The sequence below is a fragment of the Rousettus aegyptiacus genome, unplaced genomic scaffold, assembly GCF_014176215.1.
Source record: "Rousettus aegyptiacus isolate mRouAeg1 unplaced genomic scaffold, mRouAeg1.p scaffold_m13_p_7, whole genome shotgun sequence".
NCBI classification, from domain to species: domain Eukaryota; kingdom Metazoa; phylum Chordata; class Mammalia; order Chiroptera; family Pteropodidae; genus Rousettus; species Rousettus aegyptiacus.
In genome coordinates, this window is record NW_023416310.1 from 1,617,220 (window position 1) to 1,687,818 (window position 70,599).

The window sequence follows — 70,599 nt, forward strand, 5'->3', positions numbered from 1 at the left end:
CTTGGTCTAACATCAGTGGAATACATAGGTAGGCTCAAGTTCTTGACTCCCTTTTGGTTGATAGATATGTCTCTCCTTAACACATCGTGTTGACTAGCGATGCTATCTAGTAAATCTTAATATCAGGTAGTGCACATCCTCCAACTTTGTTCTTCATGTTAAGATTGTTTGGGCTCTCAAAAAAGTACTATGCATTTACATATAAATTGAACTGCCTTGTCAATTTCTACAAAAACAACTTACTGAGATTTTGACTGGGAATGCGTTGAGTACATAGATCAAATTTGGGGAAAATGTTGCCACTGTAACGACCTTGAATTTTCCGACCCATGAACATGGAATAGCTCCCTCTTAATGTAGCTCACTTCAAAATATCTCTCAGCAATGTTTTATAGTTTTCAGTACAGGGTTGTTGCATGTCTTCGATTTATTACTATGAATTTTATGTTTCTCAATGGCATTATAAATAGACTATTTCAAACTTTTCCAATGCTTTTGCTTTTGGTAAATAACAATACAAGTCAGTAAAGGAGTAGAGCTTTTGCATGCAATTGAAGTTAAGTTGTTCTCAATTTTAAATAGAATGCTAAAACTAAGATGTTTTATGCAATTTCAATGGTAAATATTGAAAGAAAATATTACAGAATATACAGAAAAGGAAATGAGAGGGGAAGCAAAACACATTACTATAAAAATGCAATAAAACACAAAGAAAACCAGGAAGAGAGGAAAGAAAGAACAAAGAAGCTGCAAGACATACAAATTGGCAAGAGCAGGTTCTTCCCTGTCGGTGATTACTTTCCATGTAAATGGATTAAACTTTTTAATCAAAAGAAATACATGGGCTGGACAATTAAAAAAAAAGCACAATCAAATTATTTGCTGTCTACAAGAGACTCACTTTAGATCTAAGGGTATATGTAGGCCGAAGGATGAAAAAAGTAGGCTCTGCAAATGGTAACCAAAAAAGAGCCGAGTGGCTATACTGATATTAGACAAATCAAATACCATTAAAGAGACAAAGAAGGATATTATACAATGATAAAAAAGATCAATTCGCCATGAAGATATAACATTTATAAGTGTTTATGCAACAAATCTCAGAGCTCATAAATATGCAAAGCAAACTTTGACAGAATTAAAGGAAGAAATAGACAGCAACATTACACTAGCTGGAGACTTCAATACTTACTTTCAATAATGGATAGAACAACCAGACAGATCAATAAGAAATAGAGAATGTAAACTTGACCAACACTATAGACCAAATGGATCTGACAGACATATATGGAACACTCCACCTAACAACAGCAGAATAAAAATGTTCAAGTGCACGTGGAACATTCTCCATGATAGACTGTATGTTAGGCCAGAAAAAGAAGTCACGACAATCGCAGAAAGACTGATGTCATGCCAAGGCTCCATTCCATTCCCAACGAGATGAAACTAGAAATCACTAGCACAAGGAAAAAGGGGAAATCCACAACGTGTAGAAATAAACGAAATAATGAGATAAAACAGAAAGAACGGTTGTTTAACACAAGCAAACGCAAACGACAAATGCGTCAAACAAAAAGTCCTACGGGAAACTAGAAAATGACTTAAGACAAACGAAAAGGGAAACACGATGTGCTAAAAGTGCTAAATCACGAGGTGCGAATTGAGCAGCGGAGCCAGGAGGGAGGTTGGGAGCTGTCAGGCGCTCAGCGAAAGAAAGCGCAAATTAACAGCCCGCTTCGCACTTCAAAAATCTAGAAAAAATAACAGATTAAACCCCAAATTAGCAGGAAAAAAAGGAATTACTAGAAATTAGAACAGAGATCAACAAAATAGATAATAGAAAGGCAATTTTAAAAATCGACAAAATTAAGAGTTGGTTTTTTTGAAAGATCAATAAAATTGACAAACCCTTGGCTAGGTTAACCATAAAATGAGGGAAAACTCAAATAACCAAACTCTGAAATGAAAAAGGAAATACTACGAGTGCTGCAAGAGAAATGGAGAGGAGCGTAAGAGAATGTTCTGGGCGTTTTGGGCAACTTGGAAGAAATGGATACATTCGTCAAAACAAGAATTCCAAGACAGAATCACGAAGAAATAGTAAATCTGAACAAACCGATAACAAGTTCTTAGATTTTTTGGTAAGGTTTTTATCACTGATTCTCTATATGTTTGACATAATGTTCCGGTAAAGGTATACGAGTCTGGAATATTCTCTACAAGGTTTTTAATGACAGATTCAGCTTCTTCCATGTGTATAATTCACCTCGATTGTTCATGGCTTTGTGTGTCAGTTTTAGCGCCTGCCGAGGAGTTTGTCCGCGCCACACTCGCCGGCACTCAGCTGTCCGTCACGCGACACTTTCATCTGTGTGGGATCAGCAGTGCCGCACGCCTCGGCCCTGACACTGTTGCTGCATTTTCTCTTTTCCTCTTGACCGGCTTCTCTAGCGTACATTTGATTTATTAATCTTGCAAAAAGTCAACTTTTAGCTTTAAGAATTTTCTATATAGTTTGCTTAGTAGTTTGTTGATGTCTACTTCTCCTGTATTGTTTTTTCCCTACTTATTTTAGGTTTGATTTATACTTCATTTTTTAGCTTCTCCTTGCACGATATTAGACCTTTGATTTTACGCTTTCTTCATTTCAACATAAACGTTAAGAGGACACATGCACTCTAAACTCTGCCTACACTTTATACGTTTTGTTTTTATTTTCAGTTATTGTAATATTTTTTACTTTTCTTTCTTTGTGATTTTTTTCTTCGACCCAGGGGTCGTTTTGAACTGTGGTGTTTATTTTCTATTTGTGGGTTTATTTTAATATATATCAAATTATTGTCGATTTCTAATTTAAATGTTGTGATAAGAGAACATAATTTGTAAAATTTCAAACTCCCCAAATTTATCGAGGCTTACGTTGTGTCCCAGCACATGGTCTCTCTTGGTGAATAATCAATGAGCACTTGAGCGGAATGTATCTGACATTGTTAGGTGTAGCGTTCCGTAATGTTAATCAGATTGATTTAGCTAATGGTGTCACTCAAATCTCCTCTATCTTTATTCATGGTTGACCTAATGTGTAAAATACTGAGGAAAATACTGTAAAACCTCTCTCTGTGAGTGTGCGTTTGCATATTTATCTCTTGACTTTTTCAGTGTTTTCCCCTCATCTATTCTAAAGCTCTCGATATATGCATTTAGGATCATCATTTTTCCTGAGAACTGATGCTTTCATTCACGTGAACGATGATCGATAGTTGAGAGTGTGCGATACGCAGAGCAGCTAAACCATGTCACTAGAGACCCCCGATCCTTACTGTTTATTATGAATAACAACGTATTCATATCTTTTAAGTAATCCCAGCAGAACTGAGGCAGCTTCAGTCCTCGGAGCTCGAACGTGCTGGCTTCAGTTGGGGTTATAACGAGATCGCTGGGCACGGCACCCGTCCCTCGGCTTAACTTGCCTTCGCCACAGCCGGCGGTGGGTCCCCGATGGGTCGCCGAGGAGGCCGTGAAAGGGAAGAGGCAGTGACATCGGTGAGTGTGGAAACGTCTTGCAAGAGATCCAGGGGGGAGAAGGCGTGAGAGGCCAGCGCCGGCGGCACCGGCTCCGTCGCCGACGAGTCCCTTCTCCCGGGCTTCGGCTTCTGCCTCACAAGCTTGGGTGGTCGCAGTGACCGCCGGCAGGACGGAAGCCGCCCACGCTCGGTCCCGCCGTGCTTCCGTCACGCGTCCGCGGTCACGCCACGAACACAGGTGCGGAGGCCGATGCTTAGCTTGGCTCGTTTCCCAGCTTCTCCCATCCAAACCCTATTCAGACAACTCGAGCTAGTCTATGTTTTTAAGCAACAAGTCCGTGTATAATGTTATAGTTGTGATTACGTTACACACGTAACTTCATATCATGCTTTCGTCATTCAACATTTCATCAGAAAGTACCAATAAATTCTTTACAATCCTCACCTTAGTGGCTGGATACTGTTCTGCCATGTGATTGACCATAATTCATTTAAACTTTTTATTACTGTTGGACATGGGGACTGTTTCCATCTTTCCCCATAATAAATAGCACCAAAAAGAAGTCTTTATCACAAAGCTTAGTGAGCCTTCCAGCTCCCAGGGGCCACCTCCTCCAGGGGGAATGCCCAGAAACCCCGGCCGGAAGCGCCACCCCTAGCTGGACAGCTCACGGCGGTCTGCAGCCAACCTCCTCTCTCTCAGGGTGGTGGACAGGGGTCCCCAACCACGTCGGCCCCTGTCCCTGGGCAGCCAGGAGTCCTGCCATGCCGGCCGCCCCTCCTGCTCAGATTCGTGGCGAGGTCTTGTCCTGGAAGAGGCCGCTCCCGCCGCGTCCACAATGCTGAGACATGGCAGGGCGGCTCGTGAGGGCGCTGGTCCACTCCGCGGGGCCCTGTGCGTGTGAGCATGGGGCGGGGGGGGGGGGCGATCTCGATCCCCAGGGCTCTGCGACACCACTCAGCTCTCAGGCCTAATGCAGTCGCGCAGGCATGGCAGCCCTGTTATCAACGAGGGGGATAGATATCGGCGCCAGATGCTGGAGATGGGAGGGGGGAGGGCGGGCGCGGCCAGCCTGCCGGGCTCGGCTCATTCTCGCCACGCGATCCTCTCTCAGCAGCTTCCCAACCCCTCCTGCCACGGAGCCTGGAACCGGCCGGGTCACGGCCGGTTACCCTGTCCCCTTCCCACAGCTGTCTCTCCTGAGACCTGTCCATCAGCCAGGACGGGTTAGGCACGCGCCCGCCACACAAGCAGAGTGCCATGTGCCTACCTGTAGTCCTGCACCGAGCACTAGGATGTACCCGCAAGTCCCCCCGTCCAGCAATGCAATGTCATCGCGGGCAGAGACCGCGTGCCCCTCAGGGCCGTGTCCCCTACGTCCAGCCCCTCCCCGTGAGCCTGGTGCTTGCTCAGTAGCGATTTTAATTGAATAAGTGAGGAAGTGAATTTCTTCCCTATAAATCATAATTACGGGGCCCCCAGACACTATAAACGAGGGCGAAAATGCCTGGGATCCTGCCACAAGCCGGCCAGAGGCTGAATCGTGAGCCGGGGGCAATCAATCCGGGCTCATCCACCAGGCAGAGCCACACGGACCCAGCGCCCCGGCCGGCAGGCCGAAGGCCGCATGAAAGGCCGTGCCCCGCAAGCGTCGGCGCTCAGCCGCAGTGATGCACCGAGCTCACCGGAGGCTCCTGTAGCTACCGCCACCGGCCAGCGCCGTGGTTCTGCTCAGCTACAAAGGCGCGGGCAAGATTTTGTGACGACGACACCGGTGTTTTGGGATGAAGACCAGGGTTTTTTGTTTGGCTCACAAGGAGTATCAGAGAAAAAAACATTTTGGTCCTGGAAGATGCTACCTGCATGATAAAGACGGTGTGCGAGGCCACACCCAGGGACAGGGACGCTGGGGCACCAGCCTTGCTGCTGCTTTCTGGGCACGGCACGCCTTTCCTCGCCCAGGCCTGAAGGACACTCGGAAGCCTCCCGCCGCATGACGGGAATTGCTCTGTAAAGGAAAGAGTCGTTAGGTTTTTGTTGAAGAAATCACTTCTTGCTAAACATCCCCGATGGATACGCTCAGATTTCAAAAGGCAGATGAGCAGCCACAGCAGTCACGGCAAGGCAGCTTCCCAGGAGTTTCAAATCGTCACTTTGTGCGAAGCTGGAGGGACAGGGTGGAGCCCCGGGGAAGGCGCTGGGCACAGAGGGCCCCGCGTGCTCTGGGCGGGCCGTTCCCACGGTTCCCACGGCTCCCACGGCTCCCGCACCCACGGGCCGTCTCCGCCCGGCGGAGGGGGCGGCCTCTCCGTGGCCGGAGCTGGGCATGGCCCAGAATCGTTTCTCACCCCCCGCGGTCGCCGCCACCTGTCTCAGTGGCCCTCTCCCAGAGCCGAAATTCCAGAGTGACGCATTCTTTCAGATCATGACCTCGAAGGCTACGGTTGTAAACTAATTTGCGTCCACAAACATTTGCTCAGCCGCTGCTCTGCTCTGGCCGGATCTGAACCGGAGTCGCCCTCAGCGTAGCTGCCGCACGGTGGGGATGAAGTGAGGGGCATCGGGTGGGCATGACGCGGTGCCCCACGCGCCGAGGGACAAGCACAGAGAGAGAGAGAGAAACGGGGTCTGAGAGGAAGCGCACGGTTCTCACCGATCCTTGCATGCTGCGCACTGCGCCGAAACGCCCCAGGAATCGTGCACTTGTTCTCCTCACTCTGCACCGCAAACACACCTGTGAGGCAGAGCCAGACGAGGGACCCCGTTCGAGGACCCTGCGGGGCCTGCGTGACCCGTCGGTCCCACGGGAAGCGTGGGGGCAGGGCCTTCCGAGTGCCCCCCGCGGGCAGAGGAGCCCTGGCTGGCGCTGGAGTTTTAGCGAATTCAGAGAGGGTTGAATTTTTCAAAGGTTCAGTGACGTACGCCTCTCAGGAGGAGCGGGCCGGACACGCGAAGGCACCGCCGTTATGGGGGGACATCGGGGGGCAGCTCCCTGGCCGCCGGGCCCGCGGAGACACGAAGGCCCGCGGAGGCTGGGGCTGTGCTGTCGGAGGCGCCTCGCGGTCAGCCCGGCGGGAGAGGCGCGTCCCGGTGCTGCAGGTTGCGGTTCCGCGTGGAAAACAAAGTTTCGCTGCTAAGAAGTATCACAAACGTTAGTTTAAGGGCGATTAACAAGCTTTCGACAAGCTGTGATTTCGCGATTTTAGGCGCTTTTCGACCTATCAGCTACGGCTTCTTCATATGGAAATTAGACGTTAAGGATGAAATGGGAGCAGAGGTCACTTCGGGGGGTTGGGACGCTGAGGACCACGATCGCGTGTCACTGTCACATACAGGTTTGGCCACAGACGGCAGATTCCGATCACTGCGAGCAGCGTCGTAAGTTTTACGCACCGAAGCTGACCAGGCCGGAGAGCACTCGGGGCAGAGGCCCGCGAGGAGGACGGCTTCGGGGGCGAGTCCGAGCGGAGGGGCGCGGCGAGGGGCGTGGCTAAGAGCCGGGGTGCGGGGTGGGGCGCCCGGGGAAGCGGGTGGCGGTGTCCGAGCAGACCCGGCCCGGAGGCCGGAGATGTGAACCAGCCGCGCACTCGTGGTCAGCAGCGGGGCGCAGCGCCGGGGGCCCCAGCAACAGGAAGGGCCGTCACGGCCGCCAGCTGGGGCGCGCGAGGACAACGCCTGGATGTTCGGAGCTCAGGACGCGGGCTTCGCCGTAACCTGTGGCCTAACGGGGCTTCGTCTCAGAGCGGCCGGGGCCCTGCCCCTACCCTCTGGAGACGCGTCCGAAGTGGCCTGAGGGGGGCTCCGTGGGCACAGCGACCTCGTCCCCGCACGGGCATTCACACTCGTGGGTGTGGATCTGAGCCCAGCCGGCTCCTCGCTAACATTGTCTCCATGGCCACAAGAGGCCTAGCTTCTCTCTCTCTTTTTAAAATCAATTTTCTCGTATAAAATGGGGACACTGGATAATAACACAGCAATTATGACTTATTATTATTTTTTTCCTGTGGAAAAGCTCAACGTTTGAGAGATTTTTTTCTTTCCGTCTTGCTCTGGAGAAACCAAAAACGTGTCACATTCAAAAAGAGGTTTTGCTTTGGGGGCTGTTTCAGGCGGCCGAAACCAAGAAGTTAGCTGAAAATTTTACATGAAACAATTCTGTGTGCTTTCAAACCCAAACGTTTCTGTTTTCACTTTAACCGATGACTTTAAAATGAATGACACAAGCGTAGGGACCGTTACAGATGAACCACAGAAGGCGGGGGAAGAACGAGCCCGACCCTCTCTCGCTGCTGGAATTCATTTAAGCGCATGGCGGGGTGGATACATGGCAACCGCCCCCTGAAACAAAGCCTCTCCTGAGTATCGAAGGACAACTAAAAGCAAAAGCAAGCCCCTAACAAACGCGAAAGCGAAAAAAAAAAAAAAAAAAAAACAACACTTTGGCTAAGATAGGGATTGCAAGCGCCTGTTCGATTAGGAACAAAATCATTAAATACATTATCAAGAAATCCCTTCTCCAGGCTCGCGGAAGGGGCCCCCGCGTCTCCGGGCACGGTCCCACTGCGTCCCACGCAGGGCGCCGCGAGACGCACATCGGCAGAGGGAGAACACACTCCCTCCCCGGCCAACGCCGCTTCCCCGTCGGCCTGGCTCCGAGCTCCCGCTCAGACTTTCAGCTGCAGTTAAATGAACAGATGCCGGACAGATACGGACGGCGCCCCCGCGGAGGGGCGAGGCGTGACTCTCTCCCTCACCTGCATTACAGGTGAGGCGACGTTCTTCCCCACTTCCGCATGATGGGCTCCCGCTTTAAAACCCTGAGATCCAATCACTCCTACGCATTTTCTTGGTCATAGTGTTTTTCCTACCGTTAGAAGAGAAATAGAACCTTTCTGCTCAAGACACGGCTCCGAGTTTCCCGAATCTTATTTGGTTGCGCACCAAGACGCCCCGGGACTCAGGATGATGACGAGGGACCCGTCACCACTCGGGACGCCTCCTTGGATGTCCCGCACACGTGCAGTCGGAGCAACTGGGCCCCTCTGGGATTTACATTTGTCTCCTCGTCGGGGGAACCAGCAAGCTCAACTTCCACTCACGCTCGGCCGCGGTCAGGCCGCGCCAGCAACGGCGAGCTGATGCCGTCACACACACGCGCGCACACGCACATGCACACGCCTGCACCCCACGTTAAACACCGTGTTCAGCGTGGCATCTTAGTCTGTCTGGGCTGCCGTGACAAGCACGCCACGTGCCACGTGGCGCAAACATCTACTTCTCACGGCTCTGGAAGCTTCCGTCCAGGATCGAGGCTGGCGTTTCCGACAGTGGCGAGGGCCCACTTCCTGCTTGCCGGGGCGTCTCCTCACTGTGTCCCCCGCTGCAGAGGAAGGACGAGGCATCTCTTTTATAATAGGGGACTCGTCCCACCCCGGGGACTCGCCTCACGGCCTTGTCACCTTCCAAAAGCCGTACTTCCTAACATCATCGCACTGGGGTCTGAATTTCGAGCGGACACAAGCATTCAGGTCATAACACATGCTCTGAAGAAATTACACCGCCTTCGCTCTAAAAATCTGAGGGAACATCAGAAAATGTAAGTTCACTAATACAGATACTTGCCAAAACCAAGCAGATAATGGAAAACACTCGGCGGAAATGTTTTTTCTGCTAAGATTACTCCTATTGCCCAAGAGAAGCATTTGTCACAAAATAATGGCCAGGATACCCTCTTAACCATCTCAGTCCCAGACCATCACGCTTGGGGATTTTAGTCCCTCCACTCAGGAAAGAAAATTTCGCTCAGAGATGGAAAAGACTCTAGGAATATAGAAGCCACAGAGTGCATTTTAGTCCATGAGGGAATGGACTTGGCTCACGGTCACGAGCAATTGCTTTCTCCCTGTTCACATGGCACGTGAACATTCCTCGGCCCACGGGTCATCACGTCAACGCGTCACAGACCTCTCCTGTGAAGGTCGAGTTTATCTGGTCCAGAAGAAGGGCTCTCGAGTCCTCGAAAGTCAGAGCACTCTTTGCAGGACATCGCGGGGTGTTCGCTCGTACTTAACGCTGCCGTACGAAGGCGAAGAACGTCAGCACAGGAAGGACTGCCGTCTCATGATGTGCGGGCAGCATGTCGCTCGTGAGAACATGCATCCAACAGCCCAGGTAAACCGGGGGTCGAGTGATCCAATCAACGTTGTCGGCGCCTCACGATTTTGTTTTATGTTGGTCTTATTAGCAATGAAGCCTTCAAAAAACGCTTGGAATAAACCTTACAATGGAGAAAAAGCTTTTCACCAAATGAAACGTGTGTGTGTGCGTGTGTGTGCACGTGTGCACGCGTGCGTGTGTGCATGCATGTGCGTGTGTGTGCATGTGTGTGTGTGTGCGTGTGCGTGCGCGCGTGCGTGCATGTGTTGTGAGAGAAAGTGAGAAAGAGGAGTGGGGACATGTAACCTCCAAATGCAGCTGGTCGCATCGGAATGCTCCGCAAATCCCTGCTTAAAAGGAAACAGCTTCAGTGATTATAGTTTATAAAATTATACATGATAGGATAATACCTTAGCATGGGAACAAGGTGCGCCTTTGAACGAACATTCCGTTCTAGCGACTCTCGGGAAACACGGGGCTCTTCCGCGCGGTGCTGACGCCCACTCGACTCCGGGTTGCACGTGGGCTCGGGGGGAGCTGTGGTTCCCCAGGGGGGACCAGACGCTTACAGGAGGGCGGGAGCTCACGATGCCCAGCCTCACGGGCAATGCAGGCTTGAGAGGGACGAATGAAGATGAACTGTTTTGGCGTTTCCGAGGCGGGGATCGGGGAAACGGTCGTCGTAGCGCGCTCCGGAGATGTTCCACGCCACCGAACTCGCGCGAGGAAGCCGTGGGCCTCAAAGGCTGGCCGTGTAGGGCGAAGGGACGGCCCGGGAAGGTGGGGCAACAGCAGCGAGCGAAGGCTGAAACCAGAGCTGGACGTCGTCTGTTGGCCGCTGGTCCAGAGAGCGGCCCTCTGAGCAAGGGCGGTGGCCAGAGCTGCTCCGTGCGGCCGCCTGCCGGGGACTCGCACGGGCGCTCGCGGTGGCGGTGTTAATTCCGCCGCGCGGGACGCGGCGCTGACCGCGCTCACGCGTTAACGCCTGACCCAAACCCGTCATCGCCTGCCGGTGTGTGTGTCGATGAGGGGGAGTTCTGGCCGCGACGGACAAGCCAGGGCCCCGGCTGGGGGCGCGTGTGATCCGGGGACTGGGCGTCCGCGCCGGGCCCGGTCTGTCTCTGTCCCTGCCGCCCTCCGAGCCGCCTGCGCTCTCGGCTCCTGTGCCGACGCGAGGTGGCCGCTGCCCCGGGGTTCGGGCGGGAGCGAAGCGGAACGCCACTCCCTGGCAGCTCCGCCGCGGGTCCCGGGAGTCGCCGGGTTTGGGTCCCTCTGGACCACACGCTCGTTCGTGAATGATCGTTGCTGCCCGCGAGGGAAGCTCCACAGTGCTCGGGCAGGTCTGGGACACCCTCGGGGGACGGCCCTGGGCCCCTGCCTGGGAAGGAGCGAGTGGGGGACCCCAGCGGAAGCCAGCGCTCGGTGGGCGGCAGGAGGGCAGGCCCCTCCTCGCCCCGTCCGGGCCCCGCGTCCTCCAGTGATTCCCGGGGACGCCACCCCCGCCCCTACCGCCATTTGGTAGCTTGGCTGCTCAGGACCCTCCGCCTGGCCCCGGCCTGGCCCGCCTGGCCCGGCTCTTCAGCAAAGAGGCGTCAGCCCCGCCGTCCTCCCCATCGTGGGCGTTTGCTCCTGCAAAATGCGCCTGCTGCAGAAGCCGTGCTCGCCGCAGGGCTCCTGGCCATGTTCCACGGGGCCTGACGGTCACACCGAACGCCCGGCGAGCAGCGGCCCTGCCCCGGAGGTTGGAGGTCGTGCCAGAGCCGGCCCGCAGGGTGGCACGACCTTCTGGGATGGTCGCCCTGGCAGCGGCGAGGACGTGAGCCCGGCGAGGGAGCTGCCTCCGAACAGACGCCAGATGGACCCGAGCACCTTGCCGCGCGGAGGGGGCCGAAAGGGTGTAAACGCCTCAGTTCCTCAGCGTGGACGTGGACGGCGGAGGCGTTCCGGGGGAAAAGCAGCAGGAAGAGGAACGCCGGAGGAGAAGCCGTTTGGGAAGAAGTGACTGAAATCCGTTTCGCCGTGCCGAGTTCACAGCGATGTGGGCCTTCGACCAGGAACGGCCAAGAGATGCAAGGGCGTCTCCAGCTTCCCGAGCAGAGACTCTGCCGAGAACTTTACGAGACTTATTTCTAAGCCTCGTATAATCCTTTAGAGTAGATATTTTTGCTCTTGTTTATATAAAAACGGAGACAGAGGGTCACGTTATCTCGCTCGGCTTGAGAAGGACGCAGCTGGAATTTGAGCAGAAGGTCTGCCTCGCTTCAAAGTCTGGCCCGAACCCAGTCATTAGATTGCTCGGAAGTCACTAAATTGCCCAGATCAAACCAAATAAACTCCAAGCCTAAACCCCTGTCCAGCGTAGCTCCCTGCTCCTGCTGGGTGCACACTCTGGGGACACCGGTCAGCGGGCCACGCTCGCTCCCGAGGTCTGGGCACCAGGACGAGCTGGCCACCCGGGCAGGTTGTTCACCGGGCACCTGCCCCCCAGACGGCCGTGAAAGGCAAGCGCATCGTGAGGGCCCAGGGAGACAAACACTTCCCACCACGCTGAGCCCACAGAGACAGAGGCGGCAGTGGGCGGCGGGGACGGACCCCGGGACACGGAGCGGGGCCCCAGGCCAGGACTCGGGGCTCGGGTGGAGCCATGGGGAGACGCCGCCTGTGCGGGGCGGACGAGAGGGAACACGGAGATGTCAGACCTGGGCCCCGGCCCTCCTGGGACTCCGCGGCTTTGACCCTTTGTGAGGCACTTGGCCATCGGGGAAAATCAGACGACTTGGGTTTGACCTCGGCTGCTGTGCGGTGCCGAGCACGTCACCGGCCTCTGGGTCTGTAAAAGGGGATCACAAGGGCCACCGAGGGGCGTCCCTGGAAGAGTTCTATGGAATGAGAAAGGGAAGCTTGGGTCACAGTCTCCAACCAGAAATGGGTGCCCGGGAAGCGTGATCCCCCATCCTCCGTGTGTCCCCGTCCACCCTGCCCCCGGGAGGACAGCCACTGGGCATCGGGGCATCGCGGAGCAGAGCCGGCAGTGAGCGAGACCGGCCGGGGAGTCGTGAGTTTCACATGGTCAGCTGCCCGCACTGAGACAGAGTAAACAGTGTGACCTGATTTGGATGCTTCACCGGGGGGCTCATTAAACACGGGGGGCAGAGGAGGGAGGAACCCCCGACTGGCCCCACCACGGTTGGAATCTGCGACTATGGAATCTGGCGTGTTTAACTCCTGGTAAGGGGGTGAGTTTCATTTCGGCACTCTGGGCATCGAAACCTCAAAGCAGACTAAATGTTGGGAACAGACAGTTCTTAGAATTGAGAGATTCCTCTGACCTAACCCTTGCGCACAGGATTTAGGTTAGAGGTTCTGCTGGGTAAGATGCAGTTTGCGGAGGGCGAGGTTTAAAGTCTCGGGGTTGAGGCCCGGGTCCTGCCTTTGCCGCCTCCTTACGCACGATTGTGGACAGCGCAGGGCACTTTTCTGATTCTCGGGTCGTGATGTGGCACATGAGAAGGGTCCTACCCCCGTGCCACACAGCTGTGGGGAGACCCGCAGCTGCGGAGGTGCAGAAGAGACTGGGGTGACATTGTCATTAGCGGGGAAAGTGGGAATAAATTCAAAAAACGCATCTTTGGGCAAGTTATCTAATTTATTGTCTGTAAAGTAAACTGCATTGCTTCACCTTTGCAAAAAGTATTAAATATTTTGAACTTTAACGCGATAGGTTTTATTCGGCGCTCACAGATCTGGGTATCGGGCAGCAGGTGTGATGATTTTCCTCCGCAGGCGAGACGCGTCAGGAGCGCGGAGATGGACCGACTTCGCCCACTCGTTTCTCAGCGAATGGTTCTTAAGCATTCAGCTTAGCTCGATCTCAACGTTCCCCAAGCTGACCTCACGACCTTCCGCCTAAACCTGACCTTTGACACAAGGCACCCTTCGTCTCTTGTAAACAACGCTCCTGGGTGCGCAGAGGCCCCGCCTGGAGGGCCACACCGCACATGCGCCCGCGCCCGCTGCCCCCACCGCGTGGCCGTGGCCCCCTCTCTGGACGCACGTCGACCTTGCCCGCTCCCCTCCTCCGCGCCGGGGCCCACCGGGCTGAGTCCCCGTGATTCCGCCAGCTGGACCACGAAAGGCCGTCTGCTCGTCGGCTCCTGTTCCAGGCCGGGCTTCCCGGAAGCAGCGCCCTAAGGCCCGTACTCGGGGGCGGGCGGCTCACGTGGGAGCGGATGCCCGGGGGATGCTCCGAGGGTCAGGAGAGAACGAGCATCGGAGTCGCCCCCCACGGCGGGGGGCTGCAGGCTGCCCTGCTGGCCCCTGGCCCCGGCAGCGGGGGGCCGCCCCTGGACGCGGTAACACCCCAGACCGCCGGCTCCCGGCCTGGACGCCCCCAGGCTCTGTGCTAAGCCCCGAGGCAGCCCCGGAAGAGGCGGGAGGTCAGTCATCTGGTCTCCTGGGCACCTGGCTCGGGTTCTTCCTGCCGCACCATTACGGTTTCTGACGCCATGGCCAGACGCTTCAGGTGGGTACCGGCCACGTCCCAGGACAGAGGACTTCGGAGGTGACCGACACGTGGAGAGAAGCGGGTATATTTTTGCTGATGATGCTTAAGAAAATTGTGTCCTCGCTCGAATTAGCACGGGGGGGACTCGGATAAAACGTTACGAAGCCGGACTCCATCGAAAACCCTTGAACTGCGCCGTGTGCTCCGTGAGGCAACGAGCATCAGCCAACGCGGCTGTGGACGTTGAGAATAATTATAATTAGATGCAGGTGAAATTCAGGTCCTCGTTGACATTCGCCGCTTTTCAAGTGCTCAGTAGCCACGCGCGGCCGGTGCCCCTGGCCCGGATCGGGAAGCCCTGGTCTGCGGGGACCGTCCCCGGCACAGGGTTCTTGCCCCGCGGCCCGGAGACGGCGCCCCTCCTGCCTTTAGGGTCCCAGGCCGGTTCACCGGGTTTGGGAAAACCCAGTGGCCCACACCGACGCGGGTGGGTGACCTTCAGTTCCGCTCGGCAGGTGCTTCCCAGGATTTCCCCGGAGGGTTCCAGCCGAGGTCATGCTGAGCGGTGCCCCCAGGGCTGGCGGGCCGGCCTGGCGTCAGGGGCCCCCTAATGGGACCGGAGGGGAGAGCCCGAGAGACCACGCAGAAGGCGAACCCTCCAACCCCAGCCCTTCCGGCAACGGAGCCTTGCAGTCAGATTTCCACTTCTCCGAAACAGAGCGTTTGTGACATTTTGGCCAACATCATTTTTAAAAACGTAGAAACAGACAAGTGTAGAGAAAATTTAAATTCTGCATCTGTGGTTCTGCCCAAGTACAGCAATAACAAGATAACAATCATGAGCACAGGCGAAATGAAAACCATGCATATGTCAGAAGTCGTCGGCCTCGGCGGCCGCGGGCCAACCTTCGCCCTGGGGCGGCCGCGGGCCGACCTTCGCCCTGGGGCGGCCGCGGGCCCCTCTGGCGGACACTCGGGCGCGTCTCTGGGCTCCGTCGCCCCTCACATCCTGCCGCTGGCACAAGCGAGCACGTTCTAGATCCGCCCTCCCTGCGTTCGCTCGGCTTTGAGAGAAACGTTTCTTTGCAGCCTGTGACCGAAGCTCAGGTGGAGGTCACCTGTCACGAGAAAGCGCTGGCAGGAAGGGAGGTCCCACGGGAGGGAAGCGGAGGCCCCCGGGACAGCCTCGCGGCTTCCCCAGGCTGCCTTGGACTGACTCCAGTCCGGAGCGATCTGGCCAGCATTTGTGGGAAGCGGCATTTGTGGGGAGGTTTTGAAATTCCAGTGATTCTTTTACAGGACTTAAAAGAAGCAGTTGGGATCTTAATTATTTTAATGAAGGGTCACTGACATCGAACTGGGAGGGACCTCAGAACCCTCCCCCGACCCTCGCAGCTCATGGAGGAGAAGCAGCAGCCCTGAGAAGTGGGCCGGGCTGCCCAAGGGCACGGCGAGTTAGCAGGAAAAAAAGTTCATTCGAAGATTTAATTCTCCACTTCCAAGAAGATGGGCCAGAATACACTTTTCACGCGTGTTCTCAGCACAGATCCTAAGAAAACAGACAGGCAACTATAGCGCGCGCGACCAGCTTCACCCGGCCCGAGCGACAGGCATAAGCTTTCGGGTCTGTGACAGCTCCTCGTCTTCCGCGTCCAGCGCTGTCGCCACAGCAACTGGATGCCTTCCGTTCGGGGGCCACGCCGCGGACCACAGCGGCTGCATCCCAGATGCGGAAGGGGGGGAGAGCTCCACGGTCTCCCCCCCGGCGCGAGGAGCGCGTCTCCCTCCAAACCAGAAATAACCGTCCCGCAGGTTCCCGGACAGAGAATGCTAAAGATCGGGGAAAGATCGGGGGGAGGAGGAAGTGGGGTGGGGGCGGGGGGAGCACCAGCGGGCAGAGGGGAGCGAGTCCGGGCGCTCGGGCGAGCCGGGACATTCCCGAATGCGATCGCACGCAGGCCATCACTTCCCACGGGACTGAGCCTTCGTTCCTCAGAGGCGGCGCCCCCCAGAGCGCGCGACACACGCAAACCCAGCGCCGGCCGGTGTGGGGGGCCCGGGGGCCCCTGACCCTGAGGACGAATTATTTCGATTTGGCATTTCCGGGACGAACGCATCAGAGACGCCGTCTCAGGAGAGCGTGGCGCCGGACGGCTTTGCCGCGAGGGAGGCCGTGCCGGGCCGGGCCTTCCCGGAGGCCGGCCGCCCTCCCCGCTCGCGCCCTCTCTGGCCCCGCAGACCCCGCGCCCGGGGGCCGTCGCTCGCTGCTTCCCGGAGCCACGGCCCGTCAGCCTCGGCCGGGGCCGGCAACCTCGGTTCTGGCCCTAACGTGGCGCCTGCCGTGGGTGTCACGCTTGTCTCTCCCCCGACGGCTTGAAAAACCTGTGAAGAAAAAAACGCTCCGTTTGGTGAAGAGTCATTGGCCAATAAAACCTTCCTTCCTTCTGCAGTGTGGGGGGGACAGGCTGCCGGGGCTCTGGCCCCGCCGGCGGGGGGTGGGTCAGGTGGCGGAGTCCAGTGATACTGCGTTCCAGAGCCGGCGTCAGCCCGGATTACCAGACGCGCCGGTCGGGGACGACCGTCCACCCCGACGCGCGGCCGCGGCGCTTCTGGGCGCGGGTCCCGGCTCGGGGGACGCCAAATGTACTAAACTGTTAGCGCATTTTCCTAATAGGCTTTAAGTGACCAGTAAGAGTCAGGGTCAGGGTCCGTGGCACGCAGGTGAGCTTGGCGGACGGACTCGTATTCAAAGTCAGACGCCGCCACTAGCTACCCAGCAACCGGGGGGCTGACGGCCGGCGGCCTGCCGGTGGCCCGCTGGTCCAGCTGACGTCCAGGCGCACGCCGCACGGGTCCCAGCCACCGGGAGCGGCCCTGTGGAGGTCGCGTTCACCCCTGCAGTCCCGGGGTCCAGGCGTGGGACACAGGCAGTTGCCCGCCCTGCCTGGCCTCAGCTCACTGAACCTGTGACCTGAGGGTGGCCGTGTCCACCTTATGTAATGATCGCCTCTCACCTGGCAGGGCATAGACCATCCACAGATGTTGGGGGGCCCCCCCACTCGAGTCGTTGCTGTTATCACCCTTGCAAGAAACGTCAGTGTTCGCGATGCAGCACATTCTTAATCTGGACTACAGGGGGGCGGGGAGGGAGGCTTGCAAAGACCCACGAGGTTTGTCGGGTTCAGTTAAATGGAGCCCAGCAAACTGGGTCATTCGTTATTTTTCAATCTTTCTATTTTGGAAAAAAAATAAAAGGTAAGTGCTGGTCCTTGGCTGGGTCAATTCCGTGGACCCCACACACCCCGACAGTTATTTTTCCCCTTACAAAAGGAAAAGGGTCCGGTTTGCCCCGGCTCCTCCAGCAGGCTGTTTCAGGCGGGGCCCTGCCTGGGAGGTGCAGAACCCCGCCCCCTCCCGCCCCCGCCCCCCTTGCTCGGGGAGGCCCCAGGTCCCTGGGTCTGGTCCTAGTTAAGGACAGGAAAGGCGGGAAGCGAAGCCCCCCTCGCCGCTGGCCGTGGAGGTCTACTCCGGGGAAGGGCGGAGGTGGCGGCTCCGTTTCCACAGCGCGGCTGTGATTTCCAGCTGTCTGTGTCCTCCAGCTCCTGCCCCAGGGCCCCGTCTGCAGACCGCGGCCCTTCCAGGGAGGCCTCTCCCCGCTGCCGCCGAGGCCCTGGTCACCCCACGCCCCTCCTTCCCACCGAACCTGCGGTGCGGGAACGCTCTTGTTAGGTTTGAAATGAGCATGGTTTAGTCGTGTTTCCCCAACACACACAAAGAGGAGCTGGTGTCCGCCTCAGGGTTTTTTCGTGAAATATCAGTTTCTATATGCTAAAAACTTCGAACAGTTTCTAAACTCTAAGAAACAGAAATTGGCTGTGAACTTCTTTCTTCAGAGCCAGGGCCGCGCTGCGCAGAGGACCCGTAACGAAGCTCGCACACTTGCGAGTCGTCGATGGCGGAGCGGAGGCCGGAGGAAGAGTTGTCTTTTCCAAAAAGCGTGTCTGAGCCCTTTTCTTTTTCGTTTTAAGCAGATGAAGATCTTCCCAAAGGTGTTTTTGGTGAAATCATAGGAACATTTAGGGTTTCTAATTTCGAAAGACTAAGGAATGATCTAAATTAAAAAAAAAAGTTTCCAGGGAAAGTTGAAATTGAGATGCTTTTCAGAAATCTGCCCGTCTCCGCCCCGGGGGTCCTGGTGACTTGCCCGCCCCACGTGACGGGTGGATTCGGGGGCCCGTGGGGCTGGCGGTGGGGAGGATGGAAAGACTGACTCTCAGGTTCTCACCTCGAGAACCTCGGTTTACCTGCAGAGGCATGGCCGCGCCCTTCCTAAGCGTCGCCCACCAGGACAGACTCGGGCGGAGTGCAGACTTTGAGTTTATTCTGGACACGTCGATCCTGGGGTTCCCGTGAGGCCCGAGGTGGCACATGCAGACAGGGAGCTCGGCGCCCGGGGCGGAGCTCAGATGTCCCCAGCTCAGGGTCTCCCCGAAGGTCATCGCCACAAGACCAGCGAAACCGCCAGTGGAGGTGAAGGTATTTGTGAGAATTAAGGGAGTTCGTAAGGATTTCAGCATCGAAAGGGAAGGGAAGAGAAGCCGGCCTTCCCGGAAAAGAACGATCGGGCAAATAAAGCGTGTCGCGTGCTGTAACAGGACGATCCGGGGTGCCCGGCGCTCGGTGACGAGGGGCGGGCGACAGCTCGCGAGGACCCGGCCGCGGCGGCGAGATCGAGCAGGAGACGCTGAGAAGGCCAAGGTGGGCCCGGACGTGCGCGGCGGGAGCGAGGAGGCGTCCGCCTGTCCCACGACCCCGTCCGCCTGTCCCCGCCGCCCAGGCGAGAAGCGGAGAGACAGGGTCATGGCTCCAGGGGGCGCCGTACTGAGAAACGCGATGCGGCTCTTAGGGACAGAGGAGGGGCTCCCGGGGGGAGGTAACGGCGGGAAGTGGGGATCCTGAGACCTTGGGAAGGATGTGCTGGCTTGGGCGGCGCCCGGCCCGAGGAGAGCAGGGGGCACTTCCAGGGCCGGCCTGGGAGGAGGTGGCCGGGCAGGCCCAGGTACGGGCAGCTTTAAGCCACAGGGCTGAATCGTGCTCCCCACGAAGATGTTGAGGCCCAACGCAGGACCCCAGAATGTGATCGTATTTAGAAAAAGGGTCTTTGCGGATGATTTTTATACAAAGGAGAGGTCCAGACACGAACGGGCGCGTGCCCAGGGAAGCCTATGTGTCACAGCGTGGTGACAGCCGTCTACACTGCAGGCAGCGCCTGAGGCGGCAGGATCCCAGAGAAGCGCCTGGAACAGGCTGTGCCTCGCGGCCACCGGCCAGCCTCCGGGACTGGGAGACAGCAAACCTCCGTCGCTCAGGCCATTGGCTTGTGGCCCTCACACCAGCCCAGAGGAAGTCTGGTCCTTAAGTTTTAAATCACATCGTTCTTAAATCTGACCCCTACCTTTGAAGAACTGCTGTGGGGGTTAAATAAGGTTCTGCATGTAGCGTACTTAGTCGGCGCTCAATGAAAGGTTCCTGCGTCGCTACGGCAGCCCCGGGCGGTGATTGCAAACGCCTCCCGCTGGACACCTGTAATGAAGCCTTTTTTGCTCGTTATATTAATTATCCCAATAGGAACACCGTGCGGCCGGCCGCGGCGCTCGTCCAGAAAGACGGTTCTGGCCTCGCGCGGGTCGCCAGCCGGGGCCGTCTCAGCGTCGCGAGGTCGCGGTAGCGCTCGTGGCCTGGGGCGCCCGGGCCCCGGGCCCACACGGGCCAGGCCGGCAGGAGCGCAGGGACGGCCTCCCGGGAAGCCGCTCCGTGTGAGCGTGTGAGGTAAGTCACGAACAGAACGAAGTATTTACAACTGAAAAAGCATGAAAAACTTAATAGCCAGAATAAACAAAGAACTCCTGCGAGCCAGTAAGATAAACAGCCAAAACAGAAGGATGCGAACGGAAGGGAAAACTTAAATACCCACCTCACGATAAATCAGAGAAACGTAGAGTGGAACGATGAGAAGCCGTTTCAAAAGCATTCGACCAATAAAAATGTTTTAAGTTAGAAAACTTCAATAATTAAAGAAAGTACGTAGCAATGAGAGTTCTCATGCACTGCCACTAGGAAAGCAAATTGGTACAACTAATTTGGAGACTAATTTGGAGTAACACAAAAAAATGTGCAGACACGTGACCTGACCATCCTTCCACTGCACGACCTGGAGGAGCCTGGTCCCGCCGGTGGGATCTGCGTGGGGACACCCCGCACGGCTCTGCAGGCCGCGGCCAACGTCCTTCCCCACGACGAGTCTCCGTGAGTCGCAGGAGAACATGTTCCAAGTTCCGGGCACAGCAATGGCAGCAGCAACTCTGTGAGCACGCGAAGCTCCTCGCCTGGCTCGGGCACGGGGCGGCAGCATCGTCAACGGCTGCAGGCTTCGCTTTCTAGGCAAACGTCCAGATGAGAGGAAACTGGACAGAGCTTTTTTAGAAAAGGAAGAGGAATGAGATCAGAAAAGTAAACTTACAGTATTTTTTTTTGTAATAAAGAAGGCGAAGTACCACCAAATAATCATCGAAGGCAGTGCCCATTGCACCTTCGAAGGGTACGGATGCCTCCAGTATCCTCTGTCTGAATTGGAAGATAAACATTCCAAGAATCGTGATTTTCAAGGCTATCACTGTATTGAGTCCCGGTCAGGAAGTTCGCGCCTGAAGCCAGAGAGAGGACTTAGGGCTCAGAGGTTATACGGTTTGTTAAGGGGGGAGGCAGACGCATCTCACACCCCGGGTCAGCTTCCCCCACCACTGCCCGGGAAGTTCCGCCCGGCAATTCTAGCTTCATGTGCACAAACACGGAGTGAGCCCTGCCGTGCGGGGCGCGTGCTCTGATATGCGTGGCATGTCAGTCACCCTGCCGATCTCCGCGAGCTCTGCAGGAACAGCTTGCCGCGGATCAAGCCGGCGAGTGCACACGCTTCCCAGATGTGCCGACAGCCAGCCCTGGGGATGGGACTCGTGGAGACACAGAGCAAGCACCTCGTTCAGCTTTCCTGAAGCTCTGCAAAGAGCCACAGACTAATAATCCCAGACGAGTCCCGACACCACCGGCGATGGGCGGGCGTCTGCTTCCAGAGCTCGGCTGGAAACACTGCTCCTCTTCGCGGACTGTCTGCAAAAGCGCATCACATTAAGAAACCCATTTGCCGTCTTATCGAGACCCCCGGAGAGTCGATTTATACAAAGTGCCGGGACAGTTTCACATTTCATGAAAGATGTTAGACTAAATTTTTAATAAATATCTTTTATTATCGCAACAGATATTTATATTACATTTGTGTTGGTATATTTATGTTTGTAAACTGTGAGTCTGATCAGCGAGACTGAAACGAAACCATTATTCTCTGTGGATTATAATTACTTTCTCATAAGCCCAATTCTATAAAAGCAATTCTATAAAAACATTAGTAGACTGATTAATTGACAGTTCTTTCAAAATTTGGGCTCAATTTATTCAGAGTTGTATGAGCCCCATCAATTTTTGTCCTTGCCTTTCTGAAATTGAGTGTTTTAAGAATTTCTTGGCCTTTCTTTTGTCTAATTTCAAATTTTATATATATCTATATCTATATGTATCTGTAACTCTTCACCTAAGATGTATACTTCATTTCTCACCCCGTAAAAGAGAGAATGTTATAGTCTTTTAAGAGGAGTATAACATGTCACGTCTGGAAAGAAAGCTCCATCATTAATCCTCACGATAGAAAGAGACCCAGGGATCCAGGAAGTTCTCAAAGCCGAAGTCCTAGCCAACGCCAGGCCTCTCGCTAACGCCGGGCTGGGAAGCGCTGGTCCTCCGGTCTGCGGTCGACCGTTACAGCCCTCAGGAACCACGCACTCTTAATCACTCTCGCTTTGCGTACGGAGTTTCCCCACTTGGTGACCGTCTGCACTTGGTGGCCGTTGTCGACTGAGCGCTTGCTCCTTCTCCTGTGAGGACCCAGGGAAAATGGCCATGTGCGAGCCAGGAGGCAGGCTCCTCCCGGCGCCGAGGCTACTGACGCCTTGATTTTGGGCTCCCGGCTTCCGGGACTGCGGACAACACGTGTCCGTTGCTCGTAAGCTGCCCGGTCTGTGCCATGCCGAGACAGCAGCCCGAGCGAACCGAGGCGGCAGGGACTCAGCTTCCCGTTTGGTTTCACTCTGCGGCAGGCGATCGGGGGCTTCTCTCCGCCTTCCTTATTTCCGTCCCCCACCGCTGCTCCTGGCCCCTCACGCTCCCTCAGAGTCCTTCCCGGCCTTCTCCACGTCGGCCCACGGAGCTCGCCTGCGGCCGCAGGTTGCATCGTCGGGAACGATGGCGTGTAGACAGCTACTAGCATTGTCATGAGAGCGACTGTTTGCTTACGCTTCTCACCCACCGGAACGCACCTCGTAGCGGGAGGGCCTGGTCGCTTCTCATTACACATTCGGGGCCCAGTAGCACGCGCACACGAATCCCCACAAAATGAATTTGTGAAGCCTTCGGCTAGGCATCATGCACTTGGCTGTATTTTCCTATGGTCACCTTGAGAGATTAAAACTTCTGGTTTTTTTTTAACCACATCCGCTTAGGCTCTAAGAGGTTAAGTAATGTACTCACATCTACGTGGAAAAGCTGGTCTGCGGTCTCTTCCGTACCCCCAAGAGCACGCGAAGGTAACGCAGAGTCAGATGAGGCTTCCTCCGAGCCGCCTGCGGTCTCGCCTCCCCGCTTCTTGGCGAGATCCATCTTTACACTCGCGGTTCATCTTTTGCCTCCCGGCACCGGCCGGGCGGGAAGGCCGACAGAACGAGGGAGGAAGAGCGAGGACACACACTGCGGAGAGGGAATCGCTTTCTCGGAAAGGCCGGGCAGGCGGCTCCAGGCCAGGAACGAGCAGACAGTCACACCTGTGCCCCGCCCTGCGCGGCCTCCCCTGAAATTAAAGCTTCGAAGTTCAAAAACTGAGAGAGGTTCGGGGCGGATAGCAAGCGGCGGCGGTCGAGAGATCCCCACACGTTTTCGGAAGGGGACGGAAGGGGACGGGAAGGTGGAACGAGGAAAGAGAGACACGGCTCAGACTTTGCCAAGCAGAGGAGCAGTCTAGCGACTGGAATGCAGAGCGGGCGTGGACGCAGGGTCGGCAACGAGCACGGAGGCTGGCGCTTGAAAGTTTAGGACGAGACTCAAAGTGCGTGTGAGGAAACAGACAAGGCCAGCGCGAGAGGACTAACACCGAACGGGCAAAAATTCAAAAAAAAAAAGAGTAAAGAAAATAAAATGGAGGAAACAGCAGAAGCAGCAACAGGAATAAGACGTGTGGGAAGGAGCGTCCTCAGGCCGAGAAGGACGCGCGTCTTCGGACGGCGAGTCCCGCCAGTGGCTCGGAGCGCCGGGGACGAGGGCAACGGGGCAGCGGCCCGGAACCGTTCGCTGGCTGCGCCGTCAGGGCTCCGGGCACCGGCGGAGGGCGCGGTGGCAGGAGGGACACGGCCGGCGGAGGGGGACGACTGCGCCCGTCGTCGCCACATCTAAAACGGCCCGGAAGGGGGGCCGCGCGCCGGTGTAAAAGGATGCTGGAATTAAATGGCGCCTCCCGGCCACGTGGCGGGCGGCGTCCCCGTCTCACGGTGTCGGCGTCTTCGTGTTTCAAGGGCCTTCCTCAGGGGGGCGCAGACATGGGTCCCGCTTCCTTCCCACCTGCCCGGTGCCGCCTGTAACCCGGGGGTCTAGATCCCCTGCATCTAACGTGATCATCAATGCGGCTGAGATTAAGCCTATTTCCCGTTTGTCCCAACTTCTTCTTTTTTTGGTTGTTTTTCTTACGTCTGCCTCTTTTTAGACAGGGGCATTACTTTAATGATGCCGAGGATAAAAATGTCTAGTAGCTGCTCATTAGCGAGGCTTCTGTGTTCTCATTGGTGGTAGCTGCTCTGGTGCCTTTTTAACTTACCGCGGCCCCACGCGGCGTGCAAGACGGTCACAGCGTAGAATTTCATTTCCCCTCCTGTTCTTTGCGCTATTATCGTCGTCCATTTTGCTTCAAATGCCTGCGTTTCGCGTATGTTCCAAACCTCCCAATAGGTTGCCGTCGTTCTTACTTTAAACAGTCAATTATCTTTTAAGGAGATATAACAGTTTTCTTAAAGTTTTTTATATTTTTCACATAGTTTCAGTGCTCTTAATCCCTTTTTATTATAGATCAAAATTTCCTCCTGGTATCTCCTTCCTTTCACTAAAGTAATTTTCTTGAACATTTTTGCGGTACAAATGTGGCAATAAAGAATTTGCTCAGCATTTGTTTGTCTGGAAAAGGCTTCAATTTCCTTTCATTTTTGCTGACTAAAGCATTCTGGGTTATATTAAAAAAAAAAATGCCTGTCAGGACTTTGAAGATGCCTCTCCGTTTTTTCCTTCCTTACATCAATCCCGGTGGCACTCCGCAGTGGTCTGTGCAGCTCTGTCTGTCGGGCCTTTTCCCCTGTGCCTTCTCCTGCCCCTGTCTCTGTGTCCTTGCCTCCCGGCACTCCAGGCACGTGGCTTGTGACCTCGTCCTGAGTGCGGGGCTGGGGAGCGAAGGTCTCACGTCGGCAGGCTTAGAACACGGTTGACGGACGGCCAGCGAGCCCGGCTCACAGCGGCACGGCCGGGGCGCGGCAGGCTCTGCTCCACTCCTTCCCCACCTCATTCCCGCTTAGCCTGAGGAGCTGTCTCAAGATTTTCCAGAAAGCATCCCTACACCTTCCTTCCTCACCGCCATCCTCTGCCTGGGCTCTGTCGCTAGGACAGATGGCTGTTTCTTAGTGCGCTGCACACTGGGTGGGTTTCCCTCCGTCTTTACATTTGCGACTCCTCGTTCTAGTCTATCTTGTTAATTGTCCCCATTACGCAACTGCGAACTCTTTGAGGGCGCAAACTGCGCCTTTTTTTTTTTTTTCACCTCGAACGCCTTGATCAGGGCAGACTGCGTTTCTGGTAAATGTCTGACGGATGGATGAATGAGTAAGTGGTGTTTTCCACCGACTCTGAGTTCCAAGGGCAGAGAGTGCATTTCTTCCAAGTTCTGCTGTCACCCTAGTCCACGAGGTAATGACACGTGTGAAATACGGGTTCGGTGGTTGTGTTTTGAAGGTAAGATTGAACTTGGCCATGACAAGTGTTGATTGAACTTGGCCATGACAGTTGCTGATTGAACTTGGCCATGACAGTTGCTAACTGACTCGGACTTTAAGGAGGTGACGGCAGAGCTGGGAAGGACAGAGACACCTCTCGGAGGCCCCTCGGCTCCTCCCTTAGTGACGTTCCAGCCCGGGGACCTGACATATTTCCCTTTAGCTTTCAAAACACCTCCCCGGCCTGCGGCCTTTGAGTAGCGTGACAAACATTCTGCGACCATAACAAGGGAAGCAAAGGGATCACTCGTTTCCTGCCTCGGTTCGTGTCACGATTCCTGCCAACAGCTACGCCCTGCCCCCTACGAGTGACAAAGATTTAAAAGCACACGACACTTATTGATACTAATTGTGCCAGACCCCGGCACAGATTGTCACATTTCACAGATTAGAAGACTGAGACCCAGTTCATTAGCCACCCACATCCTTATTTTTACTGCCAACCCCCCCCCACTACATTCTACCAATGCCTCTTAAAAAATAAAAAGTAAACCATAATACATAGCTTTATGGCTACTGACCGATGACATGTTAAGTGCGTAGACCTCAAAATCTGACCATACGGCTTCGTGTTCAAGGCCTCCTCTGTTTTGGACAAATTCTTTGTGCTCTAATCTTCGATGAAATAATAATAATAATATATACGTTACAAGCTTTTTAAGAAACAAAATGAGACTATATGTATAAAAGGCATTTCGCACATTGTAAATATTAATCATTATCCCAAACATTAGATGATTTGGGAAGCAGCAAGAAGAGCCCCCATCTTAAAATACATTTCAAGGGAGAAATTATGACTTTTGACCAGCAAATATCCCCTTGAAGATGTAAACGCCTTATTCGAATCCCCGCGTCGAGTCGCCAGCCATCGACCCTAACCTGGAGCGAATTACTCCTCCCGGGTTGCTGTCCTCACTGCCAGTGAAGCCTGGCTCCGGCCACCAGGTGAGAAATCGTGCCGGGAACGCGGAGTTGCTGCGCACAGCCGCTGCGTGACCGAAGTCTGGGGTGGGGCGCGAGGTCGGGGCGGAGCAGACACCAGGGCCCTGAGCGGCGGGAGGGAGGAAGGGGGCGACTCCGGCCAGAGCGAGGGATTAGCCAGGTCACGCGAAGTGAGAGCGGGACCCGCCTCCCCTGCCTGAGACGCCCCCCCCGCTCTGCTCACGCTCTGTGTCGAGGCTCCGGGGGCCCCGTCCCTGCCTCTGCCTGTGCGAGGTGGAGGTGGGAGCACCCAGATCTTTCCCCAGGTGTGGGTTCGGTTTAGGTGAAGTTTTAGTAAACACGCTTTGACTCCGTAAAGTTAGTCCCCCCCAGGGTGTGTGAGTCTGTGAGTTACACATGTCGAAAATAATGAGAAAAAGAGATGACGAGGTTGGAAACAGGGAAGGAAAGGAAGAAAAATAAAGCGAGCCGGAGACAGGGCGGGGCGGGGTTCAGGGAGGGGGGAGGCCCCCCCCAGGGGGAGCCGCAGGCGCCGAGGGGCCGAGTGCTGGTCCCGGGGTGCTGCGTCCGTCACCGTGGCCTCTCTGCGACCGGGCTGGCAGACAGGCCCCCCAAACACCAGCCCGACCAGGAACCTCGTAAAACGAGCCCCACGAGAGCCAAGGGGAGGAAGCGCGTCTCTGACACGTGTGTCGCCTGCAGGGAGGCGTGGCCGTCACACTGTCAGCCACGGGGATCCCAGAAGAACCTTCCAGGAGAAACGTCAGCGAACTCGGCCGCCAAGACGCGCAACGCGCCTCCGGGAGCCTCTCGCTTCCCGCCGTCCCCGCCTTGGGTCCCCGGGCAGCAGGTGCAGAAGCCCCGCCCTGGCCCGCGCTTGGCAGGCGCCCCATGGGGAGAGGGGCCGCGAGTGGGGGGAGCGTGAGGGAAGCGTGCGCCCACGTGTGTGCGGGAACGCCTCGTCACTGTGCGTGCGCATGCGTGCACACGTGTGCGTGTGTGTGTTTGCAGACCACCGCGCGGTGTGCGCAGTCTGCGAAAACGCGCCCCTGGGCCCGAGGAGCTCCGAGCGGCGGATAGCGGCGAAGGGAAACCCGCGACCTAGCGTTTCACTCCGAGTCGCCCGCTCCTCATGCTCCCCACGTGCACACATTAAAGGAAATGTCAGTCGTTAGTGGAAAATTTAACATCACGAACACGTGTAAAAACAAGGTTTTAGTCAGAGCATTTACGCAGGTTACAAACTCCAACTTGCTTCGTGCAAGAGACAACCCAATCCACCCTTTATTTTTTGAAAGCCGTTTTAGAAATTTTTTTTTTTTTAAGGCAAAAATAAAACTGGATGAGCCTTTGACGTTGGGTCATGAGCGTGAGCCATGCTCACGCCCGTGGGTCCCAGGATGGGGTTCTGGCGTTTAAACCAGACGTCACATCTTGATGCTGGGTACTTCCTGTGTGACCCCAGACCCGGAGTCCCGTCCTCAGGCTAACCCAGGACAATGGCAGGGGACAGTGGCGCCCAGTTCCGACAACCACCGACCTTGACAAGGCTTCAAAAGTGGACAAATTCCAGGTCGTCACAGTCGGTGGGTAATGGAACCTGTCACATTCAGGAATCCAAGAGAACTAAGTCCTGGGTATGGACTGAGAAGCACAATGGACTTAGCTGGTCCACTGGACGAAAGACATTCAAAGTAGGGTATAAAAAATAGTCAATTTTGCTCTGGAAAGAAAACATTAGAATTTTTATTTCTATGATCTCAGGTGAGCTTCGGGATTTACTCGTCTACTTCCAACTCGACCACTTCCAACTCGACGAAACTCGCCCGAAGGTTAAGCGGCTTGAAACGTTTCCTGCGAAGAAACAGGAAATTAGACCAGGGAAGTGCGAGCCGGGGAGGAGGACGACGTCAGAGCTTTGTTTCTTCTCTCCGTCCTGCACGTTCTTGTCCCTCACGTGACGTTTCGACACGAAGTCGGCGGAAGATCCTTAACGAGCCGGGGAGCGCGCGGAGCAGACCTCAGCGGCTGTCGCGGGCGCCGCGCCTGCGGCCACCCCCACTGCGGCGGCCGCCTGGTCCCCCGCGGACGGCACGGGCTGGCTCCTCCCCCCCCGGGGGCTCCTCCCCCCGGTGCTCAGCCCCCCCACCCTCCCCCAATGCTCCTCCCCCCGGGGGCTCCTCCCCCCAGTGCTCATCCCCCCGTTGCTTCACGGGAAGCTCCTCGACTTACTCAGACATTTATCAACACCTCAGTGAGACCTTCCCTGACATCCTCGTCTAAAATCGCACCCCGCTAACCGCGCTGCCCGTCCCCACGGCCTGCAACACCCCTACATCCCTTCTTCTCACTTACTTGTGCGGGTCTGTCCTCCCCGCCGGCAGGTAACTTCGGGGGTCCGGGGATTTTGTCTGTGTGGTGCCCGGCTGTATCCCCAGCACCCACGAACACGTCAGCGGAGACCGAAGGACCCAGCACGGCCCTGGAGAGGGGTCAGAGACAGCTCCGCGGAGGGAGGGGGGAGACAGAGCTGAGGCAGGTGACCAGGTCGTCGCCAGGACAGGCGTCCAGACAGATGCTGGGGGGGGGGAGCAGGGAACGGCCCCCTGGCTTGCAGTCGGATGGCTCGGCAGTCAGCGACGTCATTATCGGAAATCTAATACATAGGAGGAGCGGATGTGGCTCTGGGGATAAAAACAGACTCCAGGGAGTTTGCTAGAAACCGATTCAGTGAACACCAGAGCCAGCGGGTTGAACACCTCATTCGCCGGCCCGTCGAGATGGTGAGGACGTTCGGTCTGCACGTCGCCGGCCACGTCTGCCCCACGCCTCCCGGGGCCTGTGGGTGCTGTCGTGTGAAGCGTGCTGTTTGGACGCATAGGATGGGGCGAATCAAAGGCCACAGAGAGCCCAGAAATGTGCCGCGTCCGTTCACATTTCTCATGACATTCTAGTGTCCGTCGTAATGGTCTAAGGCCTGGCTTGGCTTCCGTGTCCCATCGCTATTTTGGGTCATTAACTCCACGCCCGTTTCTCTGGTAAATTATTCTTCATAAGTACAGAATGTTTTATTTAGAAATTGGAACTAACCTCAAAAGAATCTAATGTGGTTTTAAAAGGTTTTATTTTTTACTTTATTATTTTGGATGCTTGGTCCTTATTTTCACAGCAACGTCCATTTGTATAAAGTCTGAAACAAACAAACAAACGGCTCTGCCCTCGTGATGCGTCGCGTACTCTTTAGGAAGCTCATCCCTTGTGTGCGCCAAAGCCGCTTCCGACCGTCATTAAAGACGCCCGGAGCCGGGTCCCTCGCGTTCGGACCGGCAGGTTCGTCCTTCCGCAAACATTTTTCTCTAGTGTGTGTTTTGTCAATAGAATAGGAAGACCTCGAATGACGTAAAAATCTCACCGGCGACTTGTTCCAAATAATCAGACTTTCTTTTTTCCATTTATCACCGTTCTAACTTCAGAGGAAGTTAATTTCATCAGACGCTGTCCCGGGGGGCCTATTTGAAGTCCCCTGGCTGCCATTTCCTAGGCGATGGGACGGCTTCGGGAGGCCTGGCTCACAGCGTGAGGCACGCACGCTCCTGCCTCCCGCGGAGCAGAGACCAGCATGTGGGGCGGCCCTGGCGGCCTGTCCCTTCTGAGCGTCACGGTCTCAGCTGTGCGACCATAAGGTCCGCGAGCTCCAGTCCCCTAGTCCTGTGACAGGGGACGGACATCGACATCTGCGATTTGCAGCCTGTCACAAAAAGAGGCGAATGAGCGAAGGCATGCTCCGGAAGCCGAGACACCTGTGAGAAGGTCCCCGTTCGCCAGGTGTGATTGGCACACGTGTTCTGGGCGGTCTCACGTTCCGATTCTCCCAGCCCTGCTCCCCCAAGCCGCGGCCTCTCCCGGGGACCCCCGACAGCCCGGAAACTGCAGGTCGACGCTGCGGCCTGCAGCCCCTGCGCGGACAACACATCTGTCCCCGCCGGCCACGTGACGCGGGCGGGCGCTTTTCCGTGCGCTGCATAGCAGAGGCACCGTGATCCCAGAAGCCCGAGACGGGCTGACCCGCGAGACCCCCCCACCTCCGGCGCGTCTCCCACGGCCTGAGGCCCCAGGCCCCGCCTGCCGGCCCCCTGTCCCGCCGGGGCCCCTGCAAACTCAGTCCCACACTGGCGGGTCTCTGCTTTCCCCAACTTTCGTGCAACCTTTGTGCCCCAGGCCGTGCCCGCTCCGCTGCCTGGTGCAAGGTAAACCTCAGGAAGCAAAGGACACGGCCCGGTAGCACCTGCCGGGCCTGTCCCGTGGGTGCGGAGCCTGCGGGTGCCCCGCCCTACACGCACGGTTTGGCACAATCTATGCTCCGAGCTGAGGGCACCCCGGCAGGTGACCAGCCAGCTGCCTACAAATGTCAGTTTTCCCGGGATCCGTGAAACGAAAACCTAAAAATTGGATTTTCTTCTCCTCCATTTGGTTCTTGCGACATTTTCACGTGTGTACAGAAACTCCCTTTACAAAGCACGTTCACGGTCTTTATCGTATCCGGCGCCCAGCAGGACTGCGAGCGGCCCGGCAGAGCCCGATTCACACTGGGAGTCAGGTGCTCGGCCAGTCGCCCGGGTGCTACGACCTCTAATTGCTGCACCTGAAGCAGGGTTGGGTAAGAGTTACGGGTTGGCGACACATTTAAAAAATACATTTAGGGTGCGTTAAACATTCATACCCACTTAAAACCCCTTTGGTTCTTTTTTTCCATTTTTTTTTATTAGTGTCAAGTACACAGTACACTGGTTAGACATTTATATAGTTTATGAAACGAGCCCCTCATTGCTCCTCCTCTCCTCCGGTTCTCTGCCCGGCCGTCACCGCACTGCTGGCTGCGGTCCCCGTGCCATGCTCCCCAGCCCCGTGACCATCCATCGGTGATCACGGGCGTTTCAGAGGACGCGGAGACGCTGAGGGACCCTACACCACTTTCAGTCACGCTGGAGATCACTTCGTTTGCTGTCATTTACACGTCGAGCCTCTTTTAACATAGGATAGCTTTATAAAAATAGCTCGGCTATTTTTGGAATAAATTTGAGTCTTGGCTGGCTAAAGAGATGAATCAGTCATTTCTAGATCTTTGGGATCATGAGGAGTGGACGGTAAGAGCAGTTGTAATGTTCGAACAGAAAAGTATGCTCAGTTATTCACCCCAACACTGCTGGAAAAAAAGTCAAGGAATTCTGCATAAGTTAGAATAAAAAAAAAATACATATGTTCTTAAAAGCATCAGGAGCACAAAAAATAGTAGGGAATTACTGGACAAAAATCTAAGTGGAGGCCTGAGCCTAAGAAAGTGACCTCAGTGCCGAGGGCCCTTTTGCCCTCAGGGAATTCGCTGTAGCAGTGAATTTGACCTGCGTTTTTTAAGGCTTTAAGGAGTGCCAGGGCTGCAGCTCAGGACCCAACCAATCAACTTGTGACCGCCAACGGAAGAGCTTCCTCCCCATGACGCTGTAGGAGCTGCCACTTCAGGGTGATGATGTGCGGAGGATGAGCGTGGCCTCCTCGCCACCTGCCAGCAGGGAGCAGAACCTGGGAACAGGTGGCTCTCGCATAAATTTACAGCCTGAAAAACGCAATTCACAAATTTAGTTTAAGATGACATATATATATATATATAGTTCACAGTACCGGATTCTAAAAAAGCCCAATTTCTCCTATTCAGAAAGAATTCTCACAACAGTGTTCCAAAGAAAATAGGCATTTACGGTAAAAATAACCAGACGGAAGAATAACGCATCATCAAGGAAAGCCGGCAGAAGTAACGGAGAAAGCGTCAGCTCTGCAGAGACTCCAGATGTGAGAAAAAGCGAGGAATTGTCTCTGAAACAGTTCTCGTTGCGCTGTACAAGGTTACGACGGGCCGAAAATATCTCCGGGGAAGGAAGCTGTTAAAAATGACCTAGCATGTGTGAAAAAGGAAACGATGAGAGCTTCCAAAATTTAAAGACACAATAAATACAAAGTAAAATTCACTGGCTGTTTAACCACTGTCCAGAAGCAGCCAGAGAAGTTTCTTGTGAACCAGAAGTTAGATCAGAAGGAATTGCTCAGAATGCAGCACAGAAAACAACAATAACAACGGAGAAATGGAAAAGCGTAAGAAATTCAGCAACGTGGAGGACGTGGAGAGAAACTGTCCAACGGGAGAGCAGGAAGGGCGTGCATCCGCTTCCAAGACAACGGATGAAAATCCCCCCATTCCTGCTGGGGCGACAGGAAGCTCTTCGAATCCTTAGCAGAAGAAAGAAAGTAGACCTACGCTCCGACGCATCACGGCGAGCTCATAAGGATCAGAGAAGAAATTCTAGAAAACAACCGGCCGCTCGCACACAAACCAGACGGTGCAGGAAACGCCTTCAGGAGCAGGAGGACCCTGACAGCTGACTTCTCCACGGCGCAGGACGCGCTGCGGCGGCCGTGGCCGGCGGGGACCCCGGGGGCCCGAGTGGCGGCCCGCGGCCCTGAGGACCACCTCCTGCCGCTCTGTCCAGCTCTCTGCACTCGTCTGGGGAGCAACGGCTCCCGGGTTTTGGGGGACCTCTGTCTCCCTAGAAACAGATGTGTATTATTCAGCGTCCTCCAGAGAAACAGAACCAACAAAGGGTGAGCACGTGTGTGAGCACACGCACACGTGTGTGTGTGTGTGTGTGTGTGTGTGTGTGTGTGTGTGTAGAGAGACAGAGACGGACATTAATCTCTCTTCAGGAGCCGCCTGGCGAGGTCGCGGAGACCGGCAGGCGCGGTGTCGCGGGGCAGGCCGGCGGCTGGGGACCAGGGCAGAGCTGGCGCTGGCGTCCGAAGGCTCTCGGGGACCCCCACTGCTTCGCTCCAGGCCCAACTCCGCCGGCCGCAGACGTCAGTCCCACGGGAAGGACAGCTCCACGGCGACATCCGGCCTGGCGGCCAGGACACGGCGATGGACGCCGCCTTCACTCTGGCGCCACGGCTGGGTGGCGTGCCCACCCGGGGGTGCGGGCGGGGGGCGGCGAGGGCCCGCAGGGGAGGCCGAAGGTGTGTTCCGGAGAGCGGGGCGCACTTTGAGGAGGCCGCCCTCGACTTCGGGGACGACGGGAACCTGAACGGTTCTTCAGCGGGGAAATGACAAGTCGGCAGCCTGGTCAGCAGCCGCCAGGTCCTCCTCGCGTGGGGGGCTGGGGCGCTTGCATCGGCACCCGGGGACCCTGTTAAAACACAGCCCCCGACGAGTCCGACGTGGGCTGGGGCTGCGTTTCTAAGGAGCTGCCAGATTATTTCAAGGTGGAGGATAAGGGTCCAGGTTTTAACAGCGAGAGCTTGGTCTGCAGAGCAGGAGACAGAGCTGTGGGTCGCGGGAGTGGGCCCTGGGGACACCGCGTCCACACCTGCGGCCGGGCCCGGGTCCCTGGAGCGCCCTGTCAGGGCCCGCGGGAGCCCCGGCCGCCGGCCAGCTCTGCGTTCCGTGTGTCTCCCGCTGGCCCCGGCATCCGGGAGCACCACGGCCCGGCTCCTCCCCGCCTGCACCCGCCTGCCACCCGGGCTGCAGGCTCCAGGGCAGGGGGCGGCACCGTGGTGGCCCGGGCCGTGGGACCCTGTCGCTCTGCAGTCTGGAGGAGGGAGCAGCACCGTACAGAAGGTCTCCGCACAGAAGGTCTCCGCAGAGCTGCGCTCCGGGCAGGCGGCTGGGAACGCAGGTCCTTCCAGAGGAGAGAGGCGGCTGGGGGAGCAGGAGAGGGCGGAGAGGAGCAGGAGAGGGCGGAGGGTGGCAGCAGAAGGGGCCCGTCTCTGCCCAGACCAGCGCTGAACCGGCTCCGCGGGGCTGAAGAGAACGAGGCCTGCAGGGAAAGTTTCCTGGGATGCGCACCTCAGAAAAGGGCCCCCAGCCGCCACCGCCAGCAGCGAGGCTGAAGCTGCCTTCCCCAACAGGAGAGAGAGGAAAACGCTGCTTTTTAGGTTTTCTGTTTGTTTTTTAAAGAACTTATTAAAAAGCCAAGTGTTTCTCGTCTCGGCAAGTCCTGCTTAGGTCCTTTTTCATTCTACGTTCAATGAAGGCCCGGAATTCCTGCGACTGGTAAGGCCATTCACTCCAGAATGAGTCATCCCGAAGGACAGGTGGGATTATTAGAGAGAGATCTCTCCTTGAGCAGTAACCCACAGGAACGGCAACTTTATATACCCACCTAGGCATGTGCTTCGTGGTCAATCTCCTGCAATTACTTACTGTCTTACTCAGCACTGTTTCTCACACTGAAATATATATATATATATATGTATATATATATATATATATATATATATATATATATATGTCCAGACTTGACCAAACATTTAAATTTTCGTGACATGCTTCATGGGGATTTCACCCGAGATTTCGTTTTAACAGCTACTCGCTCATTTTCCTCCAAGCCGTCAGGCCGTGCCTCCCCTAAGGAAGGTCCCTGCATTAGTCTCGTTTCTAGGAAAGAAATGTCTGAGATTTAATGTCGTATTAGCACCAATACACCGACAAGTATCAATTCCTTAAAGCAACGTTCGCATCGAAAGAAGACATTTCTCACAGGCTTTGCGAGGGAGAGAGCCGGTCAACACTGAGACGAGCGCCTCGCGCATTTCAGGATTAATCAGGAGGTGCGCAGAGCCCACAAGGGCGGGAAGAGGCCAGACGATGGCGCCGCATATAAAGGCGGCAGGCGAGGACGGCGCTAGGCACGGTGCGCGGCCGCGACGGAGCGGACAGGAGGCGCCCCGGCCCGGACCTCGCACTCCAGCCCCGGCCCGGACCTCGCACTCCGGCCCCCGCCCCCGCAGTCCCGCCCCATCTCGGGGGACCCCGGGTCAGCTCTGCTGCGGCCAGGCCATCGGTAGGGAGGCAGCGAAAGGCCTCGACATCACGTCTGCAACTTCACCAAAACAGAACGCGCACACGCGAATTGTCGATAGGCGGACACTCCCGTGTCATACACACATTACTTGCTCAAAGGTCGGCCTGCAGTGCCCGGATGCACTGAGAAATTCACCCAACTTTTCATAAAGCCCATGGAGAAAGGCGACATTTACACACGCACACACGCCACACGCACAGACGCACCACACACACGGGCCTCCCAGCACGGGTCTCGGTCTCCTGCTGGCCACTTGGAAACCGACAAACACGTGCTTGCTGCGTAGACGCCTCAGCACAGGCTTTTGAAAATCAAGGGCCAAGTCTCAACACCTCCATTTTCTATCGTCATGTCAGACTTCGCGATGCCGCTGTGAGCCGTTCTCATCCCCCGTCCGTAAACAAACGCGGAGACAGACCGGGAAGACGGCATCGTTTCCGATGCGAGGGTAAGGAGTGGCCCTCGAGGCAACGCCACGTCCCTCCCGGGGCCACCCTCCCGTGACAGGTGACGACGGTCGGGATGCCACTCGCTTCAGGGGCGCGTGTGCTGCTGCTTCGGAATTTCTCGGACGCAGGCCGCGCCCGGAGCCCGTCTTCTTTCAGACAGACCGTCCTGCTACCGCCCCCCTTACCCCCCCCCCCCCGGAGCGCGTCCGCGGAAGGGAGGGACATTCCAGCACGTTCCCTTTCAGGAGGAGAGTCTCCCTGCCACAGTGGAAGTGAATCTTGGAACAAAGTTTATCCACAGACGCCTTCATGGCACGTCTAACAGCCGCCTCCGCATTCAACAGTGATGCTAAAATCCCTCGTGGCTTTGTGCTTCCCGTGGCGGGAGGGCGCGTTCGGTGAGGGCGAGAATCTGGAATTTTCCCTTTACACCCCCAGCGTTCAGATCGTTCTCTGGCACATAATAGATGCCCATGAAATCCACGTGCAGGAAGTATTCTTCATTCACGATGTAAACATGGCGGCCGGGGCAGAACACGAGCCTCGCAGACACTCACGGAGCAAATAAATGAGTGAGCGGATGATTAGAGGATACCGATACGCTCTAACGGAAAACGCTGGGACCTAAGCGATCCGAGCGATTCAAAGAGAAGAATCACTCCCTTTACTTGTTGAATGTGGATTGGGCTTTCTGGAGGCAAAACCACCTGTCCTCTTGAACAAATACCATCTGCTTTGACGGGGACAACTTGAGCAAGAATTGAGTCATCCAAACAAGACTGGCTCTCGGTGGAATTACAAAAATCAGTGAGAGCTACGTCTTTTAAACATGAGTTGTATCTTCAACGTGGTGGCATACCCCCGAGCTCTCCGTAAGATGGACAAGAATTAATCCCAGGCCAGGTGCAGCATCTGGCCCAAAGTCGTGGGCTTGATCTTGGTCTTCTCATGAGATTACATTTTACAGAGATAAAAAAAAAAAAATCAAATGAAATAAAATGATGGAGCCCTTTCCAATTGAACACTGTCTGCTTACGTGTAGGTAAAGTAGAGTCACGGTTTTCTGAGTTTACTGTTTCTCTTCAGACTGTAAATTTAGTTGATGGCGGAAGAGTGTACACACCTCGAATGACAAAATTAGCCATCAGCGAGGTAGTCTATAATCAACTGCATTGCTTATTGACGAAGCCCTATTTTTTGTCAAGCCCCAACATAGCTGAAATTGCAGAATTTATAAATGGCTTGGGCCATGCAGACGACAAAGTCCCCGTGGCTGGTGCACAACACATTGCGCTGAACTTCAGCCTGGTGGGCCACGCCAGCACGGGCCCCGCCGGTCTCGCTTCTAGCCCTGTGGCTCCAGCGTCGCGAGGCCCCTGAAACTCAGCAGTTATCGTTGCCGAAATTTATTCTCTTGAATCCCCATGACTTGATTTCAGCTGGACCCCTAAAATTTTCGGGAAAACTTTCTCTAAGTGGCATTAGTCAGGTGGATATAGCTTTTTCTCTCTGGGCTTTCCATCTCTTCTTTCCAGAAGATACTTAGACAAAAGCCTCCCTCGTTACAAGCACAAGACAATCACATCTCTGGAAGAGGTGGCTGACATGCTTTCTTTCCTGGATTCTACCCCAATTTCAAAAACGTCTCGGCCCATCTTCCTACAAATGGTTTCAACTCCTACAGGAGCTTTGTGCTTCTCAACCTCCCAACGACCTGGGGAATATGGCGCCTCTGAGCCGTTCTCTCAACGGCGAAACTGAGGCTCAAACAAGGTAAGTGCCTGGTCTAGGTTCACGGATTTCGTAAACGGAGATTCTAAGCCATAAACTCAGAACTTCTGATTCGAAATTTGGCGTGACAAACACTTTGCAAGGCCACTACCTACGCGCAGTTTCGCAATGGAAGGAGCACCGTCCACACTGCAGAGCAGTTAGCGCACGACGTTTGGAATCAGTGGTTCCGGCGAGGAAGGGTGTCACTGCAGAAAGAACGGGCACCCTGCTTTTATTCTTGAATGGACGCCTCGGGCGCCAGGAAGCCGGACGTGGTCCTCGCGGTTAAGATGGAGCCCTTCCTGGGGGTGGCGGGGGCGGTGTGCCTGATCCTGACATTGCGGTCACATTTAAGCTTGACGCAGGTCAGTGGGATAGAGGTGTTTACGCCTTCCGCGTACTTGGCCTTGACCATGTTGTAGAGAACAGCTAACCACGTCCATGCCATGCGTAGCAGGACCCACAGCACTGCCGTGAGCGGCAGGAACACAAGAAACGCGCCGCAGCTGGGGCAGCAGAGCCCACGGCCAGGACCAGCCCTGGCCAGGACCAGCCCTGGCCAGGACCAGCCGCGGCCAGGACCAGCCCGCAGCCAGGACCAGCCCCGGCCAGGACCAGCCGCGGCCAGGACCAGCCCCGGCCAGGATGTGCTGTAAGTACTGCCCCTTTAGGCCCCAGATCCCATTCTTCACTGTTAGCGCCCAAAACACTGGCTGGTATTTCGCGCCCGCGGCCACGTGTTCACCCCGAAAGCTACTGAATGCCCCCTGCTGTCTGCTCGCAGGAGGGTGAGGAGAGGCGCAGCCCAGCGCGGGCGGTGACAGGCCCACGTCCCGGGGAGATGCTGCGTCCCCGTGGACGAGCGCCGAGTCCCCCTTTCTCGCCCTTGGATCGCCTTGCTCCTGTTCCCGCTGCTCTCGCGAAGCGGCTTTGACCTTTGGGTTTTCGCCATCATTCTTCATTGGTTCGTCTAGGCGAGCACTGAACGCCTACCAGGCGGCAGGTGGTTTGACCCTGGGACACATGCCAGGCCAAACGAGTGAGTAAGCCCTGCCTTCGAGGGAGCCGCTGGGGAAGCGGGGGGCGGGGGGGGGGGCGCTTTCCTTCCGGCCTCGGTGACCCTTTGTTACTCTGCCTGCGGCCCCCACGGCGAGGGTGGCGGCAGCCTCGGTACACGTCAGCTGCTTCTTCTCACCTGACTAGAGACACTTCCCAGCACTGCGACGAGCCTTTACAAAGACGCCAGAGCAACTTCCTTCGTCATCAGCCTCAGTCCCCAAGTGCCCCCGCTGGGCCGGCCTGGCTGCTGCCCCCGCCCTCACAGCACCCCTCGGCGCAGGGGGAGGCTGGAGCGTAAACGCGATGATAGGGCCGAGCTCTAGGGTCTGCAGCGAGGAAGGAACGGATGTGGCCAGGAGCGCGGCGTGGTCAGGAAATGTCATTAAAAACGGCATCCCTGCCCCCGCAAAGCAGGAGCGCCGCGCCCCACGGTGTCCCTCAGGCTGTGGAACTCGGGGAGCGAGGCGTGCTCACCTCCTGGGCACGGCTTACCGTTCTGAACTCGCCTGAGCTGACCGAGGCATCCCCGTCGGCTCGACTCAGACGCTGAATGGCACTTTTCCACATCCGGAGATGGGAGGCAAGGGCGCGGTGCCCGCACTTGTCCAGGCTGTGGCTTCCGGCAGGGCGGTGGCTGCGGGGACCTCCTCACCCACTCACGCCATCGCCTCGAGGCCCTGGAGGAGTCCAGAGATTCCCCGAAGGGCAAGATTCGCTAAAGAGAACTAATGTGTCGGAGAATAGGGCGCAGGGCTATTCTGCTCTCTCTCTCTCCTTCTCTCTCTCTCTCTCTCTCCCCATTCTTCTCAGTCTCCCTCCCTCAACAGAATCTTATTCTCCCACCGCCAGAAGGCCGAGGTCCGGTGTGGGCAGCGCTGGCTCCCACTCTGGGCCGTGAGAGGGGGCCTGGTTCAAGCCCTTCCACTCGGCTCGTCCATTGCTCTCCGGAGCAAGAACGTGCTGTTCTAAGCACGCAACACGCTTTCGGCCAGCATAGCGATCTCACGAAGCGGCCACTGTCGGCCCACTTTACAAACGATGCAGATGAGGCAAAGGGAAGGAGCTAAGCAACTTGCTAAGCACACTGCCCTGTCACGTGGATGAGAAGAAAAGCCGTAAACCAGGAAAACACCGGTAAAAGGCACCTGGTAAAGGGCCGTCCTCGGAAATACGCAAAGACTCCTAAAACCCGATAATAAAAAAAATAGACGATCTGCTTAAAAAATGGCACAAGACCTGAACAGACGGCTCATCAAGGAAGATGTACAGATCGCAAGTGAGCACATGAAAAGGTGTTTCCTATCATGTGTCGTCGGGAAAATGCAAATTAAAGCAACAACGAGGTGCCAGTTGGTACTCACAGGACGGCCAAAACCCAGATGCCGACAGCAGCAAAAGCCGGCGAGGACGCGGGGCGGCGGGGACGGCCCGCCCAGCTGGAGGGAACGAGGACGCGGAGCAGCGGGGACGCGCCCGCCCGGCTCGCGGGGACGCAGCAGGGCGCGCCGGCTTCGGGAGACGGCCTGGCGGGTTCTCACAAAACTCAGTTACTCATCACATGATTCTGCAGTCGTGTTTCTTGATATTTATCCAAAGGAAGTGAAAACTTATGTCCACACGAAAACCTCCCCGTGGACGTTTATAGCACCTTTATTCGTAATCCCCAAACTTAGAAACAACCAAGATGCCCTTCGGTAGGCGATGGACAGAAAGCTGGCCCATCCAGACAATGGGATATTACTCGGTCCTGAAAAGCAACGAGCTCGCAGGCCAGGCAAGGACTGGAGGAAACTGGGACGCGTACATACGACTAAGGGGAAGAGGCCCGTCCGGAAAGGCTGCCGGCTGCGCGGTTCCAACTCTGCGACATTCTGGGAGCCGGAAACCATGGAGACGGGGAGAAGGTGGGCGCCGGGGGGGCGGGGCCGCTGAGAAGAGCAGCCGGTTGTTAGGGGAGACCGCGGACGGTTCCGGGGCGGCGGAGCTAGTCTGAATGATGCCGCGACGGTGGCCACGAGGCAGACGTTCGTCACCGAGAGGGAACGCAAACGTAAACGGCAGACGTCGGGTGACAATGCCGTGGCAATGTGAGGTCACAGACTGTCGCGCACGGACCCACCGGTGGGGGGTGCCGATAGCGGGGGAGGCCGTGAATCTGGGGGGACAGGAGACACTTGGGGATTCCCTGGCTTTCTACTCAAGTTAGCTGTGAATGTAAAGCAACTCTACTTAACAAAGTCTACTTAAAAAAAAAAGACGAGGACTACTCAGCTCATATGCATGATGAAAAAGACCAGACCTGAATTGGGGAAGCAGCAGGTTTGTGGAAATTTTTTCGTTATTATTTATTAAAAGTCAAGGACTACATGATGACATTTACTGGACAAAGAAAGACAGCGAGAAAGAGAGCGAGAGGCAGGCAGGCAGGCAAAGACGCTGGGACCAGAACCTTCAACCCGAGGCAGAATATTCCAGAGACTTAGCTCTCAACACCTCAGACAGCGTTTTCCCAATAGGTCGATTCATTGGGTTTTACCAACCTTGTTTAAAGATATGGAATAAAAAATAGGCTGAACTGCACTTAATGAGAGTACTGATTTTTGACACTTTGTCTTCTGCTTTGCATGTACATAGTGCGTGCAGGAGGTCAGGAAGGGCATAACACCGTCCTGCCCCCTGCCAGCCGCGCCTCCGCTCCTGTGTTCATGGAGCGCCCTCCTGGCTGGGCGAGTCAGAGAGTAAAGGCGTGAGGACGTCATGGAGGTGAGTTTAGCTGCTGAAGTGTGTTGTAGGGTCGCGAGCCGTGTGATGACAGTCCCTGGCAGCCTGCGTTGGGGCAGGGGCAGCAGGTGTCGGGAGGCACCTGGAAGCATTGCCTCTGAGGTCTGAGTGCTGTGAAGAAGCTCTGTTTGCAAGCATCAGGTGAAGAGCAAGTTCTGGGTGGACAATAAAATGCAGACACCCTCAGGCACGGAGGGAAGGGGACAGGGTGAGATTTAGAGTCAGACAGGAGCAGATGAGGCGGGCCTTGTGGATTCTTTGCAACATAAATAGTCACCTCCTGGAGGAGACCTCGATGTGTGTCAGGGAATGCGTGTGAGGTGGAGATTTAAGTTTCACCGGGCTGGGGAATGGATGAAAAGCAACTCTGATGCCTAGCGTGCACGCACTCATGTGTATGTGTGTGCGCGCTCATGTGTGTGTGCACGATGTGTGTATGCCTGCATGTGTGTGCATGTGTGCATGCACGTGCGTGTGCATGCATGCATGTGTCAGGGTGTGTCAATTTATAGCCATTACCACTTTGGAGGGAAATTCGAGGGGGACTGTCCCGTAGGCAGAAGGCACTCAGACGCAAAGTCAGGACTCAGGTCTGAGGCAGAGACAGAAAGATGCGGCCGAGGTGGAGGAGTGGAGGAGCCCACCTGGGAGAGGACGCCTCGCAAGCATCCTTTCAGTGACGGGGAAATGCACGTCCTCAGAGCCCTTCTAAAAATGGCACATTGGGGTCCATGAGTGAATATTTACCCTGTGACATGTGTGGCGTATTCTGCTCAGCAAATGTTTCTTCAGAGGAAAAAGGAACCTTCCGTGTTTGTTTTGATTTTATTATCATAATTTTGAAATGTCTGTAGAATTTCTTACCCCCTTATACAATAGTCCTTATATTTTATTGTTTTGTAAAGATGCAGTGGTAAAAAGATAATAACCATAAAATAGTCATTTGTGGTTCTAATCAAATGTAAATCTTAAAACTCTGAACATTATATATCCAACGTTTATTATTAGTAGAGAAACTGCATATTTGCTTATAAACAAGTGCATAGATATACACACAACAATGAAGTATATATCGCCTATAAAAAGATGACCGATGGGCTAGGTCCTGATGTACATCCAGTGGTTTAAAAAATAGCACGTAAATGTCCATTTTATCAAACTGGACTTTCAAGAGGTGCATGATTGGAGAAGGCCACATTTTTCGTTTGTTACCTTAAAATGCCTATCACTGCAAATGTCTGGTTTCCACGAGCAAATCCTCTCCCTGCAAGAAGCATGCGGGTCTCACATGTCTTCCCGTTTCTCTTTCCAAAATGTTATATTGATTTTCAAATTTTCCCTTAAGAAGCAAAAAAAGAAAAAAAACGTAGACAGATGAGTTATTTAGTGTTCTTTTCCCGTCCTCACTCAATTCACTAGCATGAAATGTGTTGGTGGCTCCACCTTACAAAACAGCAATCTAGTTAATCCCATCTGCAAACTGTTCCCTTGTCTGCAGTCTAAAGGCAGGTAGAGGGCTCTGGTGCATTCCTGTGCAAGCCCCCACGCCTGCTGCGAAGCCTCCCCTCTCTGCCCTGAGTGTTTACTGAGACTCATCTAGTCACACCATTTCCTCTGGTCTTCACACTAAGAAGCAACGCCCCCTTCCCCCTCTGGCTCTATCTTTTCAACAAATCACCCGTCTTTCCTGGAACAGAAATTATGCTTCTCGATTATTTGAAAGAATAAATTTTAACATATATTTTCTCTAAGAAGACCAGAGTACAATGAGAAGAAAACCCATTATTTTTCAGCCCTAAATACGTCTCGTTTTAAACTTAAATCATTTTTGCTATAGAGTGGAGAAGGCAAATATATATTGGATTTGTCAAACATTTTCCAGGGCATTTTTTTTTTAAGTCTAAAATGTTGGGTGCCATGATAGTTTGCATGAAAATAACACAACTGAGCTAAATTGTTTCCAGCCAGAGTGTGGATCTGTCACGCGTTGGGGACAGGGGGTGTAAATTCACGGTTGTCTGTCCTCCACCCCACTCTCCGTCGTGCTCCCCATAGCTGGAAAATGTCTGAGGTGAGAGAAAAACAAGGTTCAGTGCTCAGTGCTCGCCTTGCGAGAGTGATTTTCACACACTGCCTTGGGCTGATATTCCTTTGGCCTTCAGGTCATGCTCTACAAATGACTATAAATTCTTCTGGTTCCGATGGACCTAAAAAAATAAATTGCCAGAATTTTTGGCCTTAAAATTACAAGTAATGGAAGCAATGATTTTCTTTATGATGAATATCGGAGGAGGGTAGTAATCTGGCAATTTTTTCCCCAATAATGATCTGTGAAAAACATTTGGTTATTAAAATCCTCAGAACAAGGAATGCAATGCATAGGTAATGCAGTGTGATTTGCGGGGGTGGGGGTGTAGGCGAAAGAAAGAGGGTTCGGGTGATTTTTCTAGTTTTAAGCAGCTGACTTGTCTTGTAAAATAGTCTGGGCAGTATCTTAGGAACTCCTGAGAGTTGCCAGCTCCCAGCGCTGGGGAGGCGGGTGGGGGGTGGGGGTGGGGATGGGGGTGGGGGGCGGTGAGGCAGGGATGACGAGAGGCAGTGAGTAGGCAGCGGCGGTTTGCTTCTAATTGCCCCCAGAATATCCGCGGATGGGTAACAGGGACTAAATAAAGACACAAAGAAAAACGTGTTTGGAAGCAGCGCAGCGAGCCACCGGGTCCCGGGCCGCTTTGCGAGCCCCGGCCGGCTCGCTGCGGCGACGCGCCGAGAGCGGCCCGTCCCACCTTGTCGCGGACCGAGGAAATATTTCGACTCGAAATTCGGGATGCTCCTGGTGTTCTTTGATCCGTGTTGTTCAGCTAAACGCGAATGACCCAGAAGGCGAGCTGGCTCGTTGCTAGATTTCAGGAGGAGACTGCTCAGGAGGGCGCTGGTGACCGGGAAGGGGGAGGGGAGGACCGGGAGGGAGACAGGGAGCTGGGGGAGGGGATCTGGGAGGGAGGCGGGGGAGGGGGGGACAGGTGACGCTGAGGCGCGGGGAGGGGGTGGGGGGTGCCGGAGCTCGCCGGCCCCAGGCCCCGGCTCAGACCCAGCTCCGGGAGTGGCCCCGGCCGCACTCAAACGCCACTGACCGTTACTCCGGCCTCCGCCTGGGGCGGGGCGCGGGGAGCCCGGCGCGCCGAGCGGGATGCGGCCGAACCCGCACCGCGGCCTCTCCCGATCCCAGCGAGGCGGGGACGCGAACGGAGAAAAAGGACAAAACAGGAAAAATGCGAACGGGGGAGGGAGCGAGCAAACCTCTCGGCCTTTAAATGGATTTCTTTGCTTTAGAAAAGGGGAGAAAGGGAAAAGGAAAAAGAGGCGCCCACGTGCCCCGGGGAGGCGCTGAGCTCAGGCGCCACCTTCCGTCGGCCCGCGGCGCAGCGCGCTCTCCGGCGGGCTCGGGCCGGGGGCGCGCCGGGGAGCAGCTGCGCCCACCCGGGGGCGGGCCGGGCTGCGCCCGCCATCTCGCGCCGTGCGCGTGCCCGCGCGCGTGCCCGCGGCGAGGCCCCCCGGCTGCTCGCACCGACGGGCCTCTCGAGGACCTGGCACAAAGGGGCGCCGGGCCTCTCCGGGTACTTGGTCCTCAGTCCGCGCGGGCGCCCCGACTAGCCCGCTCGCCCCACTGTCGTGCGCGACCCCCCAGCGGCCCGGGGAGAGGCGCATCTGTGCACACACGCGGATTTTTTAAAAATAACATATTTCTAGACAGGCCTCCTCCCCCCACCCCCATCTTCGCGAAGCAGCCCCGAGGGCGGGGGAGGGGGGCGGGGCCGCGGAGTTAATAAAGGGAGAAGGGCGGGGCCGGCCGCCAGCCATTGGCTGGCTCGGGGAGTGATGTCACCCATATGACACCCTGATAACTAGTTGGGAGAGAGCCCTCAACTTTTTGCAGAAGGAGCGCGCGCGCCTGGGAGTGCTCGGGGTCCGGCGCTTGCGGCGGGAGCCACGAGCGGGAGACAAGGGTCCCGGGCTGCCTCGTCCGCCGCCGCCGGCCGCCGCCTCTCCGGTCGCGGCCGCAGCTCCCCGCGCGCGGGCCGCCGCAGCCGCTGTGTGCAGCCTGGAAGGGGGGGCGGGGGGAGGGGGGGAGCCGCGGCCGCGGGGTGCCGAGGACTTTGCAACTTGCCCGGGAAGGTGGAGGGGCGAGAGGGGGAGGGGCACCTCCGCACGAGACCGAGCGGCCCGGGTTGGAGCGCCCAGCCCCGCGGCGGATCATGGTGCAGCAGGCGGAGAGCTTGGAAGCGGAGAGCAACCTGCCCCGGGAGGCGCTGGACACGGAGGAGGGCGAATTCATGGCTTGCAGCCCGGTGGCCCTGGACGAGAGCGACCCGGACTGGTGCAAGACGGCGTCGGGCCACATCAAGCGGCCGATGAACGCGTTCATGGTGTGGTCCAAGATCGAGCGCCGGAAGATCATGGAGCAGTCTCCCGACATGCACAACGCCGAGATCTCCAAGAGGCTGGGCAAGCGCTGGAAAATGCTGAAGGACAGCGAGAAGATCCCGTTCATCCGGGAGGCCGAGCGGCTGCGGCTCAAGCACATGGCCGACTACCCCGACTACAAGTACCGGCCCCGGAAAAAGCCCAAGATGGACCCGGCCGCCAAGCCCAGCGCCAGCCAGAGCCCCGAGAAGAGCGCGGCGGGCGGCGCGGCCGCGGGCGGCGCCAAGACCTCCAAGGGCTCCAGCAAGAAGTGCGCCAAGCTCAAGGCCCCCGCGGCCCCCGCGGCCGGCGGCGCCAAGGCCGGCGCGGGCAAGGCGGCGCAGCCCGGGGACCTCGGCGGCGCGGGCGACGACTACGTGCTCGGCAGCCTGCGCGTGAGCGGCGCGGCCGGCGGCGGCGCGGGCAAGACGGTCAAGTGCGTGTTCCTGGACGACGAGGACGAGGACGACGACGAGGACGACGAGCTGCAGCTGCGCATCAAGCAGGAGGCGGACGACGACGACGACGAGCCGCCGCACCAGCAGCTGCTGCAGCCGCCGGGGCAGCAGCCGCCGCCCGTGCTGAGACGCTACAACGTCGCCAAAGTGCCCGCCAGCCCCACGCTGAGCAGCGCGGCCGAGTCCCCCGAGGGCGCCAGCCTCTACGACGAGGTGCGGGCCGGCGCGACCTCGGGCGCCGGGGGCGGCAGCCGCCTCTACTACAGCTTCAAGAACATCACCAAGCAGAACCCGCCGTCGCTGGCGAATTCCGCGCTGTCGCCCGCGTCCTCGCGCTCCGTGTCCACGTCCTCGGCCTCGTCCGGCGGCGGCGGCGGCGGCGGCGGCAGCGGCGGCAGCAGCAGCAGCAGCAGCGGCGGCGAGGACGCCGACGACCTGATGTTCGACCTGAGCTTGAATTTCTCCCAAAGCGCGCACAGCGCCAGCGAGCAGCAGCTGGGGGGCGGCGCGGCGGCGGGGAACCTGTCCCTGTCCCTGGTGGATAAAGATTTGGATTCGTTCAGCGAGGGCAGCCTGGGGTCCCACTTCGAGTTCCCCGACTACTGCACGCCCGAGCTGAGCGAGATGATCGCCGGCGACTGGCTGGAGGCGAACTTCTCCGACCTGGTGTTCACGTATTGAGAGCGGCGCCTCGCTTCTCGCGCTTTCTCTCGCGGGTGCAGAGCGGGGTCCTTGGGAGGAAGTCGTGGTGGTGGCGGCGGTGGTGGTGATGATGATGATGGTGGTGGTGTCGGTGGTGGTAGTGGTGGTGGGGGTGGAGGGGAGAGAAGATGCTGATGTCTATATGATATGGTGACACAAAGAAATTGGAAAAGATGAAATTTTTGGTGGAGTTCAAGTGAAATGAGTAGTTTTTGAATATTTTTCCTGTCTTTTTTTTTTTTTTTTGGTCCCCCTCCCTTCCTTTATGGTGTCTCAAGGTAGTTGCATACCTAGTCTGGAGTTGTGATCCCCACCCCACCCCCCAAATGTGTTTTTGTAATGATTTCTTTTTCCTGAAATTCGTGATTGCAACAAAGGCGGAGGGGGCGGGGCGGGGGAGGGGAGGAGGACCCGCCCCGGAAGGCGCGGTTGGAAGCTTGTTGGTCTTTGAAGTCTGGAAGACGTCTGCAGAGGGCCCTTTTGGCAGCACAACTGTTACGCTAGGGAGTTGGTTGGAGATTTTTTTTTTTTTCCTTAAGAGATTTTAAAGAACTGGTGATTTTTTTTAAAAAAAGCAAACAAAAACAAAAAAGGGACCATGGCAGCTTTTTTATTTTAGTTTAGTTTTTTGGAGGGAGAAAACTGATGTCTTCTATGCATCCGATTCTTAACAAAACTGCAGGGAGCTTGAAATAAAAATGCAGACTGTACAAACGCTTACAAAAAAAAAAACTGTGAACTGACTTAAGATCAGAGTTTACTTTTCAGATCAAATTGTTTATGGTTTTACAAATGTGATTTCTACTTGCCAACTTTTTTTTTGTAACTTGTTCCCTTATACCTCCTTGATTGAATACCAGACAGCCTAGACCTCATTACAAAAGGTATTGAAAAACATTTTTGATACATAACAGACCTCAGTCTTTTTTAAAAATTAATATATTTTCAGGCGTATTTTTGTACAGTGAAAAGGGAACATTCTTGCTGTGTTTTTCCAGTGAGACTTTCAGGCACTTCTTCCCTTTCGATTTCCTTTTTTCCTCTGTTTTTTTTTTTTTTTTAGCATGCAAGTATGTTGGTACGTTATGTCCTGGTTTCAAAGGATTAAAATTTTAAAATAATCCTTGCATCTAAAGGCCTTGCGGTTAAAGAAAAAAAAAAGCAAACTTTTTTTTGTACAGCTATAGTAGAGATTTGTTCAATTTGTAGGTAAAGATTTATTGAAAATGGTGATATAGACCTCAGAGCTGTTATCTTAGTTTAAAGATTGTATATGTACTGTACTATAGTAGGACTTTATGTATCTCATACGCTGTGATGTGGATGGAGCCCCAGATGGAAGATTTAAAACTGGATTCTCGATTTTTAGCAAAAAAAAGAAAAAAAAAAGGCACATAGTTTAAAAAGTTTCTCATTTTGTGCAATATAATCTAAATAAAGAACAGACCATCTGCATATTTTGTAGCAAATGGTGGCAAAGCAGACTGAATGCACTGTCGACATCATCGCCTGGTTTTTTTTTTTTTTTTCTTTTTTCGTGCTGGAAGTCTGTATCTTGACAATTTTAATAAATCAGCTGGAACTGATAGAAACTCGCATCGCCATTAGTCTCTATGGAAGTCGAAGCGGGAGCCCCGCTGCCGCGGCGCGTTCAGTGACGAGGCTGTCGTGTGCGCGGGTGGGAGTGGCGGCGGAGCGTTCTACGCGCAGAGGGTCAGGCTGTGGGCTGCTCCGCGGGCAGGCCGACTTCTCGTTCCTCTTCCTCGGATGGCGAGTTATTAAAAACCGGGAGGATTCTTTCTGCGTTCCTTTCCTCCCCACCCCCACTTCCTCTCACCTCCTCCACCCCCGGCCTCTCCCCCACCCCTCCCGGCGGGCGGGCAGCGACGCGCTCTCCGAGCCCAGCGCCCGCGCGCGGGGTGTCCTGCGCGCCCCAGGGCGCGCGTTCTGTGCTGGGCCGCGTGCCGCTAGGGCCCGGGGCGCTCGGATCCTCGCCGCTCTCCCTGAGGGGGGTGGGGACAGCCGTTTTCCGTTTTGAATTTTTTTCGTTGTCGTTGGAGGCTGCACCGCTCTCCGCGTGTGCGCAGTGGTAGATGCCGGTGGGGAGCGCGGTCCCAGTTCCTGACCTCGAGCGGTGACGGGGGGCAGGGGGAAGGCTGGGGGTGTCCGTCTCTTTGAGGCCGCGGCTGCGAGCGGCGGGAGGAGCATGGCGCGGCCACTGTAATCTGGACCCGCGGCCTCCAGGGCATCCGTGCGGGCCGAGCCGCCGGCGAGGGAGTTGGGGCAGCGAGGGCGCCTGGGTGGCGGCCCTGCACCCAAGAGTAGAGCCCCGCCGCCCCGGGATTCGCGTGTGGCTCTCCACGCCCGGGAACCGCGTGTTGCCTGGGCGCACGGCGCCTCCGGACCTGGAGACACACAGGGCCCCCCGCGCTGGTGCCCCGCGGCCCGCGGGCCGAGGAGGGGAGTCGCCGGGCTGCGGGCGGGGGAACGAAAGCAAACAGCGAGACGAGGCGGCCGCGCGCCCCGCCCGGTCCCCGCGCTCCCTGGCGCGCGCCGGGCCGCGGGCCGCCTGGGAACGAGCCTCGGGGACGGTGGCCAGATCTCTGGTCGTCCCCCTCCGACACGGCCCCCCGGGGCTCGGGGCCGTTGCTCAGGCCGCCCGCCCCCGACGCCCCCGCTCGCGGTCGCCCGGCCCGGCCCGCGGCGCCGGCCCCCTCCGTGCGCCCCGCGCTTCTCCCGGGGGCCCCGCGCGTCGCGCCGTCTGCAGTGTGGGAGGTTTTCGGCCGTGAACCGAAACTCAGTGCAGAGTCACACAGCCCCTTTTTTAATCTACTGAAGTGATCTGCCGAGGGCTGGCCTCCATTTTTGCTGGGATGTGAGACCGAAGGGAAGCGTCGTCGCTGCCAGGGGCTGCTGGGCCGGGGGGCGGGGGGCGGGCCTTGAGCCCTTCTTGCCTCCCCTCCCACTTCCCTCCGCCGCTCGCCCCTGCGCCCCGCGCCCCGCCCCACTCCCAAGCCTCCCCGGCTCCCGGGGAACCTCCGCCCCCGCCCCAACCCCCGGCCCGGGGGCGCGAAGCCAGCGAGCTTCGCTGCAGATGGACAGATTTCTGTGGCTTTCCCCCTCCTTTCGATGAACCATCAGATTCCGCCAGTGCGAGTGCACTCGGGAAGAGAGAGGCCTGATGGCGTTAACAAGGTGCTCAGTATAGAACTGGATTTCTGCGATTGTTTACTTTTTTTTTCTCCCTCGAATAACAGACTGATGTAATCATTGGTCGAACATTTATTTAGCCACGAATAATTGAACCAGCGGTTTACAAGTGACGAATCTCTGTGCTGGTGATTGTAGGTGGCGGCCCTCTGCTGCAGTTCTAAAAACTGCTTGAAAACGCAAACCCATCTATAAGACTTAGTCTGCGTATTTTGCAAACCCAAAATCTTTGCATGTAGCTTATGTTTTAATCATAGAGGGATCTTGGACATTTTCTGTGGTGAGGTAGAAACTTTAAATTAGTATCATGTAATATTTTGGCCTCAGATGGAAACAAGTAGTCTTGATTAAAAAAAACACAAAACCTATGTAGTCTAATTTCTTGATTGTAAAATAAGAAATAGATGGTCAGCGATCTAAATTAAAAACCTGTTAGAACTCAGGACAGTCGCTTGAATGCGCTTTTAACAATATTTAAGGCTGTTTTGATGAATGCATTGTGAAAATCAAGTCTTAATGAATTCTTTACTGAATGTCTACACCATAGTATAATACACACGGTATTCTTGCCACTGGATAGTCTTCAATAAAAGTTTAATTGCATTTTTTTCTTAGTCTCTTAAGTAAGTCTTATTTTTAACTAAGCATTGACAGAATATCTTAAAACGGTATCGTGGGGAGCTGGGGCAGGGGCGGGCTGCGAGCTAGGCAGCCCGGCCGGTGGGCGTCCTGCTGTTCACAGACTCTGAGGCTAGCCTTTTGGGAAGAGTCCCATCTTCAAGACCTTGAACCAGCATTCTCTTATTAATTCTTAAACTGTGGAAATAATCTTCCAGTTTTTAGACTCTGATATGCATCCCTTTTATAAAATAATAATAATAATGCTAATAAAAGGCAGTGTATTTAAACTGTGCTTTGCAAATATTATGTATGTTATGAATGACTACAGTCACAGGGCAAATTATTTGTAGAATGATTATCTTTTAGCTAGAAAAAAATTACAACCCTTTTGGGCAGAGATGTTTCTTTTTTGATGTTAATCAAGGGGAGGTGATTTAAATATGCATGCATATAGCAGTCAGGATGATCTAGATGTGTGTGTATTTTTTTTTTTTTTTTTTTGGGGAAAAAAGATTCTAAAGACAGGACTTGTTTTTCTCTGGGAGCTGAATCCATAATCATTGGATATTGGTACAGTACAAAAGAAATGTATGTGTATTTTTCACTTCAGAATTTGACTTGCCCAAGGAATCTGAGAAATGAAGCAAATAAGTTGCTCTATTTTCAAAGTAGTCATTCGATATAAATATATTATATCAATCTTAACTTTTTTATTCTCTGATATGATTAATGATATGTATATTCTTACTTTTTCTTCTAATGGGCATATGTATCCTTGTGGACATTTTGGAGAGAGGTTTTTCTTGGACTCTCCCATTTATAGAATCTTTATACTCTTTTACTGCGTGGTCCTCTGCTTTTAACAGATTTCCGAAGCAAATATATTTGTGCGTTTTCTTATGTAGGATGACCAGCAAAACTAGTTTACTGAGTTGTCAATTTTATCAGTAGAGAAGAAGCTTTCTTTATTACAGTTTCAGGGAAGATCTTTTCAGGATATTTCTCAGTTATTCTAAGGGCCAAATTTTATACACTTTCCATCAGGAATGTCAGTTTCAAATGCCATTTGTATAGCCTCGGCCTGGGGGAAGCCAACACAGCCTTATGTGCCCAGACACAGGAGTTGATGGGTCCCCAAAGTGACGTCTCCATCGAATGTCTCCATGGAACGGCTCTTGCACATGCTTTTCAGAGATGTGGCATCTTTTCATCATTGGTTCTTTCTCGCTGTTCATTTGTTCGACTGATTCTACTCTAGTCCCTTTTATTTTTCATGATCTGGCAATTTTTTTTTTTTTTTTTTGGATAACAACTCAGCTTTTTCCTTTTTTTTTTCGCCCCTGCGGAGCCCACGTTTTCAGTCACAATAAAGATGAAACAAAATTTCTTAAACTCAGTGTTCTTCCATTGTACTTTGCTACTGGCTCTTTTTCTTGAACCTTAACATATCTTCATTTTTGTTTTCATTGTAGTTATTTTACAACACTACCTATATCAATTAGCTGCCTAATTAGTTTTATCTATAACATGTGGATGCAGTGAGTTTATAAGAGAATTTCACAAACAAGTAGTTTTTTAGCGAACTTGAGCAGAATTTTAAAGGAGACCTATTTTTATACTCGATTAAAGCACAAAAGTGCAGAAAGTATAAAATGGCTTACAAAGGGAGACAAAAGTTCATACTGTTCCATGTATAAACGTAATAATTTTATTGGGTAGAGATACTCTTAAAAGATTCAATACCTCTGCCAGCGCACACACAGGACTGTTTTCGATGACCTGGGAACTTCCGGTTGCCCGCGGCTGCGAACAGACCCCTTCTCTGTAGAGGACGCGAACCCCGGAACCCCGGAAAGCAATAGGATGAGTCCAGCCGTGAGTGGGCGGAGCAAGCTGGACGCGCCGGAGGCTCCCTGCTCGTTCGATGCATCTTCTTTTCTGTAGTCACACAAACTTGGGCTTTCTCTGCTGTGAGAGTGTCAAAATAAAGCAATATGGCAAAAAGGTTGAAAATGTGTACAAATATCAGCTCTAGGGTCCTTGGAGTGACTTGGATGCTTGTGTTCTTTTATTGGACATAATACATTCCCTCGTCAAAAAAAAAAAACACGGCAACTGAATACTACTAATAATGTACCACGTGAAGAATTTGGATCAACTAGGTCTTGCCCAAGGGCCCTCACACATTTTTTTCATCCAGCTTATGTTCAAAACCACGACGCCCCAGCTGGCGACTTGCATAGGGAGAGGCGTTACGTGCCGTCCCCATTGACCCCCATTTTGTCGACTTTTACTCGTGTACATATGTTGTGGGTTTAAGAGTCTTTTGCATTTGTTCCGTGACACTTTTTTTTTTTTTTTTTAACGGACTGTTTTAAAACGGAGTCCCCCTGTCGTGTTCGGGACTCCTAGTGGTTATGACATCCCACAGTGCTTCGTGATGGCTGCCAGGAAAGCACCGCCCGACGTATTAGCGCGGTTTTCAGCATGACGCTGTCAACAGGTCTGTCTTTCCCAAGGCCACACGAAACTTGCTTTCATAGCCACTCCAGGTCGGAGAGCAGAAAAGCTGAAAAACTCTTTTGTCTAGAAGTCTGAGTGGTTTGTGGGGGGGACCTTGTTAGAGTTTGCATGCCGGCGCACGCCCTGAGTGTGAGACGGGGCGACGCTCCCCGGGGCGGTGCGCTGGAGGACGGAGTGTGCCCATAGCACGAGGGGGGGAAGGAAATGCATGGCAAAGTTTCGTCTTCTCGTAGACTATCTAGCATGCAGAGTTTAGTGTGTTAAACAGTGTATGACATGGCTGTATCAAAGTTGTAAAATTAAGCATTATTTATTGAAAACTATGTATTTTTTTGTAAAAACCTGATCACATAGAGCATATCAGTGGCTTGTGCTTGTGCTCCGATGGGACCAGCTCCTCGCCCCGCCCTCCTTGGTATGCAGTGTTATTGCTCAGGGTTGAAAATAATATACCCCAGTGTCTCTTTGGCAAGAGTTTTTCACAGAGGAATACATTTGTTCAAAAGACTCTAATAAAAGTGTGTGATCAATCTGCGCTTGTGGTTTCTATGTGACTTTTTTATTTTTCAGTTTTGCATCTGATAACTACCTTCAATTCCTAAAGTGTCGTCCTCAAAGCTGATGTCATGGGCAGGTTTGAAAAGGACTGAGCGTCAGATGGGAGAGGGACAGGTCCCAGGGGATGGCCCCGGGCATGTCTGAGAGCTGCTGACAATTGGGATGAGCATGGTAATAATGTCTTGAGATTTTTAACTGGCCAATCAAGTGGATAAAAACATAGACCAAGTATTGAAGGGTAGATATGATTTGTCCGAAATGTTTGATGCAGAAAATGAAGGGAAGATGTCGGGGGCACTTGCTGCTTTTGGATCCAATGCCAGCAAACTTCATTTCTCTGAGGCTTTTTCTTTTCTTGCTATAAACAATTTACAGTGTAAATGTATTTTGACATAGAAATCATTCTGTATTGAGATTATTGATGTGAGATGCTTTTATGGAAGCCTGTTGATCCTTGGAAGTTTCAGAATTTTTAAAACATGTGTTTACATGGTGAGTGTTCATTGTATATTAAATTTGCTTTTGTAGAAACACTCGTGTTGTACTGTAACAAATTTTCAAGTGCACAATTAACACAACCACTCAAGTTCCTAGTTATTTCAGTTTTCACTACTAACTCAAGGTCAAATTTCAGACCTACCTATGGCAACTCTGTTTAGTCATTATGATAGTAATCTCAAGGTTTTGACTTCATCGATGAGCATTTTGAGGATGTGTCTCACCTGAATAGGATTTTATTTTTACTTATAATTTGAAGGAAACAAAAGTAGAACCCGTCTAAGTTTCATCTAGCAAAAGAGGTTCCCTGCAGTTAACACTGCAGGGTCCTGAACGGCTCTTCAAACCCTCATTGGGGCTCTCGCTGCTATCTGCTGTTATACTAGTTCACTTTCCGTTGATGTGGGTTTTTCTTTTTTTAAGTAGAAATTATTTTAAATTCAATAGTTCAATAAAATGTCGCTAGCAGGATGTTTAAGGAAACATATATAAAATGTGAAAACTTTGTGCTCTTCCCAATCTGGGAGTGAAAGGAACAGGTGGTACTCTCTGTCCCCAGGGCCTGCTCTTCTATAAAGTGCCAGAAAATTGGATACCTGGGCAGAAGGTATTGTCTCAAATACGGAGGATGATATTCTTGTTGGAAGATACGTCGGTTCTACCCCAAAGCCAATACTTTTGTGACATCATAGGTCGGCGAATTCTAAAGAATCGGATCCTGACTTTGACATTGCTTGAAGCACAAATGACTTCATTAAAAAGATTCCTTCTGGTGTTTTGAGAACAGTGAGAGTGGAGGAGGCCAGGGCAGAAGAGCTCACTGTCACTTTACATTTTGTCATCTGATAGGACTGAAGTGCAAAGCTGCAGATTTTGTCATCTACACTCAAGCAAAATGACCTCATCACAGCCCGAAGCACATTAGTAAACTTCAAAACATCAGAGACAAGACTGACCCTTTAGATTTTCTACAAAATAATCACCTGTGTGGATCCAGCTTGAGTTTACATACCGTTGGTGCCAATCAATTGCAGTCCTCCATGCCCTATTCAATAAGTCTGTACATACTCCCATTTCCAGCTGGACTAAATGCCCGCATTCCGCTCGGGGCCTCTAACTGGGGCCAACTGATGGGTGGCTCATGGATGGTGGGCTTGGTTGTAACCTGGAACTTGGTCTGAAATAAGCAGAGTCCTCCTTCCAGACCTGTGTGGAGAAACAAACAGATTGGCCTAGTTCTCTGCAGGATTTTAGGTGAGAGGTTATGAGGGACTAGGCTGGAGGAGCCATCACAAGCTGAAATGAGGCATCGAAAAACAAATGAAAACTTGGAGGATAAAAACAGGGAAGCAGAGAAATGAGGGAGAATCGTGTGGCCCCCAAAAGATAGGACCCCATTTGTCTGGGGTAGGAGGTCCCAGTGGCTTTCTGGCTCCAGTTCAGTGGGGTTTATTACAGTAACTCAGCGCCTGCTAGCAGCCTACACAATAGTTATTGGACCATTTTGCTTTACTAACAGAAACTTATTTTGGTTCAAATGACAGCATGAGCAGTAAAATAACGACCTTCCCTTACAGAGAGAGGGACATGTTACATGGTTCTGATCAAGGAGATGTGGGTGAACTTATTCCGTGAGCCCTCCAGGCAAACTCCTCAACAGGGAAGCACAGGGATTGGGCGTGGGCCTTGGGCATCTGCCCTTTCCTTCCATCTGGACATAGATGTGATGGCCGAAGCTCCAAGTGTGAACATGAAGCAGAAGAGAAGGAATTCCGGAACACCTGACCAGCGGCCAGTCACCACCAAGCATTGTCTGTTTGGGTAAGTCACAGTTACTTGGATTTTCTCCGAAGTGGGGCTAGACCAAATTATAACCAACCCCTATTTTCTTGGGATTATTGGAGTGGACTGTGTTGCTTTTAACCCAATGAGTACAACTAAAAGAGTTCAAATAGCCAAAGAATTAGGGTGGTTTGTAAAATGTTGGAAAATAGACGGAGAGCATTTAGTAAAGCTCACAAAACTTGAGGAAAAGTTTAAAAGACAGTAAAGAGAAAGAAGTATCAAGGTTTTCACAGGTGCAATCGGGACATTGGATGTACCCGTTTGTGTTTTAGGATTTTAAAAAGAAATACTTATATCAAAGATTTGTTTGAAAATTGCTTTTTTATTTGTAGAGCTTTTCAACTTCAGGTTGATACGAGACCTCTCGTTCACTTTTATATTTCATCTCTGAAGCAGGTCATGACTTCTTTCCCGGCACATAGCTCCTCCAGGTGTATCCCCGTCATCACAACCTTTCTTACCGCTGGATTAGATCAAGTCTCTTTTGACTCAGAGATGGCATTTCAAAAAGAAGAGATCCTCATATGCAATTTATTCCTTTATTTCCCTAATACTTTGAATGTTGGCTTTCTAACTCAGAATGCCGAAAACAACAAACATAAAGGAGTGAATAGTAAGCCTAAAGCAGCAGCTGGCAGAAAGAAGGAAGAGAAGACAGATTAACAAATAAACTACAAAAAGCTCAAAAAACTATGGGATCATTTCAGGTAAGGATAAACAGTGCTACTCAAGTGATTCCTGAGTGCATCACTGTAGTATATCGCATTTCAAAAATGGGTGTTTTTAATAGTAACATGAAGTTATCAAAAAAAAAAAAAGTTTAAATCATGTTCCTTACGGTTTAGGTAAGAAGGTGGGGAGCTATGCAATCTTAAAAATTTCTACTCAGTGTAATTTTAATTCCAGCCAAAAAGTTCTGTATTATTTTCCCGACACCCTTTTCATTTGCTAGTGTACACATAAAGAGTCTGCTCTGGGGGTGCATAAGCCAAAGAAAGAGGAAAAAGAGGACACTGCAGGTGGATCACCTGGAGAGGCCTAGGCACAAAGGCCACTGCCACAGTCCAGTCCGAGTCTGTAAGACCCAGAACGCGAGATCCGTTATGAAACTAACTGGGAAAGGGGTTGGGGCCATGTCATGGAGGAGCCGAGGGGCGCGGCTGGCAGAGGGGCCTTTCCCAGTAAACGTGGCCAGAAACAAACGGGAGAGACCCAGGGGTGAAGCCCGCAGGATTGACGAGACGGCCGGTCGCTTTGGCAAAGCGAGCGGCGACCTGGATGCCACCGCCAGGGTCCCCGAGCGAGAGCAGCTGACCAAGCGAGGGCGGCGCGGAGACGGAGGGCGCGCGAGGACGAACACAAAACGAGAAAGAAACGAATTTTGTTGTGCTTGGATTGAGGGAGGGACAGAAGAGCCGCGGAAGAGAGACGGAGTCTGTAAACCTGTTCGCCAGGCTGAGGTGACATTACGGGGATGGAGACGCAGGGGAGGGGCCAGCGAGCGAGGTTGCCAACACTTTTTGTGACGTTTAACATTCTAGTTGCTGGGAAAAGCACCTGGGGAGACGTCCTTGGAGTCGGGAGGTGGCCTGGGGCGACCCGATGAACTCCCGGGCTCTCTGCGCCCTCTCTCCCCTCCGGTTTTCCGGCGAGCTCCATGCGACGGCCCCCCGGGCGGCCAGGCCCGGCCCTGTGAACAGCCCGGTGCCCAGGGCGGCGCCGCCACTGCTCGGGAGGCGACCTTCGAGGGCCGGCCGCACCGCCGTGCTTCTGGCTCCTCGGCGTGTTTCCGCCTCGCCTGACGCACTTCCGGCTCGTCCGACGTGCTTCCGGTTCCTCTGACGTCCTTCCGGTTCCTCTGACGTCCTTCCGGTTCCTCTGACGTCCTTCCGGTTCCTCTGACGTCCTTCCGGTTCCTCTGACGTGCTTCCGGTTTCTGACGTGCTTCCGGTTTCTGACGTGCTTCCGGCCCGCGTGGCCCGCGGCGGGGAGGGAACGAGGCCCCGGGCTCACCCAAGGCCCGGCCGCGCTTCCTCCCCTGGGCGCCGCGTGCCCAGGGCCCGGGCCGCGAGCCTGCGGGGCGCTTCCCGCCGTGAGCGGAGACGGTCGGGGCGGCCCGCGCCAGGCTCCCGGGGCCGCCTCGTGGGGGCCGAGCCCCGCGGGGAGGGACAGGGCTCGGCGCAGAAGCCCGGGAGGCTCCCGGCGAGAGACGGGCGTCTTGGCGCCGCTCCGGTCCCCCGAGATGCCGAATCGGAGCGCCGGCCCGGGGCCGCGGGGACGCCGCCCTGCGCAGCGGGGTTTCCGCCCGGGGTCCCGCGCTGCGCCCCCGGGGGGACGTCGGCCATGTGCATGCGAGGCGGGGCCTCCCCAGGACACAGCGGAGCAGGACTTTAAACGACCGGGCAGCCTGACTACAGTGATGCTTAGCTGCTGCCACTGGCAAGGCCGGGTCGGGCACGGTCGGTCCCTTTGGGTCTCCTCGTGGGTAGACTAGGCTACAAGCCAAAGGCGGTTCCCAGCCCTGCATCCGTCAAGGAAGAACGTAGGGCAGAGAGTAGAGTTAGAGAAGATGTTTGAAACACTGATTTTAGAAAAAATTCGGGCATCTCCCAACTGTAGCGTGCTAGTAATTAATTACTCCTTAGAACTTGCCTGTGAACGCCTCGTAAAGGACTGCGCATGTGCGTTGAGACGTGTTCCCACGCGGCCGGCTCCGAAGACGCAGCCGGCATCAGAAATGTGCAGGACCCTCCGAGGGGTGGTGGGGAGAAGTAGTAGTGCTTATTTGTATTTATCTTCTAGCGTACAGACGTTAAGAGATTATCCTTTGTTAACATTTAATGACTGGATTAATACAGATATATAAATTTGAAAATCATGCCTATTGGGGATGGCTGCTCAAAAAATTTAATGACTAGAATAGCATGATGAGACAAGATTAGAGGCCTCGTTCTGGAACAGAGAAGAGGTGACGTTATACTGTAAGGAACAGTGGATGAGGAGACAGAGACGGCTTCCCAGTTTTCGCGAGTCCCCAGTGTAGCTGTGTGGTGTTAGGTAACGTGCGTGGCCTCTCTGGTTCTGTTTTTCATGTATAAATCGGTGGCTGAATGAAATGATATTTGAGATTCTTTTTTGGGGCTAACAAATAATGCACACGACTGTTTGCTCTCAGAGTGCCTGCCGCTTTCGAGGCACAGGTATCAACTCACTCGGAGATGGCGGGTAGTGTCAGTGGAGGAACGAGACGAGACAGGCGGCTCTGTGCGGCGTGTGGACACGGGAATGACAAGCCCGCACTGAAGTCGTTCACGTTCAGAACGCGTTAGACACGCAGCGGGCCAAACTAGACGGCCATCGGCCGGCATCGTGTTGTGTAGTTTGGGGCCGTGCTGTGGTTTTGAAGGCTCTGGTCCTTCTGCTCCCCGAGACAACTGGCCTGTTGCACTTCTTAATGGGGGAATGCAGAAGCAATTCTTTTCCCCACCAGAATATCCTCAAACTCAACTGATGCAATTATTTGGGGGAAAAAAATGCTTTATATTGCTCTTTTAGTTGTCACATTTCTTTGAGAAAACATAAACATTACAACAGTAATACACAGATACCGTAACATTTCATGAGTCACGAATCTGGTTTCCAAACAAACATTAAAACCACACAATTGAAAATACAGACTTCGGGCCCACTTCCCAAAATACCGATTGAGTGTATTTGGAATGACACCTGGAATCTATATTTTCAGTCACTGTATTCAGCTGATTCTGAGGCCGTTGGGTCACAGCTTGGCTTCTGAAACCCATGACCCTAAATCAGAGCATCACACAAAACAAACATTTTGCCAAAAGTCATGTTTGGGGACCAAGGGGTAAGCAGAGTACCTCTGTTCCACGCTCATGCCTCCTTTGGTGAAGTTCACTGTGTTGCGTGTTGCACAGATGCAAGATGGCCCTCACCTTCAAGGCTTTGCTGTCAGCCCTGCAAGGAGGCAACTGCCATCTCTACCTACGTGCTGAGCTGTGGCCGAGGCGAGCGCAGGGCCCGGACGGGGGCGGGGAAGCTGACGTGTGAGCCGTGGAGGCCACCAGGAGGAGGAGGGCCGTGCCTGTGCGGGGAGCCGAGACCGTGAACGTGGCTCAGGACCGCGAGCTGATGCTCCGCCCGGAGCCCCGCGGAGGGGAATGGGCACAGTGCAGGCGGCCTGGACTACGCGGGTGGAATTCGTGGGCTTGCGCTGGCACAGGGCATGTGTGTTTCCAGTCGGGACTCTGGCTTTTATGCTTCCGTCTGCCCCTCCCCTCGCTCTGTGCCCCTTGCCTGCCCCCACGATCACACTAGAGATCCATATTTCACAGGTGCGGTCTGGGAGCTAGTGTCATCCAAACCACACTGAATCTACACCTTGATTTTTCCATTGCTCACTGAGTGACGTTGCCATGGGGTAGGGAGGGGAGGGAAGTTGAGAAGGTAAAGAAAAATGAGAAACCCCATAGGCTGTCAATAATGAGCAACTATGAATATTTAAAAGTTCTGATCCTGACAACTTCCCAGTCCATGTTCTCGTTGAAGGTAGGGTGACAGCACAGACCTGTGCCACACCTCCGACAGTGTAGGGCACGGCCATGAGAGTGATCAGTTTTCAAATAATGGCCAGGCGTAATGTCACTCAAGCTTTGTGTGTTTGGATTTTTACCCACCTGTAAAATAAGGATCGTCATCTTTACTTCATAAGGCTGTTCTATGACTTGATTACCATTTGCAAAGCTTTTTGAGACCTAGTGACTCAAATCAGCAGCTGTTAAAACTGGCCTGGAATGACATGGCACCTGGAACCAGGCACTAAAGGCGAGGGAAGAGAAGGAAAAGTCTAGCTTGGGACAGACAATTTGTTACCTGCTTTAACATACAGAATAAAACAGAAGATGGAGATGTTCCGGAAGGGATAACGATAAAACAAAAAGGGCATCTCCCACCTAATTGCAGGGAGCAGATAAAAAAAGAAAAACCCACCTAGCCCCTGTGCACTGTACGGAGAATCATTACCTCCCGAATACCACTCATCGTCCGTGGAAGACTTCTCAGAATTCGAACGTCAATACGGTTACATACAAGAGCCAGAGCCCGGAAGAACAGGAGGAGATGGTTTGTGCATCTGAATTATTTTTCATGCTAATGAGGTGCAATTTGACGGTGACGGTGGTGTTTACGTACTTCAGATGGAGGAGTGGAAAACGCAAGCGCAGTCACAGCAGGAGGCTTCTACCCATGGACTAGACCGAACTTGAGCAAGAACCAGCGGTGGCTTAAGGACCAGAGGGCAGGTCTGCTGAGTCCAAGGTTGGTGGGAGATTTTATAATGTAGAAAGCATGGGGGAGCTGGCCAGGCCTGGGACACCCAGATGCGTGATGTAATTAGCGCCCTTCCCGAACCGCCCCTTGTGTTGCTGGCGGTGGAGCGTAGGCCAGTGGGAGCTGCACAGCTGCCCAGACTGCGTCTGGGAGAAGAGCAGACAGGGCGCCTCAAAGACTCGCAGGGTGGCCACGGAAGCAGCTCACCGCCGATGGGGCCACTGTCACATTCCACCTAGAGCGCTCCTCCTTGAGGCAGCTCGATCAGGAGAGAGATTTGGATTCTCCAAAGAAATGCCGAGAGGATGTGTGTGTATACAGAAAGAGGTTTATCACCGCGAACTGGCACAGGGGACTGTGGAGGCTTGGTAAGTCCCCCAAAAATCATCGGGATGGACCAGCGAGCTGGGACTGAGGAGCGAGCTGCAGCTCGAGTCTGAAGGCTCTGTAGGAGCCGATGCTGTGTGGCCACCTGAGGACAGTCTGCCTGCAGGATCCCCATGCTTGGGGTGGGGGCAGCATTTCGTATTTTTAAGGCCTTTGCCTGATTGCATGACTCTCCCCCCCGCATTATGGAGGGCAATCTGTTCAACTTAAAGTCCATCAATTTAAATGTGAGTCTTATCCAAAAATATATTCACCCAAATATCTAGGGTAATTTTTGACCAAGTATCAGAGCACTGTGGCCCAGCCAAGTTGACACATAAAATGACCCGTGAGAGGATGCAAGAGCAGGGCTATTTGGAATATTGATAAGTACCGCGCAAGGGCTCTGCCCCCGGAGACCGTGGGAGTGTGCCCCTGGGAGTGGGCACTGCTGTGGGGATATTTTCGAATGTTCTTTGACATGCTTAACAACCTAAGGGACACCGTACATGGTAAGCTAGGCCCTTCGTAAAGCCCAGAGTCGCTAACCTGGCTCATAGGTGTTCTGTTGTTACAGAAAAGTTGCAGGACCTCAGACCAGCGAGAAGCGAAGCAGCACCCAGAGGGTCGGAGAACTCAGTGTCATTCCTCCGGCTGCCCCAAAGGAGCTAGTGCTCGGAAAATCTGGGCCCCAAACTGAGGGCAATTTTATTTTTATACTCGTGTTGTTACAGTTGGCATGGGCTGATTTACAGACCTCTGAAGTTGCTACAGGAAGTTACAGATCATAGGATTTTCTATCTAACAAGCACTAAAGTAATACATCTTTAGGGGAGGAAGAGTTCTCAGTTGACCTTGAGAACTCCGGCCTTGCAACAGGCATGTTTACAGAAGCAGAAAAGAGCTGATTAGAAATGTCGGCCAATTAAGGGGGAAATTCCTCGTCTCCATCGCCTGGTCCCAGACCTTTCCTCAGTCAGTCCGTGGCACTCGTCAGTCTGTATGTGTTGCACCTGGCACGTGCAACTTCCTGCCTCTCGCAGCCCCTTCTCCTCCTTCAGGAGCCTGCACAGGTGAGGTGCCGTCGGAGGCTGACCGGCCTGGGGGCAGCAGCGGTCACAGCGGGGGCGCGTCACTGGGGGTCATTCCATCCTCGCAGCCACCCGTTTGCAGATGAAGTCTCAATGGTTTGTCGGAGTTCTCACACCCAGGAAATGACAGGCCTGAGGTTGGACCCCAGCACTCCGGCTGCTGCAGACTTCCCATCTGGCACTGTCCCTAGCTTCCTCGTGGGTTTGGACAAGATGTCTCCCTTTGATTGCATGGTGTGGAGAGTTGGACGGTCCAGGATTCTGAATTGCACCTTTTCTGTGAAGCAGTTCATGGTGGACATTGTGATTGCATTCTCAACCTCCCCTCCCCCTCACTAGGTGACTCCGACCACCAGCCCCCAGCCCCCAGCCCCTCCCCTCCGCACGTCACTGGGGCTGGAGAGTGGGCTCCTGTCAGAGTCGTCAGCAGAACACCGTCCACTTGGGGATTGGCAGAGACGAGCAGAGGCCCCGACTCAGGCAGAGGAAAAACGTTTACTCCTCTGGATGGCCGTGTGCAAAGCTCGAAGCCTGCAGTGGCCGTCGGAGGGGAAGCCAGGCTGAAGCCAACGCTGATGATGGGAGCTTCAGAGCGGAGAACCCAGCGTGTGTTGATGTGGGGCCTCGAGGACAGAGGACCCGCAGCCGGGGGCTCTGGACGGCGCAAGGGAGCCTGCAGGTCGGGTTTGCATTCCCGTACTGAGAGGTTTCCAGGAGGCCGTGTCCTGACCTCAACCCGGGGCCGTCTCTCTGTCTCGATAGTGCTGCTGACCATTTAACTCATCGCTAGCTTGACATCAGACATCTGCCACTCACCACTGACTGTCACGTAGTAATCGTGGTGACATCTTCTAGGAGATGGTTCACGTCAGACGTGTGCCTTATTTCTGCAACTTGATTGTAAAGTAAGATCTGTGATTTCTTCCAGGATCTCTAAGTAGTTTCCTATTAACTGGTGTAAGAATGCTTTTGGGGACCACGACACGATCATAAACAGATGCAGGGTGGTGATTCGAGGGCAACGGGCTAGCGGTGGCTTTGATGTGCACAGCTCACGGCCTTCTCAGCCTCCATAATGACATGAACCAGTTCCCATGCTAAATACCTGGTCTGTCTATGTGTATATCTGTATATGTCATCTATCGTCTCCGATCTATCTAATCTATATATCCTGTTGGCTCTCTTTCTCTGGGCAGCCCTAGCTCATAGAGACCCCATTTCTATTTCCAAACCTTAAGTACCCAGAACAGCTTTTCTCCTATTTCCATCTAATTCCATTATTGAAAACTCCAAACTATGTAAAACACATTACTTGAAAGAGAATTAGCAAAACATATTAATTATTGAAAAATATTTGGCATTTTTTATTAGTTTAAACTTGATTTCTTTTTCCCCTGAGAGATAAGAATTCAAATAGGCTGAGAAAAGAAAACAGTTCTGACTCCGCTTCGGTGCCGGATGGCGGTCCTCTGAACTTCGGGGTTTTTCTTTTCCTGTTGGTTACTTTTCTTTTTGTTTATAAAGACTTGTAATAATCTTCAGGATGGAAGATCTCATGTAATGACTCATGTTTAATACATTTTTGTAGTTAATGTTTTAAAAACCAAACATGTAAAATCATTTATTTCATTTCATAGTTGGAGAAATATTAACATATTAACATAGCCATAAACTTATTCTGCCATAGATAGAAAATTAATATCGAATACATAATGCAGGTAAATAATGAGGTAAGGATGTATGATGGTTATGACGGAAATATCAAAATATTCATAGTTGTGCACATAATTCTATTGTGCTTTCTCTGGTTATTCCACAAAAAGTCATAAGCGTCATCTAGGCTTGGGTGGCATCCTGATGGTACCTGTGACTCTCGCTACTTTTGAGGTGGTTGGCTTTCCCATTAGCAACATTCAAAAAATGCTAATAAAATATTTACTAACTGTTACTTTTCTCGACCTGTTAGTGGAGTTCACTAATGGGCTTAGGCTTCCTAAGTGGAAAGTGATGTATTTCTTTGGCTCCCAAGCCGGGAGCCCTCGCGTGTGGCGTGTCTGTAGTATTTTCCGAACGCTAAGCCGGTGTGCTCTCCGAGTCCCGCGGGTGCTGGGCCCTGCGCACTGTGAGGTCGCAAACGCCGCCGGCGGCTGGGCCTCTGAGGTGCGGGCCGTGGAAATGAACTCTGGTCGACAGGAAACAAGCGTGCGGGAGAGGAGCGACTCCCGCAAAGCCGCAGACGGGCGTTTGCAATCCAACGGAGAAGGCGAAGTAGCCGCCAACACGGCGCCCCCGCCCCGGTCGCCGCAGCCGGCCGGCGGGGCCCTCCGGGCCGCTCGGCAAACGCCGGCCTTCGCGGCGCGCACCCTCCGGGTCAGCCCCCCACGCGCCACCCTCCACGGTCCCCACGGTGCGACTCCCCGGACGCCGCGTCTCCACGTCGGCTCGTGCCTTGGGGCCGGGGCCTCTGACTGGCTGGCGGCCCGTGTCCTAGTCTTCGAGCTTCGACGGTGAGCGGCAGCAGCACTTGCCAGGGAGGGACTTTCCTAAAGGTGGGACGAGGATTTTGGTGCCGGGAGACGTATAAGAAGCCAGCAGACAGATGTCACACACACACGTTTGTGTGCACATACACAAGCACGCACACAGCTGATGGCAGATACAGTCCCCCTTAGCCACAGATTCCCTTTCCGCGTTTTCAGTTGAAGTCAAAGATATGAAATAGAAAATTCTAGGAATAAACAATTTATGTTTTAAATTGAGCGCCATTCTGAGTAGCGGGATGAAATCTCACTCCGTTCCCCTCTGTCCACCTGGGACGTGAATCGTCCCTTTGTCCAGTGTGTCCACGCTGCGCCAGCTCCCCGCCCGCCAGCCCTCTGGGTCACCGGAGTGCCAGACGTATATGCCAGAGAGAAGCTGCACAGTGTGTGTGCGGAGAGGAAAACGGAGCACATGGCGGGTGTGGCGTTCCCCACGGTTTGGGGCATTCCCTGAGGATGTTGGGGGGCGGGGCGGGGACAGCTGTACATAATTTACACTCTCAGTCGGCTGTTTTATTCCGTAGCTGTCAAAAATAATTTGGGAGCTCTTTCTGTGGAGTCCTTCAGAGTTTTAGCTCCAGAAATCTCTCATGAAACCCTTTTGTTATCTGTGGTGGGTTGAAAGAAGAATTAAATAGAATTAAAACAAATTTCTTTTGATATCTTTTGTACACGTACGTTGTACAGATTTTTGGAATAAAGGAGATTCTAAAACAAAACACACACGATTACCCTCGGCATCGTCGCCGTTAAATATCACTGCAGTTCTCGTCCTCTGCTCACACCTGCGTGTGCACGCACACGTGTGTGCCCATGTTTCACAGCATCCGCGGATGCCAAGGATCGTTTTGCGTCTTTTGTTTTTATTCACCTGATGTTGTAGTCTTTTGGTATTATTAGTTTTTTTTCAAGAATAATTTCAAAAGATTAACATAATATGCTTACATTGTGATTTAATTCGCACGTCCCTATCAGTAGACACGTGACATGGTTTTTACAGACAGGCCTTTTTAAAGGTATCTCCTCCACACGATTCCACAGGGGTGGCTTCGTGGCGCGATCGTCGGGAGAGTGCGACCGCGGCCCGTGGCGGCCGGCCTGCCTCCTGCTGCCCCAGGCTTTAGTGTTTGACCCACGTGTGTTCTGCTGCGTGTGATGGATCGAATCATTTACTTACATTGTTAACAAAATCAGAAGGAAACAGCAATAAAAAGGATGGATACCAAGTGCAGTTTATTTGGGAAAGACTGGCCTTCACTCTGGCTGCAAAAACCATTTACGGGTCACAGCTGTGGTGAGAGGAGGAGCCGGGGCGCCATCAGAGGGGGCAGGAGGACGCGTCCCATCCCGGCCCTGGGAATTTGTTTGCAATTCCAGTTCTGCCCCCGATGGCCCCCTAATAAGCCCAGATGTCTCTGGGCCTTCGTCGTCTCCTCTGTAAGAAGGTGCCGAGGACGGCAGCCGCGTGCCGACCCCTGGCGCCTGCAGAGGGCTCGCTGGGTGCTCGCGGGCCATGGTGTCCGCCACGGAAGCGGCTCTGAACGCGGGACCCACGGCCTGCCCTGGCTCGGCCAGGGTTAGTCCTTCTTGTGCGTCAGCGTGAAGAATCAGGGACCACGGATCTGATCTTCACGGACACAAAGTGACGGGCCACACACCATCTAGTCGAGAATATGTGCTTTCAATGTTTCTAGAAATCGAAGTGCTTGTAAACAACCAAACTCGGGCCAGAAGGTGGGTTTGTTGGCGACCACCCTCTAAGGCTCCCCCTCGTAGGAGCCCGGGGAGACGTCCACAGGTCCTCTCTCTGGCCCGAGCCCCTGCTAAGTTGGAACCGATAATCAACGTCTGTACCTCGTTATCGTGACCTGCAGCAGACTTCTGCTCTCGTTAATGCTTGTTCTTGGAGGGCGTCTCAGCCAACACGTTGTCATCGCGGTCCTCCATGTGACAGGCTCCAAACTGGGCGCTGGGGAGCAGCGGTGAGCCAGCACCCCAAGTTCCCGTCACACGGGATGGGAAGAGCAGGCGCCCAGCAAGCGAGCGTGTGGTAACCGGGGAAGGACAGGCAAGCGGAGCGAGGGGGCAGCTCGCGGGAGAGCGAGCTTCGAGATGGCCCAGGACGCTCGGGGCGTGTCCCCTCGCCTGGGTGACATTGCAGCAGAGGCCTGAGTGCAGGGCAGGACCCCGGGGGAGGGGACGGGAAGTCCACGGGCCCTGAGATGGGTGCCCTCAGTGTGTACGAGTGACAGTGAGGACGGGTCTCCAGAAGACATAACGACTTAAGAGGCATGATATTAAGGGACGAAAAGCAGCAAAAATGGCTGTGGAAGGAGAGAGACAAACTGTCAAATGCAGGCAGAAGAACTCGTAATTTAGAAGCAGTTAGCGTGGGGCTGAAGTTGTCCCACCTCCCTGGAGTCCTGAAGTCACTTCCTACACACAGTACCGTAAAGAGTTGATGCTCCTCTGATTAAGCTAACTTTTAATATGAGTTCATATTTACATTTAGCATTCATTTCCATTCCAAAAGCACCTGTTCAGCCTTCCCACCTGTGAGACCCTGTGCCAGGCTTGGGACAGGTAAAGATGAGTGAGCTGGTGCCACCTCCATCCAGAGTTCCTAAACTTGCCAGAGAGAAACCCGTGCGAGCTGCACCTGACCGAGAAAACAGGAAGTGCTTGCTGTGCGCTGGGGAGCTCTCTAGACAAAGCGCCTCACTCACGTTTCAACTGCTTAACCGTGAAAGGGGGATCTCCAGGGGCCGGAAACCTTGTCCACGTGGAAATTCTTACCCCCAACCATCCCAATAGAAGAGGGGTATTTACACACGCACATGCACACACACGCACACTCACGCGCCCGAACGGATGCTTGTGCTAACCACGGAGACAGAATCTGCAAGTTTTTTCCTTTCCCTGCGGTTGGGTGAAAACACATTTGTGTCGCATGCTATGGCTTAGGCAGTATTTTCCTCTGTGCCATTTTATTTACTTTTTAAACTTTGAGGTAATGTCAGGGGATGAAAAGAAAATGGCATTGAAAGAGAGGCAGGTTTATTATTTTCCTACCGAAGCTGACTTCCGCCGATGACACACAGGTGCACAAAACCCCTGCAAGCGTTTTATAAACAGTAATTTTCCGGCATGAGCAGTTGGCGTGTGTGGCAGGTGGAAAATGTCCCCGCCGAAATTCACACATTGAAACCATAACCTGAAGGACCTCAAAATGGGACCTCGCTTGGAGAGAGGGCCGTCGCAGCTGTGACTAGTTGAGATGAGGTCACGCTGGAGCCGGGTGGGCCCTCATCCAACAGGACTGGCGTCCTCGTCAAAAGCGGAAAAGTGAGCACAGCGCACAGGAGGAATGGCCCGTGAAGACGCCGGCGACGGGGGACCTGTCGCAGCCAACGCACCCAGAGCCGGACGACCTAGTACCGGCTCCATCACGGTCCTCGGAAGGAACCCGCCCTGCCCACCCCTGGACCTTCGAATCCGGCGTCCAGCCCTGGGGAAGAGTAAATTCCTGTTGCATGCGTCACGCAGGTGTGGAACTTCGTTCCGACGGCCGAGCGAACACGTGCACCGTGCTTACCTGTTCCTGCGTCGCTGGCATGGCGGGCGGCGCGCTTCCAGTAGAGTGCGTGCAGCTGCGCACCTGCCTCTCCCGGATCCCGCGGGAACCACGGTTAGCATCCAGCTAGGGGGCGCATCCTGATTATGCTGGGAACAGTGGCGGGAAAAGCACTGGGGGTCGGAGCCTCTGGCACGTTTCTGGAAACCCGAGGCGGCCTTGCTACGAGACGGGACGTGCGGAAGGGGTCACGGCCGCGGGGCCTCGTCGCTCGCCGCGGGCCTCAGCTCCCCCGCGAACGGTGCCCGGCGCGGAAAGGTTCACGATTCCTCCGTGCACAGGTGAGCCTCGTGCGCGGGGTGCCGACCGCATCGCGTGCTCCCCGCAGAGGCCGGATGGCGGCTCACGCCGGTGCCAGCCGGCGACGCTTCCTGCCACGTACACTGCGGTGTCCCCAAAGACGACGTCTTGGCAGCGACGGCAGCGAAGTCTAGGGAGACGATTGTCTGGGCTGCGGGAAGGAGGGACCCGCTGCGGAGAGGCGGCGGGAACGGGGTGCGGACCCCATCGCTGCCTGCACCGCGAGCGCAGGCTGTGGGAGCGCGCGGCGTCGTCCCGCAGGGGAGCGGGCCTGTCCCAGGAGCAAGCCGTTCCCGCGGGAAACGGCGGGCCGGGCTCGGCCTTTCCCACGGAAGAGTGTCCCCCGCGTCACCGGAACCAGGCGGCCCGAGGTGGCTTTTCCCTGTGGGAACGGCGGCCATTTTTAAGGGCTACTGTCCTCAGTCACGCTGACTTCAAATGTTTACATATATTTTTCTAGCAATATCAGGTGAAACGCAATGAAAGCGGCAGCCCAGCGTCTTCTGGAGCTTTCATGCTCACAGCACTGAGTTTTCGGGAAAAGCCGATGAAGTCGGGGCTCTACGAATTCCTTCTGCTAGGAGAGATACCGGCATCAGTCGGGATGGACCAGGTTATGCTGGGATGATGAAGCAAAACAAACAAACAAACAAACAAACAAACACACACCACCCTGACCTCCCAGTGGCTGAAACCAAGGCTCATTCTCGCTCAGGCCCCCCACGCACCACCGCCACATACCCTGCTCCGGGACGCAGCCAGGGTCTGAAGCATCGCCCGTGACCGTGGTGGCGGGAAGGGCCCCTGTGCCTGCCCGGATGTCACATGTGAGTCATGGCTGAAGCCAGCCACGTGGCCCCACAGCTGCAGGGGTCCGGGAAACGTGATTCTGCTCAGAAGGTCAGAAGAGGCACACGGGAAAAGGAATCATGATTGATACGCAGTGTAGGTGATTTCTATTTCATAAAGTGAAAAGTTGTGTTAAAACTTCCTTCATGTAATACTAATAAGCAGGGAATGTTATACAGGCCACTCGCTTTTATGCAAACATTATCATTTGTTTTCTATAATGGCACAATGTCTCTTTGGAGCCAGCCTCTATGCATGGCAGACACTTACTGTTAGACAATGAGGGCCGATTTAGCCAAATAGACGTTGATTC

The 70,599-nt window shown here is 54.2% G+C and overlaps 1 protein-coding gene and 1 long non-coding RNA gene across 2 annotated transcripts; one reads left to right on the forward strand and one right to left on the reverse strand.

Moving 5' to 3' along the window:
- Positions 1 to 41,230: 41,230 nt before the first annotated feature.
- LOC118605297 lies at positions 41,231 to 44,728 on the reverse strand. The gene is made up of 4 exons (XR_004952055.1): positions 44,413 to 44,728; positions 44,065 to 44,177; positions 42,494 to 43,488; positions 41,231 to 41,436 (listed from the first exon to the last, which is right to left on the reverse strand). It is a non-coding gene; the product is annotated as an uncharacterized LOC118605297 (long non-coding RNA).
- A 401-nt stretch (positions 44,729 to 45,129) lies between these two features.
- Positions 45,130 to 53,791, forward strand: SOX11 (SRY-box transcription factor 11). Its single transcript, XM_016155823.2, has one exon. The coding sequence runs from the start codon at positions 45,535 to 45,537 to the stop codon at positions 46,879 to 46,881; it is 1,347 nt and encodes a 448-aa protein (XP_016011309.2). The 5' UTR covers positions 45,130 to 45,534; the 3' UTR covers positions 46,882 to 53,791.
- The last annotated feature ends 16,808 nt before the right edge of the window (positions 53,792 to 70,599 follow it).

Excerpts from the sequence above, each read along its gene's own strand:
- SOX11 (XM_016155823.2), top strand. The coding sequence starts at position 45,535 with ATGGTGCAGCAGGCGGAGAGCTTGGAAGCGGAGAGCAACCTGCCCCGG.